The sequence below is a fragment of the Elgaria multicarinata genome, chromosome 11 (assembly GCF_023053635.1).
Source record: "Elgaria multicarinata webbii isolate HBS135686 ecotype San Diego chromosome 11, rElgMul1.1.pri, whole genome shotgun sequence".
Taxonomy (NCBI): Eukaryota; Metazoa; Chordata; class Lepidosauria; order Squamata; family Anguidae; genus Elgaria; species Elgaria multicarinata.
This window is the reverse complement of record NC_086181.1, coordinates 46,061,726-46,115,268: the sequence shown is the minus strand read 5'-3', so window position 1 is coordinate 46,115,268 and position 53,543 is coordinate 46,061,726. Positions and strand designations below refer to the sequence as shown.

The following is a 53,543-nucleotide window of genomic DNA, read 5'->3' as shown; positions in this document are numbered from 1 at the left end:
TATTATTATTATTATTATTATTATTATTATTATTATTATTATCATCATCATTATTGAAGCCAGCTAAAGACATTTCTTTTCTTCCAGGCACTTTAGATCTTAGATTCTTGGTTCTACAGTTTAGATTTATCCCTAGAGTGCTGGAATGGTTGCTTAATATAGAATCATAGAATAGCAGAGTTGGAAGGGGCCTACAAGGCCATCGAGTCCAACCCCCTGCTCAATGCAGGAATCCACCCTAAAGCATCCCTGACAGGTGGTTGTCCAGCTGCCTCTTGAAGGCCTCTAGTGTGGGAGAGCCCACAACCTCACGAGGTAACTGATTCCATTGTCGTACTGCTCTAACTGTCAGGAAGTTTTTCCTGATGTCCAGCTGGAATCTGGCTTCCTTTAACTTGAGCCCGTTATTCTGTGTCCTGCACTCTGGGAGGATCAAGAAGAGATCCTGGCCCTCCTCTGTGAGACTACCTATTAAGTAGTTGAAGAGTGCCATCATGTCTCCCCTCAGTCTTCTCTTCTCCAGGCTAAACCTGCCCAGTTCTTTCAGTCTCTCTTCATAGGGCTTTGTTTCCAGACCCCTGATCATCCTGGTTGCCCTCCTCTGAACACGCTCCAGCTTGTCTGCGTCCTTCTTGAATTGTGGAGCCCAGAACTGGACGCAATACTCTAGATGAGGCCTAACCAGGGCCGAATAGAGAGGAACCAGTTCCTCACGCGATTTGGAAGCTCTACTTCTATTAATGCAGCCCAAAACAGCATTTGCCTTTCTTGCAGCCACATCGCACTGTTGGCTCATATTCAGCTTGCGATCTACAACAATTCCAAGATCCTTCTCGTTTGTAGTATTGCTGAGCCAAGTATCCCCCATCTTATAACTGCATTTGGTTTCTATTTCCTAAATGTAGAACTTGGCATTTATCCCTACTAAATTTCATTCTGTTGTTTTCAGCCCAGCACTCCAGCCTATCAAGATCCCTTTGAAGTTTGTTTCTGTCTTCCAGGGTATTAGCTATATAAATAGTTTATATTTCTAGGGCAGGGGCGGTAGCTCAGTGGTAGAGCCCCTGTTTTGCAGGTGCAAGGTCCCAGGTTCAATCCCTGGAATCTCCAGGTAAGGAGAAGTATCCTGTCTGAAACCCTAGAGGTAAAGCCACTACTGCCAGTCCGTGTCGGCAAGACTGGGTTTGATGGAGCCATAGTCTGACTCAGGGCTCCTCTAAATAAGAGATTTATTGCAGGCTTGTGATTGGCCACTCACAGAAGTTTGTGTATCCATTGCATGACACTGTCAATGACCAGGACTTCTCCTGCCCTATCCCCCTGGAAACCCTGCCTTTAAAAGAACCACATATAATATGGTAATATCCAGAAAAAGCGGGATCTCCCAGTGTGCAAACTCAGTGATGTGCAATAATTCCACCACTAGATGGTGCTGTCTGAATGGAAGTGAATGGAGCAGGCAGAGAGAGGAAGTCTTCAATTCAAACCACCTGGCTGTCTGTGTAATTGAGCTAATTGCAATCCCAGAAAGAAAGCAGAAGCAGAAAGCCCTGGTAAGGCATTTTTAAAAGAAATGTAGAGAAGTTCTCTGTGTTAGGCATCTTGCTTTTGTTCCCATGCTGATGGTGGCGGTTGTTATTGTGTGCTGTTTTTATTCTGTCAACTGTGTAGAGAACCCCTTGTTCTTGGGCAGGCTAAATAAATAAGTTGTCTGTGTGATCAGAAGCATTATTTTGCTAGGATTTCTCCACATGCTCTGCAGCCAAGCCCTGGATTACATTCAAAGCCTTTGATGGAGCAAAATCAGCAGACACACACGTGCACACCCAGAGGGACATCAGGAAACCAGGATCCGGGGCAGGTGGGCTTCTTCATGAAGTCTTTTGCTGTGCACCAAGAGTATAATCGGATCGAATTTAGTTCTCCCCAACTTTCCTCCTTCTCACCCTCACCATAAAGCCCCTTTTGCCTTTCTCCATGGGAAGTGGATGGTTGTGTCTGAGTTAAAAATATCTCAGCAGGAAAAGTGACCGCAGGAGCTCAGGATGGTTTGGCACAAACAGGTCGACGGCTGTTTCCCTTGCTCTCCCCGCTCACCCTCCGATTTGTCATGGCTACGTTGAAAATAGAGGGACGCTTGGAGCAACCATGTTTAGGGTGACCCTATGGAAAGGAGGACCGGGCTCCTGTATCTTTAACTGTTGTACTGAAAGGGGAATTTCAGCAGGTGTCATTTGTAGGCATGCAGCCCATAGTGAAATTCCCTCTTCATCACAACAGTTACATCCGCAGGAGCCCTGCCCTCTTTATTGTATCTGGTCACTGTGACTGTTGTGATGAAGCTCTAACTGTTGTGATGAAGAGGGCATTTCACCAGGTGCTGCATGCATACAAAGAACACCTGCTGAAATTCCCTTTTCAATGCAACTGTTAAAGATACAAGAGCCCAGTCCTCCTTTCCGTAGGGTCAGCCTAAGCAACAAAGACCGTTGATGTGGATAATGTCATTACAGAGCTTAGTCTGTAGGAGGCGCTGGACTCAGTTGTATGCAGGGTGGGTGGGAGCCATTTCCTGGGATTGCTCTGTCCTTCTTGGAGAGGGACAATAAAGTTTTGGAGAGCCCCTGGGCAAGACACGCTCAATGGGGCCCTCCCTCAGTGGGTCTACCTTCTCACCACCATTGCAAATGGCTGCTCTTGCTTCTCCTCTTCCTCATCATAGCTGCCACTTCATAGAATCATAGAATAGTAGACTTGGAAGGGGCCTACAAGGCCATCGAGTCCAACCCCCTGCTCAATGCAGGAATCCACCCTAAAGCATCCCTGACAGGTGGTTGTCCAGCTGCCTCTTGAAGGCCTCTAGTGTGGGAGAGCCCACAACCTCCCTAGGGAACTGGTTCCATTGTCGTACTGCTCTAACAGTCAAGAAGTTTTTTCCTGATGTCCAGCCGGAATCTGGCTTCCTGTCACTTGAGCCCATTTTTCCGTGTCCTGCACTCTGGGAGGATCGAGAAGAGATCCTGGTCCTCCTCTGTGTGACAACCTTTTAAGAATTTGAAGAGTGCTCTCATGTCTCCCCTCAATCTCCTCTTCTCCAGGCTCAACAGGCCCAGTTCTTTCAGTCTCTCTTCATAGGGCTTTGTTTCCAGACCCCTGATCATCCTTGTCGCCCTCCTCTGAACACGCTCCAGCTTGTCTGCGTCCTTCTTGAATTGTGGAGCCCAGAACTGGATGCAATACTTTATTTAGATGAGGCCTAACCAGGGCTGAATAGAGAGGAACCAGTACCTCACGCGATTTGGAAGCTCTACTTCTATTAATGCAGCCCAAAATAGCATTGGCCTTTCTTGCAGCCATATTGCACTGTTGGCTCATATTCAGATTGTGATCTACAACAATTCCAAGATCCTTCTCGTTTGTAGTATTGCTGAGCCAAGTATCCCCCATCTTGTAACTGTGCCTTTGGTTTCTATTTCCTACTTGCTTGCTTGGCAGGCAGAGAGCCGGGGAGCAAGTTGGCTGTGGCATCTCCTGCTCTTCCTTCTCACTCCTGATGTTGTTCTGGGCCAGGGCGAGAGGAAGGTGAACAAGTAGGTTGCACTGGGATAGAGGAGGAGGAGTAACAATCCCAGGGGCTCTGGTTGGTGGGCCCTCACTGTGTTGTGGGCCCCTTGAGAAGTGCCCAACCATGTCTAACCTTGATGCCTGGCCCTATATCCACTGCCCCAGTGTGCCTTCTAACCTAGCCTTCCCCAGCCAGGTGGAAGGCAGCAGGCTGGGGGAAGACTGGGCAGCCGCTTGTAGAAGATGTTGTATGCATTGCTTCCACCTCTGCTTCACTTCTATCTTTGTAAATAAATAAAATATTACAAAACGCCGTATGACTCTAGCGTTCTGTCGTACCAAACAAAATGAAGTCCAGGTAAATGTTGCCCCTGAAACATCGCGGCGCTCTAGAAACAGAGAGAGTGTTGCAGTATTTGCTAGAAAAAAAGCGGGGGCCAGCTGGAATTCATTCCCACGACTCCTTTGCTGATCTCCCCCAGTTAGTCCAGTGGGGATCCCTGGCCTTCCTCGCCCATCAGGTCAGGCCGACCACTGATAAAAGAATTCTGAGTTGACCACTTAAATCTGCAGACGTTTGCATTTTAACAAAACAATAATTTCAAAAGACAAAAGCACACTTCCTTTCTTTTTTTAATGTGTGGAGTGGGGTGGGGTGGGGTGGGGTGGGGAGTATTTTAATGCAATGTGTGCACAGCTGAGATCTTGTTCTCTGTGAGGTGACGGCACCTCCAGGCAGTGATGCACATAGGTAATTTTAGACTCAGATCTTAATGGCCGTAACCCCCCCTCCCCATCTTAACTTGGGGTGACCATATTTGGGAAAACAAAAAAGAGGACACCCAGTGGGGGAAAGGAAAGCAGCTGCCATTAAGCCCCCTGATTGGAGTGGAGGAAGGGAAAGCAGATCATTCCTGCCCCCGCCCCCTGCTCTAATCAGGGCCCTTTCTATAATGTGCAGGAATGACACGCTTTCCCTTTTAAGGCCTTGATTGGAGCAGTGTGTGTCGGGGGAAATGATGCACCTCCAGAAAGTGTATCATCCCCCCACACCACACTAATGGCATCCTTAAAGGGGAAAGTGTGTCATTGCTGGACATTATAGAAAATTACAGAAAATCCCCCCTGACACCCAGGATAGAACAAAAATCTGGACAAATCCGGGGAAATCCTAACAGTTGGTCACCCTATTTCAAGTCCTTGAGGAGTGCTATCATGTCTCCCGTCAGTCTCCTCTTCCCCAGGCTAAACATGCCCCCTGCTTAATGCAGGAATCCACCTCAAAGCATCCCTGACAGATGGCTGTCCAACTGCCTCTTGAAGGCCTCTAGGGTGGGACAGCCCACAACCTTCCTAGGTCACGGGTTCCACTGTCGTACTGCTCTAACAATCAGGAAACTTTTCCTGATGTCCAGCCAGAATCTGGCTTCCTGTCACTTGAGCCCATTATTCCATGTCCTGCACTCTGGGATGATCAAGAAGAGTTCCTGGCCTTCCTCTGTGTGACAACCTTTCAAGTATTTGAAGAGTGCTATCATGTCTCCCCTCAGTCTCCTCTTCTCCAGGCTTAACATGCCCAGTTCTTTCAGTCTCTCTTCAAAGGGCTTTGTTTCCAGACCCCTGATCATCCTCGTTGCCCTCCTCTGAACACACTCCAACTTGTCTGCATCCTTCTTGAAGTGTGATGCCTAGAACTTGACACAGTACTCTAGATGAGGCCTAACCAATGTTGAATAAATGGGAACCAGAACCTCACATGATTTGGAAGCTATACTTCTATTAATGCAGCCCAAAATAGCATTTGCTTTTTTTGCAGCCACATCGCACTGTTGGCTCATATTCAGCTTGTGATCTACAACAATTCCAAGATCCTTCTCGTTTGTAGTATTACTGAGCCAAGTATCCCCCACCTTGTAACTCTGCATTTGTTACAAGGTGGGGGCCAGGATCTCTTCTCGGTCCTCCCAGAGTGCAGGACACGGAATAACAGGCTCAAGTTAAAGGAAGCCAGATTCCAGCTGGACATCAGGAAAAACTTCCTGACTGTTAGAGCTGTGCGACAATGGAATCAGTTACATAGGGAGGTTGTGGGCTCTCCCACACTAGAGGCCTTCAAGAGGCAGCTGGACAACCACCTGTCAGGGATGCTTTAGGGTGGATTCCTGCATTGAGCCGGGGGTTGGACTCGATGGCCTTGTAGGCCCCTTCCAACTCTGCTATTCTATGATTCTATGATTTGGTTTCTTTTTCCTAGGTGTAGAACTTGGCATTTATCCCTATTAAATGTCATTCTGTTGTTTTCAGCCCAGCACTCCAGCCTATCAAGATCACATTGAAGTTTGTTTCTGTCTTCCAGGGTATTCGCTATCCCACCCAAGTGCATCTCCTTTTCATTGCAATGAGGCTTGTGCAGGAGAAATTCCCAGAGGATTCGGCCCACCCATCTCCACCTCTGCTGCCTTTTAACGTCATCCCACACCCGCACCACTGCCTGCTCAGGCGGTCTCCCTCCAACAGAAGCCGCTGCAAGTCCAGCCGGAATTTCACAGCAATTAAGGAGCGCTGAAAAGTTTTCAGTCCAAATTTGTCCCTGAGTTGAGTTTCCGGTGAAACACGTAATCCCCACATCCGTCATAGGGGGCTTGGGAGAGAGCAGCACAAAGGTACATGAACCAACCCCAACCAAAACAGGATGGACGCTCAGTAAAACGTCGCTTAATGGTTGGACCTTTGGTTTTAAAAATAATAAAAGGAACTACTTTCCTGTAATGGCTGAGCCAATCCCATTTTTCAAGCCTTTCCTCCCTCTGCAAAGGGAAAATGGAATCAAATGTTCTGGGGCTCAGGGCCCTGCAACCTCAGCCCTTGCTGTGCTCTCCCCCCGCCCCCCATCTGCAGCATACACAAAGCAGGAAAGTTTCAGTTCAGACAGTGACTTGTTGGCGCAAATTCGTAATCAGGATGCAGCTGCCTGAGGAGGCTTTGTTAAGCCAGGAAGCCCAGCCGGGGCGTGTCTGGTCGCCAAACCTTCGTTTTCGGAGAAAGTATGAACCCTCAGGAAGTCTTTGAGCTGGGGCAGAAAGTTGGATTGCAGCCTGGCTCTGGTGTGTGCGTGTGCGTGTGGTTGGTTGCGCATGATATTTATTTATTTATTATTGCATTTATATCCCACCTTTTTGAACCCAAGGCGGCGTACATCCTCCTCCTCTTCTCCATTTTATCCTCACAACAACGACCCTGTGAGGTAGGTTGGGCTGAGTGTTTGTGACTGGCCCAAAGTCACCCAGTGACTTTCCATGACCGAGCAGGGACTAGAACCTGGATGTCCCAACTCCCAGTCCAACACTTTAGCCACTACACCACACTGGCTTTCATGATATGGTGCCTTCCCAACCTGGTGCCCTACAGATGTGTTAGACTTTCATTCAACACCTCTAGAGGGCACCAGGTTGGGGAAGGCTGAAGCATGGGGTCAGATGCATTAATACAGATGCAGTCACATTCGCAAATCTTTCTGCTTCCCGCAAAAGTAATGCAATAAAAATATATATCCCTGTTGAGCCTAGCCAGGTTCTTTTCTTCCCAACCTCACCCATCTGTTCCAGCACTATACCCAGGCTGACCATATGAAAAAGAGGACCGGGCTCCTGTAGCTTTAACAGTTGTATTGAAAAGGGAATTTCAGCAGGTGTCATTTGTATATATGGAGAACCTGGTGAAATTCCCTCTTCATCACAGCAGTTAAAGCTGCAGGTGCCCTTGTCCTCGTTTGAATCTGTCGCTCTAGTATAGCTCCTGCAGCTTTAACTGTTGTGATGAAGAGGGAATGTCACCAGGTGCTGCGTGCATACAAATGACACCTGCTGAAATTCCCTTTTCTATGCAACTGTTAAAGATACAGGAGCCCTGTCCTCCTTTTCATAGGGTCACCCTAACTATACCTATTGATTCTCTCTCTCTCTCTCTTTTCTCACTCGTGGTGGTTTTTCTAGATAGACATGATGGGCTTCCCCAAGTCATGCTGTCTTTTAGTGATTCAGGAATTTCCTGACAATTGAGCACGTTTTAAGTATGACTGCTTTCTGGATGTTGGTGTGGATGTATTTTGGTAGGCCCAGTTTCTGAAGGTTTTCAGTAAAAAAAATTTGATGTGATGCCAGTGACTGATGTGACTAACGGAATAATTGTAACTTTTTCCTGTTGTTGTTGTAGTTGTTGTTGTTTTAATGTGGTCATCTGCTTAAAATCTTCTTAATCAATTCTTTATATGAGGTTTTCATCAGTTAATCGATAGGTTAAACCTATTTTAACCTAGTAATTAGGTTTAACCCCATGAATTAATAGGTCGAAATTGCATGTGACTGACACCATGGTTTGGAAGCAAAAGGGTTGCACCACCATCCTACGTGGGGACTAGAACTCAGATCTCCCGACTCCCAGTCCAACACTGAACTACTAGATGGACCCTTGGTGTGATCCACAGGGCTCTTCTTACGTTCTTAAGAGAGGCTTGTAGACACGAGGACTGTATAGAACCTCCACCTTCAGGAGATGCCTACCTCCAAATCCCAGGGACATGAGTTGTTTATTTATTTATTTATTTGTTTTATTATTGCATTTATATCCTGCCTTTTTTCCCCTGCAAGGAACCCAAGGCAGTGTACATAATCCTTCTCCTCCTCTCCATTTCATTCTCACAACAACCCTGTGAGGTGGGTTGGGCTGAGAGTCTATGACTGGCCCAAAGTCACCCACTGGGTTTCCAATAGCCGACTGGGGACTAGAACTCAGGTCTCCCGACTCCCAGTCCGACATTCTAGTCACTACACCAAACTGGCTCAGCTGTAAGATGGAAAATAAAACAGGAAGGTGGTGTGAATGAACACCACCTCGAATTAAAAAATATATGGCACATTCAAGGAGTTCTAGAAATACTGAATGATTCTCCAAACAACTTTAGCTTTATTGAAACGAGATAAGGGCATACAGTTTGGTGACCTTACAAAGGAGATAGCTTTTGTTACAGGCACCCATGTATAAATAATTTCTTTAAAAAAAAAAAAAACTCCAAACACACCCATTATCTTCCTGCCCCCCTCAAAAACCATGCCCCGACCAAATAATAATAAAGAGACAACCCATTTGGTCTGTTCCCTGGCATTTAAAGCTACAAAATCTCTGCCTCGAAACGTGGGCATCACGCAAGACCAGACACCTACATTCATTCACCATTTGGGGGGCGCCCTCTTCAACCCCAGACTGGCCAATTCCAGAACCTTCCTTCCTTTCTCTCTTGGAAAGGAACGGGGAGACACGGTCCCTACCTGCACCCACCACAGATACTTCCATTGAAGGTGGAAATACATTTATTTCTTATGTGCAAATGCCAGCCTCCCCCAACTGAGGGACGCTCCAGACAGGTTGGACTACAAAACACAGCACCTTCTGGGGATGCTGGGTTTTGCAGTCCAACCTATCTGGAGCGCCCCCAGGTGGGGGAGGCTGGGATAAGCCCCGAAGTTTATACAAGCCAAAAGAAACGGTGCCTTTTCCATGTTTCCACTGTGAATCCAAGTTGCTTTCTCCTGTTCCTTCCAGCGATCCACCCATGCCTCTCCCGAAAGCAGACGAGGTCCCAGACCTCTTCTAGAGCGTCGGAAGGCGAGACGCCTGAGGTTCCAGACCTCGGCGTGTTTTCCCTCTTGACCTCCTCTCCCCTCCAGGCCCTGCTATGGGTCCATGACCACATTAACTGCAACGTCTTCTTCAGTGCAAGGGCGGGATCGCCAGAAATTAGAAAGAAGCAATGCAAATTGGCAAGAAGAAAATCATTATAACCATCATCATCATCATCATCATCAAAAGAGGCAGCATCATGAACAGACACAAGACAGATTTCGCCAGCAAAATAACATGTGTAAAAACAAAAGAGGGAAAAAAGAGCAAGCATACAGGACGTTATTTCAGAAAACATTAAAGCACACACATACACACAATGACCCTAATGAATCGCTGCAAATCAGCCTTCCCCAACCTGGGGCCCTCCAGATGTGCTGCATTACAGCTCCAACCATGCTGCCTGGGGATGGTGGGAGTTGTAATCCGACACATCAAGAGGGCGCCAGGTTGGGGAAGACTTCTGTAAGTTATTCTGCAGAGTTCAGAACCCCTGTTCTCAAAGGATGTGGCTAGCTAAGGTTCTGTGGAGGAGAAAAGTGGAATGCGTAGTTCAGCAGCAGCGCGCTGGGTTTGCAGGCCCACTGCAGCATTAACTGCGAGGCGATGAGAAAAAAGCACCTGCTTTTTCTTTTCTTTAGCTCTGCCTGCAGAGTTGGGTATCTTTACATGCTCTCAGAGTTCCTTCTCTACCTCTAAAAGGGGAATACTGCCTAGTGGCTCCATTCTAGGGCAGCCTTCCAGGAACACCTTTTGTTTGAGTTAGAAGGGAAATTGACTAGACCTCAAAGGTCAAGTCAATTTCTCTACTCCATAGATTTTTATGGGATTAAAATAGGGTGACGGTATGAAGAGGAGGACAGGGCTCCTGTATCTTTAACAGTTGCATAGAAAAGGGGATTTCAGCAGGTGTCATTTGTATATATGGAGAACCTGGTGAAATTCCCTCTTCATCACCACAGTGAAAGGTGCAGGAGCTATACTAGAGTGACCAGATTTAAAAGAGGGCAGGGCTCCTGCAGCTTTAACTGCTGTGAGGAAGAGGGAATTTCACCAGGTTCCCCATATATACGAATGACACCTGCTGAAATTCCCTTTTCTATACAACTGTTAAAGATACAGGAGCCCTGTCCTCCTTCTCATATGGTCACCCTAGTCTGGAGGAAATATCCTTCACTTTCCCACTCCTTATCCTTTTCACCTGCCCCAATTTTCTTGAAGCCAGGAACAGACCAGGAACATTCCTAATTTAAAACATTCCAGACCTGCTGAAATGTCTAAATGTTGGAACTTACATCTGGCAAAATACACGCACACACACGCACCCCCCCCCCAAAAAAAACAAGCACGAAAAGCTGATCACCCAACGGCATCAGATATTGTATGAGTGGAACACCGGACGGCCTGGATCTCAGATACCGACGTTGGAAAAGTCCACCGATATCTGACCCTGGAATTCGCAGCCAGGTGCACGTGTGGGTTTGGGGGAAAGGCGCAGCACCCTGCCTGCTCAGCAGAGGGCGGCGTAAGGCCCGTCCAGCACTTTGTAGCGGATCTTGGTGTTGGTGACGGCGCCGTGTTTCTGCCGCAGGTGTAGCCGCAGCTGGCTCTTGTGGCGGAAACGAATGTTGCATTTCTCACACTGCCAAGAACAGACCGGAGTCAAGAGGGTGCCCGAAAACACCAGAGCAACACGCAGCCCGAATTTCACAGGGAAACCCACCATCTCTGTGGAGCAGTGTTGCTCGTTGCTGCAACCCACTAGGCATCACCTCCCTCTCTTGGCAGGGGGCAAGAACCCTCCGTTATGACCCTGTTCAGATGACACTCTAAATCACAGTGGTTAAGCACTTGAGCTAAACCTTAGAATCATAGAATCATAGAATCATAGAAAAGCAGAGTTGGAAGGGGCCTATAAGGCCATCGAGTCCAACCCCCTGCTCAATGCAGGAATCCACCCTAAAGCATCCCCGACAGATGGTTGTCCAGCTGCCTCTTGAAGGCCTCTAGTGTGGGAGAACCCACAACCTCCCTAGGTCACTGGTTCCATTGTCATACTGCTCTAACAGTCAGGGAGTTTTTCCTGATGTCCAGCTGGAATCTGGCTTCCTTTAACTTGAGTCCGTTATTCCGTGTCCTCTGCACTCTGGGAGGATCGAGAAGAGATCCTGGCCCTCCTCTGTGGGACAATCTTTTAAGTATTTGAAGAGTGTTCTCATGTCTCCCCTCCATCTTCTCTTCTCCAGGCTAAACAGGCCCAGTTCTTTCAGTCTCTCTTCATAGGAGAGAGAATGAAAGCTTATAGCCTTATAGCTTAGTGTGTCATGTAAACTGTTCCTAACCCCGGTGGCTCCATAAGTTTAAACATGCTCACGAACCATTTGCTGCAAAAGGCTTAGTGGCCTAACCATGGTTTAGCGTGTCGTCTGAACAGGCCCACTATCTTACATGCTTCTCGGAGAACCCAGGAATCTGGGGGTTCCAATTTCTCCCCCAAACTGATAATGTGGCAATGCCATTTTAGACGCCCTTCGCCCCTCCAGGTTGTTTTCATTGTCGTTGAGAACAATTATTATTTGTTTCTTTTCTTTTAAGCATGGTCTAATAAGAAACTATTGGAAATTTAAGGAGGGGAGAACCAACTGCTTCATTAAATCTATACATTCCCCTAAGAATTAATACCAGACTCTATTAATTTCTACCCGATTTGCTGTACCAAAAAAAAAAAAGTTTCTTTTCACCCTATTCTAAAAAATGAAAATGTGTTTTTTCCTAGTGCTCTTAACATCTCTTACAAGTTCCACTGAGCCCATGAAATTAAGAAAAGGTTGTCTTCTATTCCCCCTTGAACTGTTTTTAAATATTCAATATTTTTATTTTGTACTCCTAAATGCACTAGGATGGCCTTTCCCCAACCTGGCGTCCTTGAGATGTGTTGGGCTTCAAATCCCAGCATCCCCAGCCGCTGGCTGGAGATGCTGGGATTTGTAGTACAACACATCTCAAGGGCGCCAGGTTGGGGAAAGCCTGCTCTGGAAAAAAACCACCTTTCTCACATGTACACTCAAGCACCAGAGGAAATAATTTGTGACTCAGTGCCTTTTCTCTTCCCCCACAAATCCTTAAGGTCCTAAATTTCCCGCAGACGTGTACACACATGTACACAAAAGCAAGGAAAGGTGAAATCCTTAACAAAAAGATAATGCTGAGCAAAAAGTTAAGGATATATACAATAAAACATTGATCTTTAATGTACAAGAATAAAATTGGAATTAACAATAATATTCAATAACATATTGCACAGGAACAAATACCCAACAAAACAACATAAAATGAACAGGCCAAACGCATTTCAACATGAAGTCTTTGTTAGTGGCCAATGCAGGCTGTTGTATGCTCTCTGAAGATTTAATTGGGCTGACTTTACAGTTCCCACAGTTGTGTGGTGGAAGGTGTCACTCCCTTTTAAAAGTAGTACAGGGCCTCAGCTTTTTCCAAAACCGCCTGGGTCATAGTTTTTAGATAAATGGCGCCTGGATCATAGTTTTTAGATAAATGGCGCCTGGGTCGTAGTTTTTAGATGAATTTATCTAAAAACTACGACCTAGGAGGTTTTGGAAAAGGCTGAGGACATGTACTACTTTTAAAAGGGAGTGACACCTTCCACCACACAACTGTGGGAACTGTAAAGTCAGCCCAATTAAATCTTCAGAGAGAATACAGCAGCCTGCATTGGCCACTGACAAAGACTTCGTGTTGAAATGCATTTGGCCTGTTCATTTTATGTTGTTTCTGTTGGATATTTGTTCCTGTGCAATATGTTACTGCACTTTTAATGCAATATTACTGTTAATTCCAATTTTATTCTTGTACATTAAATATCACTGTTTTATTGTATATATCCTTAACTTTTTGCTCAGCACACGTGTACACACACACATACCCCGTCCTGCCCCACTCACATGATAAGGCTTCTCTCCTGTGTGAATGCGGAGGTGGCTTTTGAGGGTCTGCAGGTGTCGGAATCGTGTCCCGCAGGTCCCGCACGGGTACGGCTTCTCTCCGGTATGGATCAAGACGTGGGCTCGCAGATGAGCAACCTGGAAGAAAGGAAGACGGTGGGGTCCATGGCCCTTCCTCGTCCCTTACTGGATGATGGGAGCTGTAGTCCAACACATCTGGAAAGTGCCAGGTTTGGAGAAGGCTGCTCTGTACCCACTGGCACCAATTGGAGGGAGCCGGCATCATGGCTTTCTTTGGAGCCGTTCGGCCTGGACAGAAGGGCGCTCTCTCTCCCTCAAACCCTTTTTACCTGGACGAAACATGATCCGCAGGTCTCACACTTGTAGGGCTTCTCCCCCGAATGGATGCGCAGGTGAGTCTTGAGGTTGGCCGGACGGTTGAACTGAGCTCCGCAGATCCCACAGCAATAGGGTTTCTCACCTGATGGCGAGAGGAGGGGGCGCAATGAAGCATCCAGGATTGGGGCCAGGGGCAGCTATCGTCGAAGCTGGCAGAAGCAACAATTGCCTCCACCATGTGGACAGCCATCTCCCCTTTCTTATGGCTACCTTGTTCCTTATTATTATTATTATTATTATTATTATTATTGATAACCTCCTACAAAACCTTGCCCCCATCTATACGACAACGGGATTGCTCCTCATTGAATATAAACCTGAATTTTCATTGATTCAAATCTAGGCAAAGGGCGTCACACTGCAGCAGCAGCAGCAATTTATCTCCTGAATTATTATTTTTTGTAGTGCAGTTATTAATGAGCACATGCGCACATACGATGCTACGGAGTATAGACAAACGAAGCTAGAAATTTTATCTGCGGAGCTCCGGGGAGGGGGGCCGGAAAGGAACGAGGCAGCAGAGGAAGATGCTTCCAAAACGAGGCAGCAGAGGAAGAAAGGCAAATGCTATTTTGGGCTGCATTAATAGAAGTATAGCTTCCAAATCACGTGAGGTACTGGTTCCTCTCTATTCGGCCCTAGTTAGGCCTCATCTAGAGTATTGTGTCCAGTTCTGGGTTCCACAATTCAAGAAGGATGCAGACAAGCTGGAGCGTGTTCAGAGGAGGGCAACCAGGATGATCAGGGGTCTGGAAACAAAGCCCTATGAGGAGAGACTGAAAGAACTGGGCATGTTTAGCCTGGATAAGAGAAGATGGAGGGGAGACATGAGAGCACTCTTCAAAGACTTAAAAGGTGGTCACACAGAGGAGGGCCAGGATCTCTTCTCGAGCCTCCCAGAGTGCAGGACACGGAATAATGGGCTCAAGTTAAAGGAAGCCAGATTCCAGCTGAACATCAGGAAAAACTTCCTGACTGTTAGAGCAGAACGACAATGGAACCAGTGACCTAGGGAGGTTGTGGGCTCTCCCACACTAGAGGCCTTCAAGAGGCAGCTGGACAACCCTCTGTCAGGGATGCTTTAGGGTAGATTCCTGCATTGAGCAGGGGGTTGGACTTGATGGCCTTGTAAGCCCCTTCCAACTCTGCTATTCTAAGATTCTATGATGCGAGGGGGGGGGGAAGCAGCGCATTGCAAAGGACAACCCTCGAAAAATAAAAGGTTTCCCAAAGGCAGGAGAAGAACAGGACGCAGGTGGAAAGGTGGTCAGCTCAAGAGAGGGGGGACTGAACACTTCTCCCTCTGGCTGCTCATTCCGCCCTCTTTGCTTTAAGCTCTTTCTGCGGAGCTCTGCAAAATCATATAATTCAAAATGAAAATGGCGCGAAGGAACGAGGCAGCCAGAGGAGGACGCGATAGGTGGGAAATCGTCCAATCACTTTGTCCTGCCTTGAAAGCTCCGTCCACATGTCAAAATGTGATTTAACTCCCCCAACGACACAAAACTATAATGCGGTGCAAACTCGGACGTTGAGCCAAAAGTCGTGGTAAATTGCAACTACGAATATGGGCGTTATCACGTTAAAAACCCAGCACTGCGGCGAATGGGTGCTGCGTCATGTGTCCTGAAACGTGAATATGCATGTTTAGGTCGGGGTAAAGAACCCGTATAGACATCCCCCAGGTTCAACAAAAAAAGTTTTCTCCGATTATTCAAATGCACAATAGAAAAACGGAAATCTTACTCTCAACAGTTGTGCAACAGCCTTTCTGTTGCACACTTGAATGGTTGGAGAAAACTCCTTTCGTTGGATTAAAGATCTACAGGGTTTTGTAGAAGGTTATCAATAACAATATGATGATGATGATGATGCATTTGTCACTTTTCTGAAACGGTACTTGTGTGAAGCAATGTACAACATAAAAGCAGTATAAATAAAGATGCAATCAATAAATCTAACGATCATAACAGAATAAAAAGAAATAAAATAAAATATTGGAAGCCACTAGGGTGTCATTTGAATTCAGACAACAGTCGTCATCCAGTTAGGCAGGGGAAACGTTTGGATGCTAAAATGCCTTAACTTGCTGCAGAAGTGACACAGATCAATTTCCCTGAGCGACACAGATCAATTTCCCTGAGCAGGGAGTTCCAAAGGTTCGGGGCTGCTCTAGAGAGAGAGCCGCCCATGCTGGCCTACCCGTCGTGACCCCAGTAAATGGAGGGGCATGGCCCTATATGTCTCTAGCCCCACAGGCCTGGCTCTTAACCTTAGCAGTAATGTTAATCTGCAGACTGACTCATCCACCCTGTTTTATGCGCATGCACAGAGAAGCCCCCTACCTGTGTGCAGAGATCTATGGCTTGCCAGGTTCCCCTTGTAGCGGAAAGCGGAGTTGCAGAAGTGGCATTTGTACGGCTTCTCCTCAGAGGCGGAGGCTGCTGGGAGACACCCCCCTCCTCCTCCTCTTCCTCCTTCTCTTCCTCCTCCACCTTCCTCCTCCTCTCGGAGGTAGCGCAGCTCACAGGCCCTGCAGTCATACGGTCCAGCGCCTGGCAGGCAAGAGATACAAAGATCTGAGCCCTGCCTTGCCTGGGCATGAGAAACAAGCCCTGTCTTGGAACCCCTTCCCCCTAATCCCAGGTATGTTGGGGGGGAGGGGCAGACATACACTCTGCACATGCCCAAAGGCACACAGATATAGGTACTGCAGCTGAACTCTGGAAAAATCCCTTTCTTACAGAGTATTGGATTCCCCACCTACCCATTTAAGTAATTTATAATAAATTAATAAATATGTATGTATATAAATATGTTATGTACCTCTTTTTTTTTTATTAATCTAATACAAGGCAGAAACCCACCCCCCCCACTCTCTCATCCAGGCACTGATCGCTCCACAACAGCTTAGCTTCAGCAAGAGGGTGGCATCATCTACTTTCAGGCCAGGCCCGCCTCCCAGTGCAGCCTTTGGGAGAATCCTAGAAGGATCATAGAGCTGAAAGGTGCCATTGAGGCTATCAAGTCCACCCCACTGTTTCATCCCTCTTTTGTGGGACAACCCTTGGGGTAGTTGAAAAGTGCTCTCAAACCCACTCACCCCAGCCTCTTCCCAAGGCTCATACCCAGTTCCTTCCATCTTTCCTCACAGGACTTCGTTTCTTGTATCGATGCAACCTAAAATTGCATTTGCCTTGTTTGCCGCCGTATCACACTGCCGGCTCAAATTCAGCTTGCCATCGTCTACAACTCCAAGATCCTTTTCATAGAATCATAGAATCATAGAATAGCAGAGTTGGAAGGGGCCTACAAGGCCATCCAGTCCAACCCCCTGCTCAATGCAGGAATCCACCCTAAAGCATCCCTGGAAGAGGGCTGTCCAGCTGCCTCTTGAAGGCCTCTAGTGTGGGAGAGCCCACAACCTCACCAGGTAACTGATTCCATTGTCGTACTGCTCTAACAGTTTTTCCTGATGTCCAGCTGGAATCTGGCTTCCTTTAACTTGAGCCCGTTATTTCGTGTCCTGCACTCTGGGAGGATCGAGAAGAGGTCCTGGCCCTCCTCTGTGTGACAACCTTTTAAGTATTTGAAGAGTGCTATCATGTCTCCCCTCAATCTTCTCTTCTCCAGGCTAAACCTGCCCAGTTCTTTCAGTCTCTCTTCATAGGGCTTTGTTTCCAGACCCCTGATCATCCTGGTGGCCCTCCTCTGAACACGCTCCAGCTTGTCTGCGTCCTTCTTGAATTGTGGAGCCCAGAACTGGACGCAATACTCTAGATGAGGCCTAACCAGGGCCGAATAGAGAGGAACCAGGACCTCACGTGATTTGGAAGCTATACTTCTATTAATGCAGCCCAAAATAGCATTGGCCTTTCTTGCAGCCATATCGCACTGTTGGCTCATATTCCGCTTGTGATCTACAACAATTCCAAGATCTTTCTCGTTTGTAGTATTGCTGAGCCAAGTATCATCTCACACTATCGCCCCGCTCGGGCTCTCCGCTCCTCTGATGCCATGCTTCTCGCCTGCCCAAGGACCTCCACTTCCCTTACTCGGCTTCGTCCTTTTTCTTCTGCTGCCCCTTACGCCTGGAACGCTCTTCCAGAACACTTGAGAACTACAAACTCAATCACTGCTTTTAAAACTCAGCTAAAAACTTTTCTTTTCCCTATAGCCTTCAAATATTGAGTTTGTTCTGACTCTATACTGTTAGCTTCACCCTACCCGGTGCCTGTTTACACTTCCCTGTGCCTGTTTGCATTCTCCTTCCCTCTTTATTGTTTACTACAACTTATTAGATTGTAAGCCTATGCGGCAGGGTCTTGCTATTTACTGTGTTATCTGTACAGCACCATGTACATTGATGGTGCTATATAAATAAATAATAATAATAATAATAATAAGTGTAACTGTGCCTTTGGTTTCTATTTCCTAGATGTAGAACTTGGCATTTATCCCTATTAAATTTCATTCTGTTGTTTTCAGCCCAGCACTCCAGCCTATCAAGATCACTTTGAAGTTTGTTTCTGTCTTCCAGGGTATTCGCTATCCCACCCAATTTTGTGTCATCTGCAAATATGATCAGCGTTCCCTGCACCTCCTCGTCCAAATCATTCATAAAAACGTTGAAGAGCACTGGGCCCAGGACTGAGCCCTGCGGCACCCCACTCGTTGCCTCTCCCCAGTTTGAGAAGGTTCCATTGATAAGTACTCTTTGAGTCCGATTCTGAACAGTACTTTTTGTACGTACTGTTACTAAGCCAGGTATTTGTTTAATCCTTTGACCATGCAGACCTCCAACTTCCTAACATGTCAACCACCAGCTGCTGCCCTCCTGCCTCCAACTCACCAGCAGTACTGCAGGGGTCGCCCTGGCCCACGGAAACGTCCTCTGGAGGATGTGAGCAAAGCAGGGAGGGCGGCTGGTTGCAGATGGAGCAACAGGGCTGAGGTGAAGGCAGCCTGGGGATGGAAAGAGGGAAGGTGGGTCACGTCCAGGCCGAATCTGGGGCTGGCCTGCCGGAGCCAGAGCGCTCTCTGCCTCCGGCTCAACACTCATCACCAACAGTCAATCCATGAGGCTGCACAGGAGCAGATGAGAGGGGGAAGCAGGCCCATTGCAACAGCACTGTTGAAAGACTTATTTTTCCTCTTCCCTCCCCATTGCTTTTTCCTTGCGTGTTGTGGCTTTGGAGAATGTAAGTTTGCAAACTGGTATTCTTGTTTTACTGATTGCATGTAAGCTACTCTGGGTGCCTTGTTGGCTTAGGAATGGATAAACAATACTTTAAATAAATAAATATTATTTATTATTATTTATTACACTTATATACCGCCCCCATAGCCAGAGCTCTCTGGGCGGTTTACAGAAATTCTAAAATTGAGATAAAAACAAGTATACAAAATTTAAAATTCTAAAACACAGAACATACACATATAAAGCATTAAAAACCATTTAAAAACTAAACATGTGGGTGATTAAGATGTGCTGCCATATGCCTTGGCAAAGAGGAAAGTCTTAACCTGGCACCGGAAAGATAGCAGCGTTAGCGCCAAGCGAGCCTCGTCAGGGAGATCATTCCATAGTCTGGGGGCCACCACCGAAAAGGCCCCGTCCCTCGTTGCCACACTCCAAGCCTCTCTCGGAGTAGGCACCCGGAGGAGGACCTTAGATGTTGAACGTAGTGACCGGGTATATTCACGTTGGGAGAGGCTTGCAGCTACTTGGTTTAAGCAGCCATACAAGAGGCAAAAATGCAACAGATACAGGGAAGCACTACACCTGTGTAATGTCTGTGTTTTCCTGGGCAACTGTTAAAAGGCAGCAGAGCGTAGACCACAAAAGAATGCCAAAGCCAAAACAACAACACACAGCCCATGTTGGCTGGGGAGGATGGGATTTATAGTCCAGCACAAGAAGTACACACAAAGCCCATGCTGTCATGAAGAAGTGCACACACAGTCCATGCTGGCTGGGGAGGATGGGATTTGTAGTCCAGCACAAGGTTGGGGGGATGGGAGCTGCATGTAATTACAAGGCAGAGGATGGAATGGCATTCTGCACATGTGCAGAGGCTTAGCCCCATCATATGAAACATGTGCAGGGGCTGCATGCAAAGTACAAGGCAGAGATATGCTCCAGATATGTTCAGAGGCGCTCTCCTCAACAATCACCTCACACGATCCTGGCGTTTGGAACATGTGCCAGATCCCAAACCCAGCTGAACCCACTACTCTTTCCTCCCAACAAGAGAATATGAACCTGCCACTTCCAAAATGAGAGGTGCCCCCCTCAAACCCCTCCCCAAAGCCCCCATGTATCCCCACCGGCCCTGACCTGCAAAGGCCGCTTCCTTTTTCAGAGCCACTAGAGTCTTCGTCGCTGCCAGCCCGGCGTGGGGTTTTGGAGGCTTCCTGCTGCCCCTCGCAGAGAAGGGAGTTGAGTACGATGAAGCGGTACTTCTTCCAGTTGCAAGCTTTGGGGTCAGGGGTCGGGGCACAGCCGCTCGACTCGCCAGGAGAGGCCGGCTGGCCAGGAGGAGACTGGTCCCCAGTTCCCGGAGACATCACGGACTCCAGATCCTTGTCTTTGGGGGAGTAGGATCCAGGGAGTGTGGACCCAGTGGTGGCGTGGTCCTGTACCTGTCTTGGAAAACCAGCCACGCTGGATCGTTCTTCCTCTCCAAGGGGCTGGAATTTGTGGCAAAGAAAGTCGGGGTCCGGCGGAGCTAAGAAAAAGGTCACCCGCTCATAGCTGCAGGAATCGGAGAAGGATAAAATGGATGAAAAGAGCATTGTTCTTTGGATTGAAAGTAGACCCCCCCCCCCCGATTTGCTTCGGATCCCGATTCGGACCTTCCGAATCAAGCCCGATTTGCTTCGGACCTCCCCCGATTCGCTTCGGATCTGTTTTAGGAAGGTCTGAATCACCCTGATTCGGGATTCAGATCCGAAGCGGTGCACAGCCCTAATTGAAAGAGCATTGCTCCCTTGCTTTTTCTAGGATTGTTCCCAAACTGTACGACTCTAATTGGGGGGGGGGGACATTCTTGTATAGGAACTAGAAAGGTTGTAGCTCAGTGCTTGCCATGTGAAGGTTCCAGGTTTGAATCCTGGCATCTCCAGGAAGGGTTGGGAAAGGATTCTGGTCTGAAGGCTTGTGGATAGAAGGCTGAGCTAGATGAACCAAGGGCTGGACACAATGCAGGAACGTTTTTTATGCCCCTATATGAGATGGTCAATGGACTCCAGCCCTGCCTAGGCCTGTTTTTTTCTAATTTCAAAGGCAGATAATGGAACAACAGTTCTGCTTTCCAGCGAGAATACTTTCTTACGTCCGGATACAATGAAACACCTAATGCAGCATTTCCCAACCTGGGGCCCTCTAGACGTGTTGGCTTGGGATGCTGGGATTTGTAGTCCAACATGTCCGGAGGATTCCTGGTTGGGAAAGGCTGACCGAATGTGAGTGGAGCGGTCGAGTATACCCAAGTCCCAATTATTCTCCCACCCACCTGACCCCGCGTACCTGGCCTGGATAAAGCGATGGCAACTCTCCACCACATGTTCCATCTGCAGGTAGGAGGCTGCAGCAAGGACGGCGGGCACGGTCCCCGGGGTGAGGAGAAGGCGGGACGTGTACATGAAGTCGAGGAGGGCCTGGAAGCCCGCTGGCTCGATGGAGCTGGGCAGAGTTAGCACATTCACTTCGTGGCCACCCTGGCCCAGGAAGATGGAATAAAAAAAGCCACTGAGGAAAGAGGAAAGACACGGAAGCCGTCAGGAGAAGGACAAGTCCTGGCAGGCCTCGTGCCCACAGGTGCCGTGGCAGCAGCATCGTGGAGGGAAGGCGTGCATCCAAAAGGGAAGCGGCCATCATTCCCAGCATGCTGTGGGCCAGCTAGCCACGCCAACATCCTACGCAGAATGCGTGGCACCATTTGCAGGTCATGACCCAACAACTCCCCGTGGACCTGGTGGTCGTAGTGCTGGAGGATCCTTTTCAGAGTATGGGGCTATCCCTGTGACAATGTCTTCTCACCATGCCACAGATCAACAACTCCTTCCTGCTGGCACGTGGCTAGCCCCTCCTCCCGTGGTTCAGCAGGCCATGGCAAGGTACCACCCATGATCTCCACATATACAAAAGGCAGAAAGCCCTCCTTGGGGGATGCTGGGATTTGTGGTCCAGCACATCCGGGTGGCACAAGCACGGGGAAAAGCTATGCTACAAGAAAGGACACATGTGGTTTGCCGCATCCCCAAACCCCGTGGACCCCCGTCTCCTAACAGTGGGTCCCTTCACCCTGGCAGGTGATATTGCCACCTGTGGTTCTACAGACACAGGCCACGGGTCGGTCCCCACTGCCGTGTGGTCGGTGGGACTCCTCAGCCTGCCACAGCCATGCACACCTGGCCGTTGAGAGAGGAGGGGGTGTGCTCTCACCTGCAGGCAGTAAGGACGGCCTTGTGAGCCTGGAGGGGGCAGCCCCCCACCCGCAACGTGACGTCGGTGAGGACGTGCCGCTTGCGTAGTTCATTCAGGTTCATCAGGACGTCGCTAGAGTGACGGGTGAATTCGCGCACGTAGCTTTGGTTGCCCAGCCCAGCCATCGCGCCTGGGAAATGGTCAAAAGGGAGACGTAGGAATGACAAGGGTCTCAGGCCCAGCTGCAATGCCCGGGACATAGCCCTGAGCAGGGACTGGACCCAGGAGTCCAGACCATCAATCCCCTCCCTCCCAATCATCCCCCAGAGAACCCAGGTGCCTTTGTTTGTTTATTTGTTCGCTCATAGCCCACTCTTCCACCAAAAAAAAAAAAAAGACTCCCAAAGCATCTTACAAAAACATGACCCAAAAGGAAAAAGGCGTAGGAGGGAGGAGGAAAACAGCAAAATTCAGGCACTGGTTTTTAATTTCAAAGTTCTTAGAGGTGTTCTTTCTGGCAGGGAAGTGCAAGGAACTCTCCCTGCAATAGAACGTCCCCAGGTCGTTCTATTGCTCTTCCCTTCCTGGAGCTCATGACCAGACCCAGGAGTGCCTAGCTCACACCGTCACTTCTAGACCTCTAGGAAGGGTCATCACTCACGGTCAAGCACCGTGGGACCTGGGACCTTCTGCATCCCCCAGTCGGCCTAGGAAAGACGTCCTGTTTGATGTAGCGATGGCCACCAATTTGGATGGCTTTCAAAGGGGGTCGTTGGATAAAGGCTATCAATGGCTGCTAGTCCTGATGACTCTGTGCTACCGCCAGCATCAGAGGAAGTAATACGTACACCAGCTGCTTGCGGGTCCCTGGTCAACGGCTGGTTGGCCGCTGTGTGAACAGAATGCTGGACTAGACGGACCGTGGGTCTGATCCAGCAGGGCTCTTCTCATGTCAGGTGTGCTTTGGGGTGGATTCCTGCACTGAGCAGGGGGTTGGACTTGATGGCCTTGTAGGCCCCTTCCAACTCTGCTATTCTAGGATTCTGTGTTCTTAATCCCTGGAGGGCCACTGCAAATCAACTGTTGGCGATGCTGAACTAAACAGAGAGATGGTCTGACTCGGTATCAGCTAGGGTGACCCTATGGAAAGGAGGACCGGGCTCCTGTATCTTTAACAGTTGTATTGAAAAGGAAATTTCTGCAGGCGTCATTTGTATATACAGAGAACCAGGTGAAATTTCCTCTTCATCACAATAGTTAAAGTTGCAGAAGCCCTGCCCTCTTGAACAGATACAGCTTTAACTGTTATGATGAAGAGGAAATTTCACCGGGTTCTCCATATATACAAATGACACTTGCTGAAATTCCCTTTTCAATACAACTGTTAAAGATACAGGAGCCCTGTCCTCCTTTTCATGGGGTCACCCTAGTATCAGCCAGCTCAATGCTTCTGCCCCATGCCCCAATACTTTTGCTTCAAGCCTAGCCTCCCGGGACCCCCAGGTCTAAACGCACCAGCTCTTTTCCTCCGTCCCATCTGGGTCTCTCTAAACAAGACCATTTGCACACAATGGGTTGGGAAGGGTGTGTTCTGGACACCCGAGAATTTTTTGGAGCTGGCTTCTAGAAATGTCATGCTAATAACTGGAGCTCTGGTGATTTTACACAGAGCAAGGCAGGCTTCAGAATGGAAATGAAACTGGTACTGAAGGATTTGAGCCCTGAATGCATGCCTCCTCATCACCATCACCAAAATATAGGGTGACCATATGAAAAGGAGGACAGGGCTTATCTTTAAAGTTGCGTAGAAAAGGGAATTTCAGCAGGTGTCGTTTGTATATATGGACAACCTGGTGAAATTCCCTCTTCATCACAACAGTTAAAGCTGCAGGAGCTATCCTAGAGTGACCAGATTTAAAAGAGGGCAGGGCACCTGCAGCTTTAACTGTTGTGATGAAGAGGGAATTTCACCAGGTTCCCCATATATACAAATGACACCTGCTGAAATTTCCTTTTCAACACAACTGTTAAAGATACAGGAGCCCTGTCCTCCTTTTCATAGGGTCACCCTACCAAAATATATCGCTTCTCACTGAGCAAATCCCAAAGTGGTTTTAACGAAAGAGCTGCATCCCATCCCAGTATTCACCTGCCCCCCAGTTTAAATGTTTTATTATTTTCCCAGACACAAACAAAACAAAAAAATAAACATTACAAAAAACAAAATCAAACATCAAAGCATCCCATCCCAGTCTTGACAACAAGTCACCCACAGGGTGGAGGTGGTCCAGTTTGTTACAAGCAAGGGTAGCTCTGATCCAGTTGCCCCAATTCTTGGGACAGGATTACAAGGGTGTAAAGCAGTAGAAGCGGGTGGTTCCAATGTCAGTGGGGTGATGGATCCGCTCCGGGTTTCAGCCGGAACCAGTCAGAACTCTAGCGCCTTTAGAGTTCTGACTGGTTCCGGCTGAAACCCGAAGCGGATCCATCACCCCACTGACATCAAAGCTACCAGCTTTCACTGGTGTAAAGACACGTACAAGTATAACCCTCCCCTGGCATAGAAAAACCCAGACCCAGGAATACAAATTTCCCCAAGCTCCAGTGGACCCCATCACCCTAAACCAGAAGAAAACCCAAGAAATCTGCCGTCACTCGCTAGCCTCGAACACTCACCCCTGTCCTGCAGGAACCTGTCTGGACCCCCTGTGAAGAACGTGTCGCCCTGTTCCTGCCAGCAGGTGTGCGGTGCTGTGTGGGGAGCGGCGGGGGTGGGGGGCAGAGATCCAGCTGGACCCCCCCTGTCCCTTCTGGAATCCCAGAGCTCTGAGAACCAGCCTCAAAGCAGTCAGGCCTGGGAAGCCCCTTTTATAAGGTCGGGGCAAACTGGAAAGGAAACGGGGGGGAGGTCATATCCTTCCTAGCCGAGTTTGGCTCAGCTGCCCTGGGAAGGAGGGAGGGGAGCAATGGGGTGGGGGGGTGGGGGAAGTGTATTTATAGAGCTGTCAGGAAAAAGGATGGTCCAGTCCCTTAGAACTCAGGAAACCTCCACGCTCAGCACCACTGCGGGGTCTTGACCCGCCCCAAGTTAGGAGCAGGCATGACTCACCAACACACCAGGCTTTTCCACAACCCTCCAGCCCTTGCCAAAGGCCCTCCCAAGTCTATCGCTGCAGGATGCTCAAGACGGGGCCCGGTCCTGGCTGGACATTGTTCTGTTCCCTCACTTCCTCGCATTGTCGGCACCGCCTGGGGGGGGAGAGCGCGGAGGGTGGCGGTGTGTGTGGACGGGGACAGGAAACACCTGCCTGGATGAGGCCATTTCCCCTTCTCCTTCCTGGTCCTTCAGCACTGGGCTGAGGCACAGCCAGAGGACCAGGCTTCATCGGAGTGCCGGGTTTGGGGGGGGGGGGCTCGCCCTCCCCTCTCCACCGGAACCTTTTCTTTGAACGCCAGGCCTCGGGCCTGGAATATATGAAGTCATCTTGAAGACAGGGTGCCTCTGAGCATGTGCCAAGTGCATTTCCTTCCCAATTCCGCTGCCCTCTCCTGCCACTCATTCCGCTGGGGATCGTACGTAACCACTTACATTTTAAGCACCAGGCAACTGATTCCATAGAGCGGTACGAGAATGGAATCAGTTGCTTGGTGACGTTGTGGGCTCTCCCACACTAGAGGCCTTCAAGAGGCAGCTGGACAGCCACCTGTCAGGGATGCTTTAGGGTGGATTCCTGCATTGATCAGGGGGTTGGACTCGAAGGCCTTGTAGGCCCCTTCCAACTCTGCTATTCTATGATTCTATGATTCTATGAAGACAGGGTGCCTCTGAGCATGTGCCAAGTGCATTTCCTTCCCAATTCCGCTGCCCTCTCCTGTCACTCATTCCGCTGGGGATCGTACATAACCACTTACATTTTAAGCACCAGGCAACTGATTCCATAGAGCAGTACGACAATGGAATCAGTTGCCTGGTGAGGTTGTGGCCTCTCCCACACTAGAGGCCTTCAAGAGGCAGCTGGACAGCCATCTATCAGGGATGCTTTAGGGTGGATTCCTGCATTGAGCAGGGGGTTGGACTGGATGGCCTTGTAGGCCCCTTCCAACTCTGCTATTCTATGATTCTATGAAGACAGGGTGCCTCTGAGCATGTGCCAAGTGCATTTCCTTCCCAATTCCGCTGCCCCCTCCTGCCACTCATTCCGCTGGGATTGGAGAAAGGATTTCCAAGTGGATTTAAAAAGAAACTAAAAAAAAAAAGCATCTTTTCTGTCTAGAAATTAACCACCTCCTGAGAAGCAGGAAATCATTTCTTACAGAAGCGTTGAGGCTCCAGCCCTGCCGAGATGTGACCCCTTTTTACTGCAATGTCCCGGTCCGGACATGCGACTTGACTGGTACTGAGTGCAGCAGTCTGTTTGTGCTCAGAGGCACTCTCTTTCCTACTACCTGCTTCAGAGTTCAGCATCTGGACTGACAACCTGGCATCCTCCCAAGTGAGGAACGAAATTAATTTGCAGGGGATCGTACGTAAGCACTTACATTTTAACCTTTTTTTTGTTTGTTTCCTTTTTAAAGTTTCAGTTCCAATCTCCTTTAGGTTGGCTTTATTCATAAATGAGGATTGGTTTTGGAGTGGCCTTTTGCCCCTCTATGAATGTATTGGACCAACTAGGGCAGTGGCGAGGGAGTCTGCAAGCTTCTGGAAGTCACTGGACGCTTCATTCGGCAGAATTTAACCAGCGCCCACCTGACAGTTTGAAGAACTCAAAACATTTGCTTTACGGAGGTACTGCAGATGGAGGTACTGATAGCGGGTGGTTCATCTGTCTGGCGAGGTGATGTTTGCCCTGTTCTGTCTCCCTAAAGGATCGGGTCCGTAGTTTGGGGGTGCTCTTGGATCCAGAACTGTCACTTGAGGCACAGGTGAACTCAGTGGCAAAGAGCACCTTTTAACAGCTTAGGTTGATATACAAACTACGCCCTTATCTGGACAGAGATAGCCTAGCTACAGTGATCCATGCTCTGATAACCTCTCGTTTGGATTACTGCAATGCGTTATACGTGGGGCTGCCTTTGAAAACGGTCCGGAAGCTTCAGCTGGTACAAAACAGGGCAGCCCGTTTACTTACAGGGACTGGCCGGCGAGATCACATCACACCAGTCCTTTTACACCTTTATTGGCTGCCAGTCCAGGTCCGGGCCCAATTCAAAGTGCTGGTATTGACATTCAAAGCCCTAAATGGTTTGGGGCCAGGTTATTTGAAGGAACGCCTCCTCCCATATGTACCTGCCTGAACCTTAAGATTCCTGCATTGAGCAGGGGGTTGGACTCGATGGCCTTGTAGGCCCCTTCCAACTCTGCTATTCTATGATTCTATGATCTACAGGGGCCCTTCTCCGTGAGCCCCTGCCAAAGAAAGTGAGGCAGGTGGCTACTAGGAGCAGGGCTTTCTCCGCTGTAGCACCCTGGTTGTGGAACGACCTCCCCAGAGAGGCCCACCTGGCGCCTACACTGTACTCCTTTCGTCGCCAGCTTAATTTTAACTTAAATTTAAATTTTACTGTTCTAACTCTGTATGTTAATCTTATATCAATTTTTGCTGCGTGGTTTTATCCTGGTTGTGCTTTTCCTACTGTATTTTGTATTTGTGTTTTAAAACTGTTGGTTGTTTTATTATGGTTTAAATTTTTGTGAACCGCCCAGAGAGCTTCAGCTATTGGGAGGTATAAAAATGTAATAAATAAATAAATAAATAAATAAATAAATAAATAAATAAATAAAAATACTCTAACACCACGATCAGAAGGGATCGGTTTACCTAAGTTCTCTCCTATCCTTTAGCCGCTATTGGACAGCAGGTGGCTCCCTTGGCCAAGGTGAATTGCCAGCCGTCCCACCCTCTCTTTAGGTCTCAGTTTTACAGTCCCAGTTCTAGAAAGACGGCTCTGTAAAAAGAGGGGTGCTGAGGCCGCCTCAGACATCTCAATCTCTGCCTCAGAATTCCTTAGTCAGAGACGCAAGTGGTAGGGCAGGAATGTAGGGGGCGTGTGCCTTCTTTTTCCAAGGACAGTCTGCTCAATAGAGAGAAAAGGGCACTCCGAATATGTTTGGGGACAAATCCCCCTCTTTGCTGCAGAGAAGACTTGGGCATGATCTACACGACTGCTTTAGAACAGTTTACAGCAGAACTGACAACTGTTGGGGCCCAGGACACGCGTCGTATTTATTTATTTATTGCATTTTTATACCGCCCAATAGCCGAAGCTCTCTGGGCGATTCACAAAAATACACAGTTTTCAAACCATTTTGTCCTGCTTGGTGTAGATCTGGGCTTGGTCTGACCTTGAAAATGGCTCAGGGGGCCCGAGCCCCAGTGCAGCTCCATATTTGATGTTCTCTGCTGCCTGACCTGGCCATAGCAGAAAACTAGGGTGACCCTATGAAAAGGAGGACCGGGCTCCTGTGTCTTTAACAGGTGTACTGAAAAGGAAATTTCAGCAGATGTCATTTGTATTCATGCAGTACCTGGTGAAATTTCCTCTTCATCACAACAGTTAAAGCTGCAGGAGCCCTGCCCTCTTTTAAATCTGGTCACTCTAGCATAGTTCCTGCAGCTTTAATTGCTGTGATGAAGAGGGAATTTCACCAGGTTCTCCATATATACAAATGACACCTGCCGAAATTCCCTTTTCTATGCAACTGTTAAAGATACTGTTAAAGATGCAGGAGCCCTGTCCTCCTTTTCATATGGTCACCCCACCCCACCGCTATGAGCAAGTCCCCTCGGATCTCAAGTTGTCATTTTTTTGATTTTCTCTCTGTCTCCAGGGCCTGGCCCATAAGGCAGCATGGTTGGGCATTTGCTCCGTGACCTGGAGAGGTCCCTAACAGAGCTACCATTTCCATTTTGCACGGAGGAGCAGAGAAAATCAGATGCCACCACTGGTGTGTGGTCAACAGGTTCAAAGGGTTCAGTTGAACACCCTAATCCGCCGCTGCCATGTTGCAGTAGCAGGGCCCTGCTCCTCACCCCGCTCCTCCTCCAGAAGGCTTTTTTCACCGGTGCAGCCGCTGCCCCCCCAACCTCGCTCTCTCTTTCACTCACTCACGCACTCACTCAGCCGCTCCCTGCTCCCAGCTGCTCTGCCTGACCTGTCCCGCGACAGTTGCTGAACAAGGTGGGAGCAGCAGCCATGCTGGGGCCAGGTAGCAGCACGTGGTGGAGCCGAGGAGGGGACTGTTTCTGTAAGGAGTAAGATTGCCCGGAGCTGTGGATTGGGGCCCTCCCCCCTTTGGAGCTGCCGCCCTCCTCTCATCATCAGCCCTGCAGGTACTGTAATGTTTGGGAGAAAGAGAGAGAGAGAGAAGCTGTCTGTTTACGTGCCTCCTCTCCTCATCGCTGCCCCACCGCCCACCCCAGTCTGGCCTCCAGCAAGAGAAAAGAAAGGGGGAAGGGGGGAGAACTGCAATGCCCCCCCAGGACCTCCTGGCTCAGGAGGGTTCATTCAGCAGCACCTTCTTCAGAATGCTTGCTAAAACAATTCCTATCTGCCCTTGCTTATTTTAGGGTGTCCAACCCCCTTTTTTCAAGCCGTTCTTTTGGTAATCATGGGATGTGTGTATCTTGTGTCGCTTTAAAACAGAGCTGCAGCACAGTCCTATGTACGTCTACTCAGAAGTAAGCTCCACTGAGATCAATGTGCATAGGATGCAGTCTGAAAACGAAGAGAGGATAAAAAAAGACAGGCGAAAAAGAATTGTAGAAATAGGATAGCAAGGTAACTGTGGGATATTTAACCATATTTAAAGACAATAAGTACAGTAAAATTAGTGCTCTCTACTTCAGTCCCAATCAAATAATTACAACAGTGCACTACAGATTATTTGTTAATTAAAAAAATAGTGTTTCAGTTTTTGTTTATTTCGGTTTTTTTGATGAATGAAAAAAAGTCCGTTATTACTGTATATTCAATCAATGTTTACCTTTTTTTAAAAAAAAATCCTGGCCGAACCACCTAATGAAATGTGCTGCGCACGCCTATGGATGCCACCTAAGACAGTTCTCAGTTTGCATATCCGAAGTTGGGGAAGGAGGCATGGACGCCGAAAGTGCTGCTCCCGAAGGCTCTGCACTACCCCTGTGTGATTTTCATAAGGCCATAAACAGGACTGTCAGAGCCCCCCAGACATGCGAGGAAAACGGCGTGCTCAGGAAAAGAGCGAGAAAGAGAGATCTCACCGGGAAAAGGAGAGCAACTGCAAAAAGGGAAGTGGTGACAGGCAGGGACGCATCACGGCCAAGGGTTGGCCCGGATCCTACTTTCAATCCCGGCACCGGAACTTGTGACATAATAATAGAAAGCATTACAAGACAGGGAAAAGGGGGGGGGGAGTGCAAATCACTGGAAAGAGAGCCGTCTCGGCGTTTTAGCACTGCTTTTTTATTAATGAGCTCAAGTCAGATTTTAACAGACTGGGAGGGACTGTGAACTGGGCTGCCGAATTCCCCCCCCCTCTCCCCAAATGGAATTCTCCTGTGCCTTTAAAGATCTGCGCGGCAAGCCGAAAAACCAGCAAGTGAAACTGAATTCCAATCTGCCATACAGCTGTTGTCATCATTATTAACAGCCGTTATGCAGCACAGGAGCTCTGCCTACTAGATGGAAAAGTTGGCAACCCTAGCTGTGATTTTTCTTTTCTTTTTTACTGATGATTCTTGCTGCTAATATTGGCCTTAAATCACTCCTGCATCCAGATGAGAAATATTCGTTGCATAAGCGATTAAATGGTGTATAAATCCATCGGCAATCTCGTCTTCAACCCATGAAAAGCACAAAAACAGCCCTGACCTGCCTCCGGTAGAGGCCTTTCAGTGGAGGTTTGTCTAAGGAAAACATCTCCAAAGTCTTGGAGCTAGAGTTGCCAACTTTCCTACCGGGCCATGCTCTTGTGCCTTTAACATTAGCTTAATGCACAGACATGAGCAGGTGGTCATGTTACAAACAGTTTCCCAGGCTGATTCCTGCAGACCAGGCTGCTCTTAAAGGAACAAAGGAGCAGGCCTGGCCTTTTTCTGGTCAGTTGGCAATCCCAGTTCAGGTAGCATAGGACAGACTAAGGGTGTACTCTTATGCATGTTTAGGCAGAGAAAAAACTTCCTACAATTCCCAGTATGTCCCAACCAGCTGGGAGCCGTAGGACTGTCTAAACAAGGCATAGGATTGCACCTTAAAAATGTTAGCAACCTGCAGCTAAAAGAACTTAAGATGAGCCATGCTGGATCAGACCAAAACACCAAAAAGCATGCTGGATACTTGAAGCTCCACGGATTCTGCCTTCTGGTTCTACCTTGGGACTAGTGTGGCCCACACACTTCCAAAGACACCCATAAAATTCCTTTTCAAATTGTACATTTTCAATGAAATATTCTCCACCACATGATCATAACAAGAGCCCTGATGCTGGATCAGACCAAGGGTCCATCTAGTCCAGCACTCTGTTCAAACAGTGGCCAACCAGCTGTTGATCAGGAAGCCACAAGCAGGACATGAATGCAACAGCACCCTCCTACCCATGTTCCCCAGCAACTGCCTCTGCTACTGGAGGAAGTGCATAGCCTAGGGTGACCCTATGAAAAGGAGGACAGGGCTCCTGTTTCTCTAACAGTTGTATTGAAAAGGGAATTTCAGCAAGTGTCATTTTCATATATATGGAGAACCTGGGGAAATTGCCTCTTCATCCCAACAGTTAAAGGTGCAGGTGCCCTGCCCTCTTTTAAATCTGGTCATTCTAGTATAGCTCCTGCAGCTTTAACTGTTGGGATGAAGAGGGAATTTCACCAGGTTCTCCATATATACAAGTGACACCTGCTGAAATTCCCTTCTCTATGCAACTGTTAACAGGAGCCCTGTCCTCCTTTTCATATGGTCACCCGAACATAGCCATCAGGACTATGAGCCATCGATGGCCTTCTCTGGGAATTTATCCACACACACCCTTTAAAGCCATCCAAATTGGTGGCCTTTGATAAATCTTGTGGAAATGAGTTCCATAGCTTAACTCTGCGCTGTGTAAAGAAGTCCTTCCTTTTTCTCTGTCCTGAATCTCCTACCAATCAGCTTCATGAGGTGACTCCAGTGAGTTCTAGTGTGATGAGAGAAAAATGCCTCCCTCTCCACAGCATGCAGTCAATGGCCCCATAGATGCCCCATAGAGCCAGTGTGGTGTAGTGGTTAGAGTGTTGGACTGGGAGTTGGGAGATCCGAGTTCTAGTCACCGCTCGGCCATGGAAACCCACTGGGTGACGTTGGGCCAGTCACAGACTCTCAGCCCAACCTACCTCGCAGGGTTGTTGTAAGGATAAAGTGGAGAGGAGGAAGATTATGAATGCCACCTTGGGTTCCTTGGAGGAAAAAAGGCGGGATATAAATGTAATAAATAAATAAATGAAATCTCCCAACTCTCTCTGTGTGTGTTTTTCCTCCTTCAAGGGAATGGGACCCTACAAAAGCCACCCTGGAGGAATTCCCATCCAGAAAGTAAACAGCACATTTAAACACAAGAATAACCCACCCTAAAAATCAGTTTCCTAACGGGGTGAAGTTGCGGGTGTTGCGTCCGGAGCAGTGTGCCCCAACTGGGCACCCGCCAGATGTGTTGAGAGATACAACTTGCACCTGCCTAGGTTGGCTGGGGATGATGGGACTTGTAGTACCACATGTCAGGAGGACAGCACGGTGAAGACACAAAGTGTGTGTGTGTGTGGGGGGGGTCCCAGAAAGCTAAGCACTGCAACTTTTCAGCCACCGAGCCGGCGGTGGGGAATTGCTCCCGAGGTCTGAAATAGCCAAGGGCGTTCGTGGTCCTCTGCCAATCGAGCGCTCGCATTATATTTAGATTTCAGACTTCACAGAACACTGTGGCAGCCAACGGGGTGTGGCAGGCCTTAAAAATAGACGCCCGCTGTAGAAGATTTGGGAGGAGAGAGACTCTGATTCTGAGCAGTTGACCACGGTGGTGCCAGAGTGGCCGGAGATTGGGGGGGGCACACCCGTCTCCCTGGCTTTGCCCCACACCCACTAATCCTGCCCCCCAAACTCGCCCTTGCCCTCCTCCACCTGAACACTGAGACCCTCTTTCTGAGCCTGTGCGCTGACCACTTACTGCCCCACCAATCTCTCCCTGGCTCACCCTGGAGGCAGCACTTCAAGCAGCGACAACATTTGCTTGTTTGGGTTCTTCAGTGTCTATTAAATATTTGAGTCGCTGCCAAGTTTGATAAGGAACCTGGCAAGCAGATAAGGCTGGGACAGAGCCAAGGCGCAGGATGGAAGTGTGTACTTTGCCTAAAAGGAGAGGTGCCGGGGCTTAATCACGTCTTCTTCCCCCGCAAATCCACTCCGAGCCATCCCCTGAAGCCGTTCCGGACATATGGAGGCAAGGGTCTTTTGCACTCTGCACATGCCCTTGTTTCTTTATGAACAGCTCCTGTGTTCCAGGGCCTGAGCTGTAGCAACAGGAAACAGGTTCAGGGGTGGGGTGGTGTAGCGGGCATGCCTTTTCAGGTCATGCTCCTGTCCATAAGAGACCAGACTGCTGCCTCCTCCTCCGGAACCTACCCAAATGCAGAATTACGTGGAGAACGACCCAAGAGAGATAGGAGGATGGAATCACATCGCACACCCGGGCGGGCAGGCAGCAACACGCCTGCCAGACCAAGTGCCTGGCACGCCCTGCCCCGTCTCAGACACGCAACTCTGCCTCACAGCCCCCCCCCCCCGGCAATGCCACGGCGGTGTCTGGGGAACAGCGTCCCACATCCGGACTCTCATCTCAGCCTACCCAGTGCCCACCCACCTACCCACGCCTTTCCTGGCCCCTGGCCCCTTCCCAAGGCAGAGCAAAGAAATCCAGGCGCTTACACCCTTATGGGGCTCTAACCACTCAACTCTCACTGCCCTTGGAGAAGCAGGCCAGGGCTCCAAGCCTTGCTGAGTGCAATTCAGCCCTCTCCCCAAGAAGAGAACCCAGGAGTCCTACTCTCTCTCCTCTCTTGCGTTACCCCCACTAAAACAAGCTGCCTTCCCTCGAGGACCCAGGAGTCCTGCCCCCTCCCTCGCTTTAACCCACTGGCTCCAAAGGACCCAGGAGTCCGCACCCAAGTGCTCTAACCACTAGGCAGAACTTCTCTGGCAGGGAAACCCAGTGGTGGAAGCGCTCACCCACACCCACCTCAGCAAGGCCTCCGCCCCCTCCCTTCTCCAACTCAACAGTCCCCCCCCTCCCCATTCATTCCCTCCCTCCCCCCACCGGAAGTGGCAGGAATTCCCAGGCTCCACGTGACGCTCTGGAATGCGGTGACGTCACCCGGGGGTCCATTATTATTAAAAAAAAAAAAGTTTCTTTTGGGGCGAAAAAAAAGTTTGAAAGAAACTTTCCCTCGTTTCCTTTTTTCCTCGCTGCTGCTCCGCCGGGCGGGGATCGAACCTGCGGCGCTGGGGGACCAAGGCGGAGGGCCGCTGGCGCGCGCCCGGGATCAGGTGAGCCCCGGGGGAGAGCCACCCCACTCCCGCTAGCATTGGGGCAGGCAGGAGTGGCGGGGGCGGGGGGGGGATAGTCCGATGTGGTCTTTGGGGGGCGGGGGAGGAAGAGGGGGGCTCCGGCCCCCTCTATGGGCGGGCTCACTTGCTCCCCCTTGAAGGATCAGCGCTCCCTTTCCAGGGACCCTTCTCTTTCGCTCCCCGCCCTATTTCTGTATTTTCCAAATGGGTTAGGAGAAGGGGGATCCCGACTCCCTCCCCCCCCCTTATTCTGCATTGTGCCCCCACTGCATTGGGGCGAGTAGGGGGCTTCTCCTCCTTCCCCCCCACCCGCAATTGTGGGGTATCAGCGCTCCTGAAAGTGTAAGGCTCAAGTCCGCCCCCCCCCCAAATGACTCCTGGGTTCTCTGTTGAATCATGGTAAGGGGGGGACCCCGGGGGTCTAGGGGGAGAAAAGGCTTTGGAAGCAGGACCCCTGGGTTCTGAGCTGGGGAAGTGGGGTGTAGCAGCGCTCTGTCTCAGCCGGGGATGGCTACAGTGGAAGGACGACTGCCTCGGAGCATGTGCAGAGCCCCTTCCCTTTCCAGCACAGGGCCTGGCGTTGGAGCTAAATGGGGGGCGGAGGGGGGGCTTCCAAGGAGGCCAGAGCCTCCTGCATGATTTGTTTAGGAGAAGAAGTGCTGCTGAGTAGGACAGGGGGCAAAACCGTACTTTTACAAAGTTTGCCCAAATTGGGCTACGAAGACGAGACACCCACCCACACCTGTGCAGTGCATGTTCTCACCTGGCTTGAGAATCTGTTGCTAAGGCTTCCATTCTCAATTTACAGAGCTGAAACCGGCATCCCTCAACTGGGGGGTCCCTCTCGGGGTAATGGACTGCAAACCCCATCATCTGGGATGAAGGGAGTTGTAGTCCATCACCTGGGAGCGGCCCCAGGTTCGGGAATGATGGTGCTAAGTGGTTCCTTCATCGCCACCTCTGCTTTCTTGCTGACGGCCCTTTTGGGAAAGGATCCGTGAAGTCCCCCCTCGGTCCGTTTATTTAGGTTTTCCTTGGCTTTGCTTAAGATTTGGAAAGAACCCTCCTTTCTCATTCCTCCCCCCCCCCCCGCTGCTTCCAAGTTATTTGCCCCATGGACTCCTCTCTGCTGGGCCAGGCAATGGTGCAGGAGGGTGCCCCTTCTTCTGTGGCTGTTGCTCATTGCAAGGGTGGGGTGGGGGCTTTCATTCATGAGCTTCAGGATTTCTCTTGTGGGGTCCTGCCAAACCTACTCTCTCTATTAGCCCTCTTAGAACACAAAAGCCAGGTAACGGTCCGAGCGAGGGGTGCGTGACCCTTCCTAGGGTCCTAAAATGCTGCAAGCCCAGTTGAAATTCTCTTGAAATCCTCCCCGGCATTTTCATTTATTATATTTTTACCCCATCTGTCTTCGAGCGGCACATGTGGTTTCCCAACCTGCTCACCTATGTTATCCTCACAACAACCCTGCGAGGTAGGTTAGGCTGAGCAAGAGAGAGGGAGAGAGAGAAAGAAAACTTTATGGGTCTTCCAGTCCAAGCACTTGGCTGCTTCACCGCTTTCAGTTTTTATTTCGGGTGACATCTGCCGTGGTAAACCGTCCTCATATTACAGGATTTAAAAAGAATATATCGCGCAGCCCCGGTAACGTGGCAATTCATAAACCCCACTGAAAAGTGGAATGGAAATTCACGTCTTTTTATATCCGGATCTGCTCTTTAAAGAAAACAGAAGCATTTTATGATGCTGGATTATTCTCCAGTTGTATTCTGGCTGGGTGCTTGTCTTTTAGCTTCCTGGGCTTCCAGAGCAGAGACCAGAGGCCTCTTTTCAGTTGTTTTGTCCTGAAATCAGGCTGGGCAAAAAGAAATAAAAGGTGGGATTTCTCAAACCCTTCTAGTAAATCCTCCCGAGTGAAGGGAGTTTCCATGGGCACAGAGGAAGGGTGTGTTTGTGTGTGAGAGAAGGCTACGGTGGTTAACACAGCCAAAGGTATGTTCTCATGAGTGGCGACGGAGTGAATCAGATGACAAAACTCTTAGCTGCTTGACTAATTATTGTACGTACACACATACTTCCCGTTTTGTTGGTGGAAAATAGAACCCAGGAGTCCTGGCTCCCAGAATCCTCTCTGCCCCCACTTCTGAGACCAGACCAGGAGTCCCGGCTCCCAGAATCCTCTCTGCCCCCACTTCTGAGACTAGCCCAGGAGTCCTGGCTCCCAGAATCCTCTCTGCCCCCACTTCTGAGGCCAGCCCAGAAGTCCTGTCTCCCAGAATTCTCTCTGCCCCCACTTCTGAGACCAGACCAGCAGTCCTGTCTCCCAGAATCCTCTCTGCCCCCACTTCTGAGGCTAGCCCAAGAGTCCTGTCTCCCAGAATCCTCTCCGCCCCCACTTCTGAGACCAGCCTAGGAGTCCTGTCTCCCAGAATCCTCTCTGCCCCCACTTCTGAGGCCAGCCCAGGAGTCCTGTCTCCCAGAATCCTCTCTGCTCCCACTTCTGAGACCAGCCCAGCAGTCCTGTCTCCCAGAATCCTCTCTGCCCCAACCTGATTCTTTTGCTCCTTGTTTTGCTTCTGTTTCACCTAGCTTCCCTCGTGATGTCTGGCCCCACCTGGCTTCCCCCGAAGCAGGTGACTGTCCCAGGCCAGCCTGGCATCACGGTTTCTGCCCCAGCGCTCTGCAAGCCCCAGAAGAGTTTTGCCTCAGTCCCTGCTGCCCCCAAACCCGCCTACGGAGCTCAGGAGGCCAATGGAACCATGAGCGCCACGGGGCCGTCTCCTCGCTACCAGCCCCCGATCCCAGGTAATTTGGTTCGGTGCTAATTAACCGGGTTGAGTCGAAGAATGGATTCTTAATCTGGGGGCGGGGTGTGTGTGTGTGTGTCTACATAATTCTGCAACGGTTCGTCTCTCTGCTACTTCTCTTTGCAAAATGCTCCTTCCTCTTGCTGTTTGTACGGGACAAACAGCACAGACCGAGGGAAAACAATCTCTCCGTGGCAGAAGCGGGACTCGAATCGAGGTCTCCGAGTCCAGCTGTTTTTATTCTAGCCTGTACTGGCTCTTGGTTGGAGACTCTTGACCAGAAACGTCTAGAATTGCAATTTCTTGGCCTCAGCCCTTTGCAGGCTCTGGCTTGTGGCTCGATTTAATCTGTTCGCTTCCGCGTTGCCCGTGTTTCGTTGCCGGTTTAGCAAGTGAGGGTATCTTTCGCCTTTGAGCGTTGCCTTGGGGAAGAGAAGATAATGGCGTCGGGGGGGGAGGAACCTGACCGGGAGCCCGGAAGATGACCGGGGGCAGAAATAGTAAATTGGGTGGAGAAAATAGTTGCTCCTTTGGAATAGTTCTGGGCCTTATGGTCACCGGCTGAATTCGAAAGGTGGTGAATATTTTCAGCAGCCTTCCCCAACTGGGGGCCGCCCCGATGTGTGGGACGACAACTCCCAGAATCCCCCAGCCAGCTGGCTGGGGGATTCTGGGAGTTGTCGTCCCACACATCGGGGCGGCCCCCAGTTGGGGAAGGCTGTCAAAGACCGAGTGAATGGAAATATTTCTTGAACCTAGCGACCGACCAACTGTTGGGACTCATTGCCGCTGGATTTGGTGTGTCTCTCTTCATAGAATCATAGAACAGCAGAGTTGGAAGGGGCCTACAAGGCCATCGAGTCCAACCCCCTGCTCAATGCAGGAATCCACCCTAAAGCATCCCTGACAGATGGCTGTCCAGCTGCCTCTTGAATGACTCTTGTTGCAAAAGGGTGATTTTTGAAGGATTTGCAAGAGATGAGGCCGGACGTATCACTTGGTGTCTACCGCCAGTGGTAGCCAGACAGGGAAACACTCATATTCAGAGATATGGTCGAGGAACAAGAGAGGAATAAACCCAGCATGCCCTAATCTTTCTGTTTTGCCACCGCTGGGGGAGAGAAGGAACGGCCCGCTAGCTAAGCAGATCGCTGCTTAGAGCTGGATTCACTCGGTCCCCTGGGATAGGAAGAGGCCCACAAAACTTTGGCTGAACTTAATGGCAAGTCAGGTGTTTCTAGTAGCTGTTTTCTTCCTGCTCTGCAAAGGCAGAGTAGCGGTGTCCTTTTTGTACCCGCTGGGTGTGTGTGAAGAAGTTCCTGGGGAAGAATCATAGAATCATAAAATAGCAGAGTTGGAAGGGGCCAACAAGGCCATCCAGTCCAACCCCCTGCTCAATGCAGGAATCCACCCTAAAGCATCCCTGACAGAGGGTTGTCCTGCTGCCTCTTGAAGGCCTCTAGTGTGGGAAAGCCCACAACCTCCCTAGATCACTGCTTCCATGGTCGTACTGCTCTAACAGTCAGGACGTTTTTCCTGATGTCCAGCTGGAATCTGGCTTCCTGTCACTTGAGCCCGTTATTCCGTGTCCTGCACTCTGGGAGGATCGAGAAGAGATCCTGGCCCTCCTCTGTAAGACAACCTTTTACGTATTTGAAGAGTGCTATCATGACTCCCCTCAGCCTTCTCTTCTCCAGGCTAAACATGCCCAGTTCTTTCAGTCTCTCTTCATAGGGCTTTTTTTCCAGACCCCTGATCATCCTGGTTGCCCTCCTCTGGACACACTCCAGCTTGTCTGCATCCTTCTTGAATTGTGGAGCCCCAGAACTGGACGCAATACTCTAGATGAGGCCTAACCAGGGCCGAATAGAGAAGAACCAGGACCTCACGTGATTTGGAAGCTATACTTCTATTAATGCAGCCCAAAATAGCATTTGCCTTTCTTGCAGCCATATCGCACTGTTGGCTCATATTCAGCTTGAGATCTACAGCAATTCCAAGATCCTTCTTGTTTGTAGTATTGCTGAGCCAAGTGTCCCCCATCTTGTAACTGTGCATTTGGTTTCTATTCCCTAAATGTAGAACTTGGCATTTATCCCTATTAAATGTCATTCTGTTGTTTTCAGCCCAGCACTCCAGCCTATCAAGATCCCTTTGAAGTTTGTTTCTGTCTTCCAGGGTATTAGCTATCCCACCCAATTTGGTGCCATCTGCAAATATGATCAGCGTTCCCTGCACCTCCTCGTCCAAATCATTAATAAAAATGTTGAAGAGCACTGGGCCCAAGACTGAGCCCTGCGATACCCCACTCGTTACCCCACTCCAGTTTGAGAAGGTTCCATTGATAAGTACTCTTTGAGTCCGATTCTGTAGCCAACTGTGGATCCACCTGATAGTTGTTCCATCTAGCCCACTTTTAGCTAGTTTGTTAATCAGAATATCATGGGGCACTTTGTCGAAAGCTTTGCTGAAGTCAAGATATATGACGTCCACAGCATTCCCACGGTCCACAAGGGAGGTTACCCGATCAAAAAATGAGGTTAAATTAGTCTGACAGGATTTGTTCCTGACAAATACATGTTGGCTTCTAGTAACCACTGCATTGAATTTGGGCCTCTGTGTTTGGCTGGGGGAGGCTGAGAGTTCTAGCCTCCAACCCAGCACAGGAAAAGAGCTTTCTTTTTGGCTACTAAAATGTCGAGGGTGGCAATGGGATATTCCAGACTAACAGGATTGCTTTCCGGCCTCCGTGGCAACCTAGCGGCTGTATTGGTTGCACCCTAAGAACATTGCAGGGATGTGGACGCACTGATTCTATGTGTGGCCTGGGAAATACAAGCGTAGACCCCTGCCCAGGGGCAGGAAGCAGAGGTTCCAGGACGAGAGTCATGGGTGCAGGCCTTGCCCTACCAAGGTGGCCATTGTACATGAGCTGGGGCGCATGACCCCGATATAACTGGGTGGTGATGTTCCAGCGGAAAGGTCTCGCGTGCCTCTGAATCTAGACTTGGACCTCGGAGCTCTCTTGCATTCAAGCTCATTAACTGTGGAGATATTTCTTCAAAGCAGAGTGTAAAAAGCAAGGCTGAAGCAATGCACGGACAGAGGTGTGGGGAAATCCTAATTTCATATATGTACCGAGACGAAAGGGATCCAGGAGTCATGGCGGAAACTTTGATAAAATGTTGTCCCGGTGTGTCGCTGCTGCAAAAGGGCAAATTCTATGTTGGGGGTCATTTGGAATCTTAAATAAAACTGTGAAAATCATCCTGCCTGGATATTAATCCATGGTGCGGCCACACTTGATATATTTTATTGTTGTAACCCCGGCCAAGAAATGTCTTAAATAAATAAATAGAAATAAATAAATTGGAATACTGTGTATAGTTCTGGTCAAAATACTTTTTTAAAAATAGATATTGTGAAGATGGAAAAGGTGCAGAAAAGGATAACTAAAATGATCCAGGGTCTGGAGCATCTCCCCTATAGGTTACAACAACTGGAATTGTTTAGCTTGGAAAAAAAGGATGAGTAAGAAAAGACATGATAGAGGTGTACAAAATGATGCCTGGTGTGGAAAATGTGGAGAGGGAGACATTTTTCTGCCTCTCTCAAAATACTAGAACCCAACGGGGTCATTATCCCATGAATCAAAGATCGTAGAATCATAGTATAGTAGAGTTGGAGGGTCCTATAAGGCCATCTAGTCCAACCCCCTGCTCAGTGCAGGAATCCACCTTAAAGCATCCCTGATAGACGGCTGCCCAGCTGCCTCTTGAAGGCCTCTAGTGTGGGAGAGCCCACAACCTCCCTAGCTGGTGGGAGATTCAGGACAGATAAAAGGAAGGAGTACTTCCCACAGTGCAGAGCCAAATTATGGAATTTCCCACCAAAAGATGTAATGAAGGCTTTGAAAAGGCACCGGACAAATTCATGCAGGGGAAGGCTGTCAGTGGCTACTCGCCCTGATGGCTACGTGCCACCTCCAGTATCAGAGACAGTGCGTACTTCTGTACACCAGTTGCTGGGGAGGGTGCTGTTGCACTCATGTCCTGCGTGTGGGCACTGGGGAAGATGGGAGTTGAAGTCCCCCACACATCTGGAGGGCACCAGGTTGGGGAAGGCTGATGTAGGCTGCACTTGCAGGCAGGCTGTGTCTTTTCCATGTTGTCATGTTGTGGGGTCGGGGGGGGGGGGCACTGCCCGTCCGCTCCGTTTCCTCCTTCCTCCATCTGTCTGTCTCTGTCTGCCTCTCCTCCGCCAGGGCCTCCTTCCCTTCCCCAGGATTCCACGGCTGAGCATCATTTCTCCTGTGCAAACGAGCGCCGCGGATCAGCGGGCTCCTGGGGCAGCGTTTCTCCGCCCGGCTATCCCCTGCAGGTGAGCGGGGCTGGGGGTCGGGAGTGGGGGAGGGGAAGCGTACGTGGAGCTGGCGGCAGCGTGGGGGGTGGGGGTGGGGGTGGGGGTGGAATGCTTCGGATTTTAAGGCGCCACGAGCTGATTTCGAGCAGAACAGGAAAACTTCCCGATCGGTGCCTGCTTCTGGATCCTCGTTCCAGCTGCGGGTATTTGGGGAGGGGGGACTGTTGGCCCCGGAGGCACGGTGGTGGGTCACGGCTGCCCCAGTGAACTGTCATCCAGGGTGGGATGCTCCTCTAAACGAGGGGTCCGGCCAGAGTATGACCCCTTGAAAGATGCCACTTCCTTCCTTCCTTCCTTCCTTCCTTCCTTCCTTCTTTAACCAATTTCCCACTATGTGTAACCTATTATTATTATTATTATTATTATTATTATTATTATTAATTAAATTATTATCATTATTTTATTTATTACATTTCTATACTGCCCCATAGCCGAAGCTGTCTGGGCGGTTTACAAAAGATTAAAACACGGAACATTAAAAACAAATATACAAAATGTAAAAGCATAAAAGCAGATTGCATACATGCAAACAGATTACTCCCCCGAAACACACAAACACACACACACACACACACACACACACACACACACACACACACACACAGAGAGCTCCTGTGCATGATATAGTTGCGTGGCAGGCAGAAATTCAGAAGGTGCAGTCCTCCTGATGTAGAGAAGTCGTATGAATGCCAAAAGTGTGGAAAGAGCTTTTCTCACAGGGCAAACCTTAATCGACATCAAAAAATTCACTCCAGTGAGAAGCCATAAAAGTGCTCAGAGTTTGCTGGTTTTAAATTTTGGACATCTGTTTTTTAATTTTCATTGTTTTTAACTGTTGTAAACCACCCAGAGAGCTTCTGCTATGGGGCAGTATATAAATATAATAAATAAATAAATAAAGATAGAGGAGGGGTGGGCAGAAAGTATTATTTATTTATTTTATTCCATTTTTTTTTTTTTTAGACCAACCGATAGCCGAAGCTCTCTGGGCAGTTCACATAAGATAAAAACACGGAACATTAAAAACAAATATACAAAATGTAAAAGCATAAAAACAGATTGCATACATGCAAACAGATTACTCCTCCGACACACACACACAGCGCTCCTGTGCATGTTATAGTTGCATGGCAGGCAGAAATTCAGAAGGTGCAGTCCTCCTGGGGTAGAGGAGGGGTGGGCAGAAAGTATTATTTATTTATTTTATTGCAATTTTTTTTTTAGACCAACCCATAGCTGAAGCTCTCTGGGCAGTTCACATAAGATAAAAACACTTAAAAACAATATACAACAATTAAAAACCACAAAAACGTGCAATACGCACATACATTTAAAACCACTATAAGAACTTTAAAAACGATGAGCCGAAAAAACCGGACCCAGGCTCATTACGTATTGCTAAATGCCCGGGAGTAGAGAAAAGACTTGACCTGGCGCCGAAAAGATGACAATGTCAGCGCCAGGCGGGCCTCGTCAGGGAGATTGTTCCACAGTTGGGGGGCCGCCCCAGAGAAGGCCCTCTCTCTTATGTCGCCATCCTCCGAACTTCCCTCGGAGTAAGCACGTGGAGGAGGACCTGGAATGTTGAGTAGACCTTCAATGCCCCTTGACTTTTCCCCATGCTGGCAGGGATTTCTGGGAATTGTAAACCTACACCTCTGCCCACCCCTGGCGTGGACCAATATGGAAACCTCCCCTCTCCCCCCGCCCCAGTTAAAGGCATAGAAGCCCTGCTAGGGAACGTGGCATCAGTTCTGTGGATCCTGCCGTTGTCAAGACCTTCTGACAATCTTCTCATTCCTGGCTTCCTCCTGCCCCCACCTCCTCTCCCTCTTTGGCTCCAAACAGTCAGAAGGGCCCCCGTCCATTAATCTCTTTCCCCCACCCCACCCCTCATCTGTGCCTCCCAGCCGGGGGTCTCCCTGGACCAGGCCCCGCACCGTCCATCCAGTATCGACGTCCAGATCGACTCGCTCACCAGCATGCTGGCTGACATGGAGGACGCCAGGAACCGCCGGGGCGAGAGGCAGGTCAGAAAGCCGGCCTGGAATTTGGGGAAAGCGGGTGGGTCTCCTCGTGGCCTTCCCCCACAGCTGGTGCCTGACTCGCATTTCCTCCTGTTCTGCAGAACGTGGACTCCACGCCGTATCCTCCCGGCCTGCCACAGCCTGGGGTGGCCAAATCGACAGCGTCCTACAAACCGGGCCTTTCCGGAAGCTTCTCTCCCGCCAAGCCTGCCGCCTTCTCCACCGACACCTACACCAAGAGCGGGCCCTACGGGGGCCCACCGTCGCCGGCAGCGTCTTACCCGCCTGCCTCGGGGCTGCCTTCTCAATACGGGGCTCCTGTTTCGAGCGATCCCTACGCCGCGGGCTACCACCGGGCGGCCGCAGCTCCCAGACCGTACCCCCAGCCCACGCCGGCCTCTTACGCCACGGCGTCTTCCTCCGCCGGCCCCCCATTCAACGTCCAGGTGAAGGTGGCCCAGCCGGTGCTGGGCTACAACCAGCCGCGGCGCAGGGCTGAACAGGCCTATGGGCCGCCGTCCCCCCGTCTGGGCTATGGAGCCAAGCCTCCCCCGCAGTACGCCTCGGAGCCGGGGGTCAGAGGCCGGCCCCATGACACTGAGCCGTGGTATCCGGAGCCCCCCTCGTACGGCCGGCGGCTGGTCGAGGGGGAGTTCTACGCTGGGCCCGGAGGACACGCCAAGCTGGGGGCGCCGGTGGGGCAGTACCAGCCTGGGCTGATCAAGCCAGGGAAGGAGGAGTTGGCCGTCGCCTCGCAGATGCCGGCCAGCACCGGAGGGCTGAGGTACCAACACCAGGTAAAGGCAGCTGAGGCAGGGAACTGGGGAAAGGCAGGGGGGACCTGAACTCCATCCGTCTCTTAGCGGGGGACGAGGGACGGCGGGTGGGAATATGGCACCGAGAGTTTGGAGGAAAGAATGCAGTGTGTGTGTGTGTGTGACAGGGGAGGAGCCTTAAGTGTGGTGGCCCCTTTCGTGGAACACCCTCTGGAGGCCAAGCAGGCGCAAATGTCGCGCTGTTTCCGGCACCTCCTGAAAACATCTTTATTTCAGGAAGCCTCCCTTGACTGACCAGCCACAGTTTTTATCAGAATTCTAATTCCAACATGGACGTTTAGTCTTTTATTCTATTTTGTATCTTGTATTATTTATTTATTTATTTATTTATTATAAATAAATAAATAAATAAATTTATTTATTTGAGCCCCGGCAATGGAGAATGGGCGCTGGGGCTGACCTCTGGCGAGTCAGCGACTGAAGCGAAAGCTGGCCTCTGTCTTTAGTGAGGCAGCCCCCTCCATGTGGGCCGGGACTTACTAGGTCTCATAGAGAAGTCCCTGCCCCTAGGGGCTTACAATCTGAAATTGACCATGGAGAAACGACAGAGGGGGCCAGGTATGTTTCCACTTTGAAGTCAGAGTTGATGATTCTTCCCTTCGTTCTCTCGCCTTTCTTCACAGGCTCCGCCGAGCCGCCCCGAAGAGGAGCTGGACCGGCTCACGAAGAAACTGGTGTACGACATGAACAACCCGCCTTCTGGCGAATATTTCGGTGAGGCTTCTGGGCTTACGGAACTCACTGCCTCATGGAGGAGAAAGACCGTTTCCTCCCTAGAACCCAACGGGGTCATTCTCCCATGCAGCGGATTGGTAGGAGATTCAGGACAGATAAAAGGAAGGACTTCGTCACACAGTGCAGAGTTAGGAATTTCCTACCACAAGTTGTGGTGATGGCCACCCATTTGGGTGGCTTTAAAAGGGGGCTGGATCAATTCCTGGAGGAGAAGGCGATCCATGGCTGCTAGCCCCGATGGCTATGTACTACCTCTAGTATCCAAGGCAGTAAGCCTGTGTGCACCAGTTGCTGGGGAACATGGGTGGGAGGGTGCTGTTACACCATGTTCTGCTTTGTTGGTCCCTGGTTGACAGCTGGTTGGCCACTGTGAACAGAATATTGAACTAGATGGACCCTTGGTCTGATCCACAGGGCTCTTCTTACGTTCTTAAGAGAGGCTTGTAGACACGAGGACTGTATAGAACCTCCACCTTCAGGAGATGCCTACCTCCAAATCCCGGGATCATGATTTATTTATTTATTTATTTTATTATTGCATTTATATCCTGCCTTTTTTCCCCTGCAAGGAACCCAAAGCAGTGTACATAATCCTTCTCCTCCTCTCCATTTTATCCTCCCAACAACCCTGTGAGGTGGGTTGAGCTGAGAGCCTGTGACTGGTCCAAAGTCAACCAGTGGGTTTCCATGGCTGAGTGGGGACTAGAACCCGGATCTCCCGACTCCCAGTCCGTCACTCTAGCCACTACGCCACACTGGCTCTGTACCAGAAGGGGAGGCTGTTGCTACCTTTGGCTGGTTGTTGTCCAGCTGCCTCCCCAAGAGGCAGGTGGACAGTCCTCTGTCAGGGATGCTGTAGGGTGGATTCCTGCATTGAGCAGGGGTTGGACTCGATGGCCTTGTAGGCCCCTTCCAACTCTGCTATTCTAGGATTCTGTGATTTCCTCCACCGCTTCCCAGGAGTATCTGGTCAGCTGCAGGTTCAAGTGGATCCATAGCCCGATCCAAGCAGGGCTCTGTCCGTCTGCTCAGCCAGTCGTAACAATATGTAACCCGTGTGCTCTGGGACCACGTACCAGTACCCGTGGCTGGTTGGGAACAACAGAAAAGGAGACCTGTTTGCATCCATCTTGTGCACATCGGCTCAGTCTTGTTAGAAGTCCAGTGCTGTAATAAGGGATTTTTTAGGGTCCAATCCAGTGGGGCACTTGGGATGTTCTTAGAAAAGTGGCAGGTATGACTTTTCGCTGTCCCAAGATTGGTGCTTAAGCGTGGAGGTGGGACTTGGGAGGCGATGCAGGGTGGAGCCGCCGAGAGTGAGGGGTGGGTTTGATAGCCGCGCTCTTCATGGCCCCTAAACCCGTTTCCCTGCCTGCCCCCTCCGCCCTCCTTGCAGGCCGCTGCGCCCGGTGCGGGGGAGAACGTGGTTGGCGACGGCACGGGCTGTGTCGCCATGGACCAGGTCTTCCACGTCGAGTGCTTCACCTGCGCCACGTGCCGCTGTCGTCTCCGTGGGCAGCCATTCTACGCCATCGACCGGCGTTCCTACTGTGAATCCTGCTACATCGTGAGTGGGGAAGGCTTTGGAGGAGTATGAGACCCAGGCATCCGGGAGGAGGTTGGAGGAGCGGAGTCCGGGAGCTGGGGGCCTCTGAAATACCTGGGTGCCCTCTGGGGTTTTGATCTGGAGGCTGCAGCTTCAGTGGAGCGAGAGCAGTGGCGAAGAATCGTCTTCTTAGCAGCCCGCAATGACCCCTACCCACTAACAAAACGCAGAGCAACTCACGCAATGCAGATCCCGCTTTGCCAAGAGCGGCCGCCATGCCCACAAAGCAGATGGCTTTAGCAAGTGAGCCAAGCCACAGACGACAGGTAGACGCCGACAGTTTCCCGGGGACGCTTGTCACTGGTAACTTGGCCAGACCCACGAGCGTGAGCAAAATGTGCCTGCTGAGTTCTCTTCCCCACCCCACCATCCCTTCCAAAACATTGTTGAGCACAAGTTCATCCGGCTGAAATGTCCTCGTTGTTTTGACAGGCACTAAAAAAGGGAGAGAATGTATGTATACACAAACACACACACACGAACACACACACACACACACACTGCCACTGCATCCTTCCTTCTTCTCTTTTTTTTTAAAAAAAATTACAGTCAGGGTGCGGCCAGCTAGGCAATGTACATGGTTACAGAGGCTCTTTTTTTAACTTTAAATATATATTATCCTTTCCTACAACCAAGTGTTGTTTATTCCTGAATCAATGTGTTTAGTATGAGGGGAGCAAAACCAAACTCCCATTTTATTCCCGCAGCCATAACAGTGCAATGATTTCAGTGGGTTTAAAATGCAAAACAGCCCTTGAACAGAGTACTTCTTTCTTTCTTCCTTCCTTCCTTCCTTCCTCCTCCTTCTCCTCCTCCTCCTCTCTTCTTCTTCTTCTTCTTCTTCTTCTTCTTCTTCTTCTTCTTCTTCTTCTTCTTCTTCTTCTTCTTCTTCTTCTTCTTCTTCTTCTTCTTCTTCTTCTTCTTCCCCCTCCTCCTCCTCTCTTCTTCTTCTTCTTCTTCTTCTTCTTCTTCTTCTTCTTCTTCTTCTTCTTCTTCTTCTTCTCCTCCCTCCTCCTCCTCCTCCTCCTCCTCCTCCTCCTCCTCCTCCTCCTCCTCTCTTCTTCTTCTTCTTCTTCTTCTTCTTCTTCTTCTTCTTCTTCTTCTTCTTCTTCTTCTTCTTCTTCTTCTTCTTCTTCTCCTCCCTCCTCCTCCTCCTCCTCCTCCTCCTCCTCCTCCTCCTCCTCCTCCTCCTCCTCTTCTTCTTCTTCTTCTTCTTCTTCTTCTTCTTCTTCTTCTTCTTCTTCTTCTTCTTCTTCTTCTTCTTCTTCTTCTTCTCCTCCCTCCTCCTCCTCCTCCTCCTCCTCCTCCTCCTCCTCCTCCTCCTCTTCTCTTCTTCTTCTTCTTCTTCTTCTTCTTCTTCTTCTTCTTCTTCTTCTTCTTCTTCTTCTTTTTTCTTCTTCTTCATCGTCTTTGTCTTTTCTTTCTTTTTCTTTTTTTTAAATCAGGGATTGCCAACAGTTTTGGCCTTGCTCTAACTCATCAGGAACAGAGAACTGGGGAGGGAAAAGCGAAACGTCAGCGTTGTGCTTTGCAACTAAACTAATACAAAATGGCTCCTGTAAGACTATTGAGTCCAGAGTCTAAAATGACTTAAAGCCATCAAGACTCCCTATAACTCCCATAAGCCCTAGCTAGCCTAACCAATGGTGAAGGATCATGGGAATTGTTGGCCCAAACATCCTTCAGTGTGTGTGTGTGTGTGTGTGGGTTGTTTTATTTGTTCTTCTACACCAGTCTTCCTCAACCTGGGGCGCTCCAGATGTGTTGGACTGCATTTCCCAGAATGCCCCAGCCAGCTGGCTGAGGCATTCTGGGAGTTGTAGTCCAACACATCTGGAGCGCCCCAGGTTGAGGAAGGCTGTTCTACACCCACCCAACTTTTTTATCCTCTAGGTGACTTTGGAGAAATGTTCTATGTGCTCCAAGCCCATCATGGACCGGATCCTGCGCGCCATGGGCAAAGCTTACCACCCCCAGTGCTTCACTTGTGTCGTCTGCCACCGATGCCTGGATGGGGTCCCTTTCACCGTGGACGCCACGAGCCAGATCCACTGCATTGAAGATTTCCACCGGTAAACGCCCCCCCCCCTCCGCTCTCTGCCACGGGAACCCACCTGCCTGGCTAGTTATGGGTGGGTTTCCAACTCTTCCCGTACGACAGCCTCCCTCAATGGGGTGCCTGTGGATGATGGGGGTTGCAGTCCAACACACCTGGCGAGGTTGCGGGGCGCTGTTTTGGAGCATTTTATGGGCAAAAGCCCTGTTTCCTCCTCCTACACCGCCCCCTGACTCCTCTCAACGCTTTTCTTCCCCGTAGGAAGTTTGCCCCACGCTGTTCGGTGTGTGGAAACGCCATCATGCCGGAACCCGGGCAGGAGGAGACGGTGCGGATCGTCGCTCTAGACCGCAGTTTTCATATCGGCTGCTACAAATGCGAGGTGAGGAAACAGAAAAGGTTCGTGGGCGTCTTACCCGGACGTCTCCATCTTCTCATGATGATGACAAATCGATGATGGTGATTGGTCCCAACACATTTTAAACCAGGAGCAGGGAACCTCGGCCCTGCTGGTCAAATCCAGGTCTTTTGGGGTCCCAAGAGGATCCCCAAACCCCCCTTTCCCTTGACCCCAAATCATTTGTGAATTGATTTTTTTGGCCTGACCCACTACTGGAAGACGTCTTCACACCCCGAGACCTTCCCAAAACTGAATTCAGGCTGAAAGCGGTTGGCTAGCCTTGCTTGAAACAAATTATAATGAGGAGGCTTTGTTCTACAACAGTTGCAGGAGTAAGAGGACATGTGAGCATGTACAAAGTGCCTGAGGAACAGCAGCCTAACTCTCCCCCCCCCCCCCCCCGGAGCTGGAATTGGGTGTCAGGGGCTTCAGCTAGCAAGACGTCGGCTCCCATGCCTTCCTCTCTGAACGGCAGTTCAGGACGCCTGGGTTCTAGGAAGGGAAGTTGGGTCACAGAATGGGGCGGGTGCAAGGAGAAATAGTGGGGATGCAGCCAGTAGAGGCTGGTGGCTCAGATGTCCTTGGAGAGTTCCTTTAGAGTCCTGACTGAAACCTGGAGCGGATTCACTGCCCCTCTGACATCAGAGCCACCTGCCTCCACTGGATCCAGCATTCTGGGGTGAGGTGGGGGGGGGGGGCGCTTGCCTTTCACCTTTCACCATTCTTTCTCTCCTCTCCCCCCCCCCCCCCCAGGAGTGTGGGCTGCTCCTCTCCTCCGAGGGAGAAGGCCGGGGCTGCTACCCGCTGGACGGCCATATCCTCTGCAAGAGCTGCAGCGCGCGGCGGATCCAGGAGCTCTCCTCCAAGATCACCACGGACTGCTGAGGTGTGGGCAGGCAAGGGGAGCAGCCCTCTACCTCTCCTCTCCTCCTCCCCGCCACCTCCTCAAGCCTCCTGGGGTCTCTGGGTTTTTGCCTTGTTACCTGCTCTTGCCTTCAACTCCACCTGCTATCAGGATCGTCTTTCCCCTCCAACGAGTTCCTAGAAGTCCGAATCATACCTCATTTTTTTGGTAATAGTAGAAGCCCCCCTCCCCGCCCCCCCTCCCATCTGTGTGGGGTGAGTGTCCGGTTGTCAGGGGCGAGGGTCCCAGCCATGCCAAGGTGTGCACCTCAACCCCCCCTCCCTCACTCCAGGTATGAGGTGCTATTCCCTCCTCCCCATCCCCTTACTGTCTTTCCTTCTCCCGGGGGAGGTGGCCCTCCAATTGCACCCCCTGCATATCTTGGGGCAGAACGGGAGATGGAGGGTCTCTGTTTTCTCGCCACCCCACAGCATAAAATCCCCGATCCCCAAACCCATAAGCCTCGAGGGGCCCCAAACCCATAAGCTGGTCTTAGCTGGTTAGTATGGGGCTTACGTGCCATTTCTCTCCTCTCCCCTCCCCTCTCGCCCCCTTGTTCATGTATAATAGAAGACCCACCAGCCCTTCTGGACTCTGCAGTTTGGGATCTAGAATTCCTGGGTCCTGCCCTCAACTCCTGGTGGTGGTGGCGTTTTTAAGCTGGCTCCAGTGTTGAAGTCCATTCTCTTACACACTGGATGATTATTAATATTTTTTTAATAAAACTTCCCCCACCCCCATCGTCCTCTGACTTCTTAACCACAGGGTGTGTTGTGCGCGCTTGTGTGTCTTTTGTGTCAAAATTTAATAAAGATGTGTCAAACCTCATGGTGCGTTTGCTGCTTTTGTGGGGCTCCCCCCCCCTCTCTCTCTCTCACACACACACTTTCTCTTTCTCACACACACACACACACACACTCGTACACACACTCTCACACACACTTTCTCACACACACACACTTTCTCACACACACACTCACACACACTTTCTCTTTCACACACATACACACACACACACTCGTACACACACTCTCACACACACTTTCTCACACACACACTTTCTCACACACACACTCACACACACTTTCTCTTTCACACACACACACACACACTCGTACACACACTCACACACACTTTCTCACACACTCACACTTTCTCACACACACTCACACACATTCTCTCACACACACTTTCTCTCATACACAAACACTCTCACACACACACACACACACTTTCTCACTCACACACACTCTCTCCCTCACACACACTTTCGCTCTCACACACTCACACACATTCTCTCTCACACTCTTACACACACACACTTTTCTCTCTCACACACTTTCTCTCTCACACACACACTTCTCACACACACTTTCTCTCTCTCACACACACACACTCACACACATTCTCTCTCTCACACACACTCTCTCACACACACTTTCTCTCACACACACACTCACACACACTTTCTCACTCACACACACTCTCTCTCTCCCTCACACACACTTTCTCTCTCACATACACACTCACACACATTCTCTCTCACACTTACACACACACTTTCTCTCATACACACACTTTCTCTCTCTCACACACACACACTTTCTCACACACACTTTCTCACACACTCACTTTCACACACAAACACTCTCTCTCTCACACACACACACACACACTTTCTCTCTCACACACACACACTTTCTCACACACATACGCACACTGCTTCACTTAGAAGCTACAGAGAAACCACAATTGCAGACTTGGAAGTAAAAATACTTCTCTGTGCAAGCAGGCAGAAAACTTTTTTTTTTTGGTAAACTGGGTGAGTCTTAAACTTTTTCTGCTGCCTCTTCTCAAACGTGCTCCAAATTACTTACTTGGCTACACACTAACAAGTGAGCTAGTGAAACATCTAAAACGGTGTAATAATAATAATAATAATAATAATAATAATAATAATAATAATAATTTATTTATTACCTGCCTCTCCCTTTGGCTACCAGTTATCTTGACTGAAAACAGAAATTCTTACATTCATGGCTGTCGAAAGAGAATGAGGCAGGTTTGGAAGATGACCGAGGTGCCCATTAGCTCATCTGAGGGCAATCCGAGCGCGTTGAGAAAAGCGGGGTGCTGGGATTTGTTTTTCTAAAAAATATTTTATTAAATACGTTGAACTCAAAAATCAAGAATAAACATAAATCTATGCACATCAATACTTATTCTATATCCCTCTCCGCACTTGGTCGATTACATCCGATCACAGCACTAAATATGAAAATAGAAGTATCTCATTAATTGCGACACATCCGACAAAGTATTTCAAGAAGATGGTTGATTATCTGTTTTTTTAATGAGTCCCACAGATTTCTATAGGCTTCTGCCAAAGTGGTTCTATTTGATTCCTTTTTCATGTAGTCTATATATTTCTGCCTGTCCGTCCTGAAAGTATCTCTTTTCTTTATCCCTCTATGTCAGCCTTCCTCAACCTAGGGCGCTCCAGATGTGTTGGACTGCATCTCCCAGAATGCCCCAGCCAGCCGAGCTGGCTGGGGCATTCTGGGAGTTGTAGTCCAACACATCTGGAGCGCCCCAGGTTGAGGAAAGCTGCTCAACTTTTCATTTATTGCGATGTCCCAGATTTTCTTTCTCCACAGTGATACTGTCAGCATCCACGCTGTCTTCCAATTACCTGGTATTAATTGCCTTTCGGCTGTTAACATAAAACCAATTAAGAATTTTTCTTTTACCTCTCTATTTTCTTTAACATATTCAATAAATCTACCACCTTTTTTCTTACTACCCCACCCCACCCCCTCAAAACCCCAAATCTCTAGCTGGGTAAAGAGAGAAGGGTTGAACATGGGGGGATTTTAAGCCAATATTGCCTTGTTGATGGCTTAGGGCAGCCTTCCCCAACGTGGCGCCCTCCAACTCCCAGTATTCCCAGGCTAAGGCATAGAGTTACTATTAGTTCTACGACTTGGGTTGCAATTTCTAGAGAAGTCGCTATGTCAGCCTGTTGCAGCCAAAACCGCTGAGCCTAGCACCTTTGAAAGTCCAATGGATATTATCCTGGTGAGAGCTCTTGTGGGTAGCATCTGCTTCATGTGATGCGTGAAGCCACAGGTAAATAATCGCCCACCTAGGTGTGTAG

The 53,543-nt window shown here is 49.6% G+C and overlaps 2 protein-coding genes across 2 annotated transcripts; one reads left to right on the top strand and one right to left on the bottom strand.

The window, feature by feature from the left end:
• Window positions 1-10,724: 10,724 nt before the first annotated feature.
• On the bottom strand, window positions 10,725-22,312 carry BCL6B (BCL6B transcription repressor). The gene is made up of 8 exons (XM_063137223.1): window positions 22,051-22,312; window positions 21,133-21,354; window positions 19,942-20,358; window positions 18,454-18,566; window positions 15,947-16,156; window positions 13,553-13,683; window positions 13,203-13,340; window positions 10,725-10,882 (listed from the first exon to the last, which is right to left on the bottom strand). Exons 1-8 carry the CDS (start codon window positions 22,290-22,292, stop codon window positions 10,751-10,753), a joined length of 1,605 nt encoding a protein of 534 aa, XP_062993293.1. The 5' UTR covers window positions 22,293-22,312; the 3' UTR covers window positions 10,725-10,750.
• A 12,202-nt stretch (window positions 22,313-34,514) lies between these two features.
• On the top strand, window positions 34,515-50,436 carry LOC134406946 (thyroid receptor-interacting protein 6-like). Its single transcript, XM_063138643.1, is given in 11 exon segments — window positions 34,515-34,572; window positions 37,183-37,398; window positions 41,665-41,780; window positions 43,733-43,852; window positions 43,951-44,646; window positions 45,309-45,399; window positions 46,817-46,833; window positions 46,835-46,987; window positions 48,920-49,098; window positions 49,344-49,464; window positions 50,236-50,436. Coding segments are annotated over 10 exon segments (1,830 nt in total). The 5' UTR covers window positions 34,515-34,572; window positions 37,183-37,193; the 3' UTR covers window positions 50,368-50,436.
• Window positions 50,437-53,543: the final 3,107 nt, after the last annotated feature.

Excerpts from the sequence above, each read along its gene's own strand:
- BCL6B (XM_063137223.1), bottom strand. The coding sequence starts at position 22,292 with ATGTCCCGGGCATTGCAGCTGGGCCTGAGACCCTTGTCATTCCTACGT. Across the intron at positions 18,567-19,941 it reads AAAGGAAGCGGCCTTTGCAG|GCTGCCTTCACCTCAGCCCT; the intron begins GTCAGGGCCGGT and ends TTCCATCCCCAG. Across the intron at positions 10,883-13,202 it reads CAGGAGAGAAGCCTTATCAT|TGTGAGAAATGCAACATTCG; the intron begins GTGAGTGGGGCA and ends TGTTCTTGGCAG.